This window comes from Gymnodraco acuticeps, unplaced genomic scaffold (genome assembly GCF_902827175.1).
Source record: "Gymnodraco acuticeps unplaced genomic scaffold, fGymAcu1.1, whole genome shotgun sequence".
NCBI lineage: Eukaryota > Metazoa > Chordata > Actinopteri > Perciformes > Bathydraconidae > Gymnodraco > Gymnodraco acuticeps.
The window spans coordinates 3,032,498-3,094,521 of NW_022989748.1; the positions used below are offsets into that span (position 1 = coordinate 3,032,498).

The 62,024-nt window shown below is 40.2% G+C and overlaps 1 protein-coding gene and 1 long non-coding RNA gene across 6 annotated transcripts; one reads left to right on the top strand and one right to left on the bottom strand.

Moving 5' to 3' along the window:
- The first annotated feature begins 22,009 nt into the window (after window positions 1–22,009).
- On the top strand, window positions 22,010–45,906 carry LOC117558368. Of its 5 annotated transcripts, none has more exons than XM_034234796.1 (5): window positions 22,017–22,063; window positions 44,296–44,406; window positions 44,889–45,130; window positions 45,354–45,510; window positions 45,612–45,906. In XM_034234796.1, the coding sequence occupies exons 3-5, from the start codon at window positions 45,066–45,068 to the stop codon at window positions 45,771–45,773; spliced, it is 384 nt and encodes a 127-aa protein (XP_034090687.1). In that variant the 5' UTR covers window positions 22,017–22,063; window positions 44,296–44,406; window positions 44,889–45,065; the 3' UTR covers window positions 45,774–45,906. The 5 variants fall into 5 exon arrangements, with proteins under 5 accessions (XP_034090464.1, XP_034090687.1, XP_034090540.1 ...); XM_034234649.1 differs by lacking the exon at window positions 22,017–22,063 and adding an exon at window positions 42,933–43,065; XM_034234730.1 differs by lacking the exon at window positions 22,017–22,063 and adding an exon at window positions 42,959–43,069.
- LOC117558757 lies at window positions 32,124–32,788 on the bottom strand. Its single transcript, XR_004570875.1, has 2 exons — window positions 32,482–32,788; window positions 32,124–32,371 (listed from the first exon to the last, which is right to left on the bottom strand). It is a non-coding gene; the product is annotated as an uncharacterized LOC117558757 (long non-coding RNA).
- Window positions 45,907–62,024: the final 16,118 nt, after the last annotated feature.

Below are 62,024 nucleotides of genomic sequence, written 5' to 3' on the forward strand. Positions count from 1 at the left end.
CACCGCGTCATGACACTCCAATAATGGACCTGTGTGTTTTACTCAACAAATGGCACAATGACTGCCACGATGGGAGGAATTGGCTTCATTTTCATTCACGCAGGGGTTGTCCACAGCACAGCGACAGGGCAATGAAAGTGCAAGTATGCCAGCATCTACAAAACATAGATCCATATTGCCAATGAATGAATGGTGAGGAATGGGACAGTATTGGAGTGTGTGTACCTGAAGGGTTGAACTGATATCTGCTCAATAGGACGCAGGGAGGACGAGTTATCGCTCAGTTTTAGAAGTTCTGTCATGGCCTAAGGGTGCCTCACATCTGAGTTTTGTAAATGGAAAACCAGAGTATGATAAAGCAGTTTTACAGATGATATTGCCACAGTGTAGTTAGTGTTTGGATAAAAAGCTGTGATGGCTAAATGCATACATGCAGCTTTCATCCTCACATTCGTCTCTACTGATGCACAGTTTTAGTATTACATCTACTTATGCCTCAACCAATTAAAGCTTCTCAAAGAGAAACAGCACTTTCTTCAGACTAGGAAATTAACAATTAACAATATTTGAAAGAAATCACTGTAAGACCTTGTGCAATATCTAAATATCAGCAGTTGCATTCTTTCTTAAATATGAAATATACTAAAATCACATCCTAAATATATATTGTTTCCCAGTCTTACAAATCGCATTCTACATTCTTAAACAAACATCTTTGTTTGATAGAGATTTTTTTTTTTAAATCACACCATGATTATTTCATTGTATTTTGAGGAAGAAAATGAGGATAATGACCCAAACATTTTAATTATCTCTAATTATATCATAATTGCAATATCAGTCAAAAGATAGTTTTTCCCTAACCATTATCCCTATTTCCCACAGACAAATCCAGCACATAGAATCACTAACTAGCTGATTATGTGTTCATTTATTTTGATGAGACCAAACCAATTGTGAGCTGTGGAAACGTCCATGCGTGTGCAAACCGGATGATCGTCCTGCAGATGGACTCATCATGTAGGCGGGCTGTGTGTTGTCCTCATGGTGAGCTTAATCAACGAAATGGACTGGAAACTTTGTCGACATCAGCAGATCTGAGTTCTGTAAACCCAACACACTTCAGACGCTTTCCTCGTCATGTCACTATTTCTCTCTCTCTCTCACTCACACACACACACACACACACACACACACACACACACACACACACACACACACACACACACACACACACACACACACACACACACACACACACACACACACACACGTACACACGCACAACGATGCTCCTAGCAACTGTGCAGTCTGTGTAGGCTCTGGGCTGCAGAAAAAGCAAAAGTTATTTAATTAAATAATCACAGTAATGATTAAGAGCCTATGAAATGATTATGAACAAGTGAGAGGTTGGATAGCAGAAAGGAAAAGGTGCCTTCACATGTCGCGCTGCTCTGACCACCTTAGATGATGTGAGCAGATTTAAAAATCGGAAAACCGAAGCAATGTGATGACATGCTTTACATAAAGTATACATAAAAACCTTATGTGATATGGGATACTGCTCAAGCAATCTAGGATGTGTTTCCACGTGTAAATGTTCGAAGAAGAGGAGTTCACTATGATGTCCATTTAGTAATTGAGTTTTCCCTTAGGGGCACATTTCACTGGCTCACGCCCAGTACATACGAAACATCCAAAACTGCAGTTTTACTTTCTCAGCTCTGCCTGTTGATGTAGCAACACGACCTAAATAGTAGTTACGTTTATTATTTTTGTATTTATTATTTTAGAACAAATGCAGTTTATTATAAAGGACATGATAAGTGGACTTACTGTATGCCATATGTCATTTTAACTACATATTGAACACAATTAGCTTTGTTTACTTCAAGTCAGTATTCGAGCACTCTTTTCCTTTTCGAGCATGTATTATATTAAATTCCAGACCCATAACAGAAAGTATTTACAATATATATTACTAGCATTGATTGGAGAGAGTTCATGTATATATGCAGAAACATTTACAACCTACAAAATACCTCAGAAACGAACCTAATCTGACCCTAACTAATACCTGATCCCAAAACATACATTTCATCAGTCTAAAGATTAGTTTAAAATATGTAATATATGGACAGATGTAAACACAGATGTAGCAACAGGAACATAGAGGTACATTTTAAATGGATTTCAGAGTGTGACTTGTTTAGTCACCTGATATTTGTTGTTTATTCAGGCTTTGACATATTAGGTTACCGCTGCCGTCAGCTCTTTTTAAAGACACAGATTGTATTCATTTGCATGAAAAAACAGGGTTATTTGCACAAAGTAGCGTCCATGTTTGCATTTAATATCTTGTTTGAATGAAACTGCTGCACTTATTCTGATGTGTTAAACAAAAAAAGTTGTATGTCACCATATTCACATCCTTTGCTTGTTTTAAAACATCCCCAGCACTTTCTATGTTTTGTGCTCAAACTGTCAAACTGGTTGTATTCTTCTCTTCTCCCGTGTCATGCAAACAAATTAAAGTCAGTGAAATTAGTTTTTTTCTGAACTGGAGAGAAGCTCCGACTCCCGCTGGCCAGTAATTTGTGTTTGACAACTCAAGCAAGCAGTCACAAGTGTACTCTGTGTACAGACATTGTGGTAGCAAACATATTGGCCTGCTGGATGTGAGGGCTCTGCAGCCAGATGCTTTCAGGCACCCAGAACATTGTGCTTATGTGCCCTCTGTGCAGAGGAGATAGTGAGCACGAAGAAAGGAGGGACAGGAGGACGGAGTGAGACAGAGGGAATTAAATGAGGTCGAGGAGCAACACATGAACTGCAGCTGAGGGATACAAGAGGGAGAACAAAGTCAAGTTAACAAGGTGGGAGTAGAGAAAAATTATAAAAACCAAAGCACAATAGCACACATTATCAGCGGCTTACAATCTGTACTCATTACGGCTGAAAGGAAAAACTCTGAAGGAAGTTACTATGTACATGTTGTACAGGCCTTATGGCTGAACAATTTATTACGTTTTATTCAAAATAATATAGACTGATGCAATATCCAAATTGCAGTATGCACACATTTGGTAAAGGCAAAATGTATACAAATATCTGAAGCGTTGTGGAGCTGGAGGGTTACTTTAAACATGTAATATGTTACAATTATTAGTTACCTGTAAAAAAATGTATTCAATAACCTCATTTGAGGATCACAATATAAAAGTAATCTGATTACTTTTCGTTACTTTTGGAATACCTACATTTCAATTGCAATGCAAATACATAAAAGACAACAGAATGCACGTTTGTACTGAAGTGTATTATGAAAGACAACGGAACAATGTGACCTATCACATACTACCGTTTAAGAAAGCAGCTAAAATTAGAGCTAACAGAAATTGTTTGTGTTTAATACATACAGTTAATCTCACACACAATACGTTATGAACAAATAGGTCCACCCACTGAATAAAACAAACAAACCATAAAGCAAATTCAGGCAGTAGGTGTATAGATTCACGCTTTAAGTATTAGCCTCCAGAACAGTACAGCTTACAAAGAAGAAATACAATTGAATCCTTGTGCAACAAACACAATATGCTCTCTTCAGTTTTTTAGTATCATTGTTATCCTGCTATTAATCCCCAATTTAAAAAGTAACAGTAATCTGATTACTTTTTTTTATGTAACTAAGGGAATCCCTTCACATGTAACTACTCCCCAAGCCTTGATAAACTGTATATGTGTAAGGGCTCTTTGAGACTTGTAGTTCTTATGATACTAATATTAAGTCAATAACCTTTAACATTGAAAAAGAACATACAGCAAGATTATGGTAAACACAGGATACGGTAGGCCCTGTATAATGCATTTCAAGAAGCTTTATTTTTATTTTTTAAACAGTTTACTGCAAGATATTATTATTAGTTTATCAGTGTTTAAATGAAAAAAAGTATTTGACATAAACCTGATCTATAAATAAATGACTGTGCGCAAGTAATTAGACTTGTTTCTCTTGCCCAAAGATACAAATATTAATTTCACATTTCAGAGGACATCGACAACACCTCCAAGCAAGTCGGTCCACTTTAACTCGCTTTGAGATGGGAATACATCTGATGTTCTTCAAAATATAAAATATAAACGATTTTCCTCATTTGACAGGCATTATTGATGCTTCATAAAATACGATATTGCCCATACATTAAAATCACACTGCTGATCACAATGTTTTCTACATTCAGAGCTCCTTGCTTGAAGTACACTTCTACTACACACAATAGAGCAGGCAGACACACATTGTCTTCAATATGTTACCAAATCATTTAGTTAAATTCAAACAACAACCTCCAAGATTTCCCTAAATGAATCAACAGCTCTCAATAATATCACCATTCTTTCATGTACGTATGCTCCCATTCAACGTAGTCCTTTCTGCAGGCAGTCAGCTCTCCTGTTCTCCCTCTCCTAACGATTCCTTGACTGATTATTCTTCATTAGCCTCTCGTACCTGGAGCCTGCCCCATCATCTACTTTTTTCTTTAATGGCACTTTATATGATTAATTGAATCTATTTTTGTTGTACATGGCGGTTGACATGGTATGGGCTCTTATCAGTTTCCCGTCATTAGCTGGGGGGGGCCTGACAATGGGTCCGCGGGCTCGGGTCGACATGACTTATCTGGATAATGTATGGCCTCCAGGTTTTAGGTTCAGAATGGTTCCCTGTTGGTAATATTTCTTCATTTCTGCAGCCCTCGTCGCTCCGTCACTCTTAACGCTTTCCCATGGCTGCTGAACACCTAATCAGTTAATTTTCAACCAAAAAATGACATATTCAAAGAAATCATTTAAAAGTTTAGCTGAGCTGAATATTTTTCATGTGCTAAGGATTTAAAACATAGGCCTGGTTTACTCCCGTAATGAAAATAGTACATTTTAAAGGAATTACAGCATTGCAAACATGTATTTTATATAACCCAATGTCATCTCCATGCACGTGTTTAAAAACCTTTAATCAATTACAGAGTGACAGTACGGAGTCCTTTGTGTTTTTAATGGTAATAGTACATTATCCATCCCAGTTACTCAGGTAAAAGGTGATGCCTTTCATATAAACCAAATGTTTTCACTTAAAATGATATTAAACTGCATTTTCTGACATTATTGCATGAATCATTACTTTAACGATTAAATGATTATCAAATTAGCTAGCTATTATTTTTCTATTAATCCACTAGTCTAATCTATTACTTGATTAATCATTGCATCGCTGACATTTTGCATGCACGTTTGTGTTTCTATTTAATACAAAAAACTGAATAAATTAATAAAGCTTACAAACCATTGATTGAATGATCTGCCAATCATTTTCTGACTTAATCAATAATTATCTACATTTGATATAGTATCAGAAAATAATGAACAAATGTCCATCCCAGTCTCCCTAAACTGCCTTTAACTCTTTTGTCAGTCCAAACTCCAAACATCTTCGCTTTAATATGATATAAAACAGAGAATAGCTACATTTTTTACTTTAAAGTGACTTATTTTGATGTAAGGAATACACCCGACAGCAGACTTTACAATCTCTTTGTATGTACTCCCTTTGAAAGCGGAGAAGTCGTCCTCACAGCAGTTATCAGACTTCATGACCATCCAAAACACCGAGTGATGGTGAGATTATCCAGACATGCCAGGCCCAGGGGAGGTGGGCGAGCTGCTGGTAATGCGAGTGGCAGCAGTCTGGGTCAGCGCAGTGCCAGGATGGAGGTTGGCATCTCCCGGTACCCTGGGGATGAGAGATGTGCGACCAACGTCAATCATTCAGGGTGGAAATGAGCATTTAGGAAGGGCTGTCTAATGAAATGCAACGTAACAAAGTGGCACTATACGGTCTCCTGTTGGCGTTGCTCAGTGCTTGGCATTAGTCGCAGGATGTAATTTGTTAAAAGCAATAGATAATTTCCTGCCATGCCACCTGTTTTTCATTTCATTTCACTTTGTGTTTGTGTGGAGAGTGTTTACCTGTAAACCTGGGTCTACAGCTCTTTGCATTCAAGACCAAACGAGTGCTAGCTATTTATTTTCAGCGGATTTCTCCAAAGAAAACCCTGCAAGTGTGACAGCTCTTGTCATGTAACAGGTGAAAAATGACAGTGTGTGCCAGCTCCCATAATGCACGGAGGTTTGTTGAGAGCTTTCACATGAACGTTGAATGCCACATAATGTGTTTACCAGACCGCACATAATTCAAATGGATGGTGCACTGCATGGTGAAGCTCAAGTGAGCAGGACTTCATTTTGTGAGCCATTTCACCACATCACTCACTATTATTCTCTACACTGGGTGCTGCTCTAGTCATGTGACAGCTACCTTTCACATGTCTGGCTGTAACATAAATACAGGTATTAGTGCTGAGATGATGTTTCATGATGATGATACAAAGAAAGCATATTTTTAGTTTCTGTTTGACAAGCCACACTCTCCCTCCAAATTGAAAATGATTGTATCCCTAAATTGGCAGCATCATTATTATACGCACTCACACACAGTTTATAGTTTAAAAAACATATATTTTCTCACTGCTTCAAACTGTTTAACATTATCTTCTTTGTGTTCAATGGTCAAATGATACATAATGTGCTGTGTTTCCAGCTACAGAACACGTCCTATGATACAAGATACAAGCTGTAGGGTCAGTATTTCTGGTAGCGGGGGCAGAAAACACATTCCTTGCATTATGCATTAAGATCTTCCAGGTTTCTTTGAGAACAACAGAGTAGAAATGCATCCACAGCTGCTGGTTTCTGCTTTTCTCTGAGTGCAGAGCGGGTAAGGTGAAGGTTAGTAATGAGACAGATGGACTCCACAGATTGCTGACATTAGCTGCTCTTGATCTAGATCATGATTCCTCATCAAGCTAATCATTTACCAGAAGACTCCATCTTGTTTTTTGGAGAGGGGAGAGGACAAGCTGTGCAGCCCTGGCTGCCTCAACACTTGACCGCATGGCGAAATGGCATCATGGAGAGTGTTGAAATGACAAAACATTAGGGGTCTGTTGCAAATGCTGCGTTGCCTGGCCACTTTTGAGCAAAAGAAGTGTGGCTGCTTAGGCCTATCCACATTTCTGTTCATACTTTCTATTAATAAGTGCACTGAGGCTCTTGGAAATGTTCTGCTTTTACTTTTGATAATTTCTATCCCAAAAGTAGTGAAAAGCACAGAAGCTGTATATTATATACCGTATGTATGGGTTTGTTAATGATACTAGCTATGTAAAGGCAAATAATAACACAGCTATAACACTTTGATTAATTCAGAAAGGAACATGTCTTTACTTTAATGCAGCTTCAAACCAGAGAAAGACGACACTTTTCAGATAACAGAAATCCTCTGTCCAAACATTTATTTTGTTACAGCAAATCACACTATTGCTGTTATGTCACTATATTGTCGAGCGCTACTTAAAGTTGAAGACTGCATAAAGCATGAGTACATTAACAGTTTGAGTAGTACAAATGTTAGACAAACTACATTACATTTTAAGAGGACAATGATGTCGGTATTCAACTTTTTGGCTCTGGATCCACACTTTGTATCTACACCCTGAAATCTTGACTGCCTTTACTTAGACCCTCCAGAAAAACGGGGGCAAAAATCCTTGATTATGCGGGCTAAAATCCTTGATTATGCGATCAAACATGCGGGGTTTTATGTGATGTTATGCGGTGAAATTGCGGGAAGTTGTGAAATATGCGGAAAGTTGCGAAATATGCTAAATATGCGGAAAAAATAAATATTGGGATGTCTTATTTATTTATTCTCTCTCACGAACAACCTGCCACTAACGTTAAACCCCTTTACTATACAATTAAACACATTCAATGTTTATTTATTGTAAAAGCAATTGGGCTATTTTAATCTCTCTCTCTCTCTCTCTCTCTCTCTCTCTCTCTCTCTCTCTCTCTCCTCTCTCTCTCTCTCTCTCTCTCTCTCTCTCTCTCTCTCTCACGCACACACACACACACACACACTTCTCCGCCTCATTCTGTTTTCATTTCATTTCATGTTCGTTATCTGACCAGCTTCAATCTTGTAGGCTTCTCACCTCGTTTCTTGTAGCCCTCGAAAGGGTTTTGGAGGTTGATGCCTCGGTGAACGTGAGTTGTTTGGCTTTCTTGTCCGCAGCAGCAGAAAGCATGTTCGAATGTTTGAATCAAAGTGGGTCGTCACCGTCGATGTTCTCTTATGCTCCAACACACAGTTGCACGGGGTGCAGAATAGTTTCCCCCCACTTTCGTGCAAGACATCGGGGTACTGCTTTGCCCGGTCTTTAGCAGAAATGTTCGTCGGTAAATGAGATGGATTAGATTTTTTCATCTTGGTGTTTTCTCTCGCGTGTGAGCTCCACACGTTCACTCTACGGTGTTGTTTACCTTCTGTGATGTGCGAGCTGATGACGTCCCGTCATCATCATCATCATCACTACTTCACGTCAAGACGAGTTAACTTTTTTTCTTCTCAACTTTGTGTGGAAAAATGCGGGGATTATGCGGCCTTTTGATAAATATGCGGCCTTTTAAAAATCTGCGCCATTTTGCTGATTATGCGGTAAATTCTGCGATCGCAGAATCGCGTTTTTCTGGAGGGTCTATTTACTGAGTGTTAAGTGAGTTTGCCACAGATGAACTGGAGAGCAGTCCACCATCAGGGCTGACATATCGGCCTGTTCTGCACCACCCATCTGTTCACAGCTGGGTGTGGTGGCAGCAGTCTGCCGGCCACAGTCAGTGCCACGGGGAGGGGTCTGGAGAAGGGGGAGTCTTTCCTCCGAGTTCTCATCTCTTCTCATGACCTCGTGGGAGATAAATGGCTTCATTTTCTTTTGCCCTCGGTTAAGTGGCATCTCGTCCACTCATTGCCCCCCCTCGCCAACCAATGTTGTGAGAGTCAGCAGAAACATGCTGCTCACATGCCAGCGATGGAAAAAGATAGCTTTTTATGTCAACAGAAAGAAATATGAGCAAAGCAGCCAACATAAAGGCTTGCAGGCAAATTGGATTTGAGTAATGACTCATCCTGTCACAGCAAACGGAGACGTGAAACGAGCGCTCTGAACTTTTCCCCACTGTGGAGTGCTAACGCAGAACAGAGAAGTCAAAACAAAGCTGTGTTATTTGGTTCGGTATTTCTCTAAATTTCTGGAGCCTCAGGCGTGTGGATATATTTATTTTTGGTGCTGTGTGTCGCATGCTAAAATTATTAATTAATCGCTCATATGTTGCAATATCCCTGACTCCATGAACATTTACAGAAAATGCAATGTGATGTAATGTGGGGAAAATATGAGCCAATGTACAATATCTCAAAATAAATGGGTTTTGTTTTCAGTAATATTCAAGTGATTGTGAGAAATATTGGAAATCAGAAACTTGGTAGAGAATATATATGAAAGGCCGTTTTGAGGGTACATCAATAACATATTTTTTTGTATTTAATAACCAACTCAATGGGGAAATACACTGACTTTTACTGACTCGTGCTGATAAATACAAAACCATTTAATATAAACCAGTACGTTTTTAATATTATAACTTATTTAGAATGTTGATAGGCAAATATTAAGTTTATTTTTTCTAAACTCAAGGTTTATTATTGTGTGTAAGAGTAAATTCACAGTGTATGATTCCCAACACTGTACCAATGGGAGTGCTCAGTTAATATGGTATTCTTTATAGGTCGAAGAAGTGCACTCATCTCTCCTGCATGATCTCATATTATACACTCAAATCAAGGACCCTAACCTCACCCCCACCTCAACCTCTCTCACTGGAGGAGGGCTGGCTGAGAGTGGATGAAGTGACGGCCATTTTTATGTAACAGAGAAAATAGGGAACCTCCTCATATGCTATCATGGCTCTCCAGAGCAAAGACGAAGATTCATTTTCACATTGAGTGCAACTCAAACGATACTCAAGTTATCTATCTCAGTTATATAAAGAATAGGAATCCAAGCCTGCACTGGAATATTGTTTTGGCATTTGAGAGATACAAAACAGAACACTTTCAGTATCTTCTATAGACACTGAGCTGCTTGCCTGGGTTCTTTTGAAATAATACCCTCTTTAGCAATAAACGTAATTTACTTGGGCTTACTAGAGTAGACTATATATTTGATAACTAAAGTGTGATAGGAAGTCACGTTGTGCTGAAACACTTTAGAGTTGATGTATTTTCATTGTCACCCCCCTGGAACTGATTAGTCATAATCACCTACAGCTACACAAAAGCGAATGAATGGCAAGAGCTCCTTCCTTCATCTCTCCTGTTCTGTGTGCAGTAACCAGCCTTCTGATCCAATTACAGTCTTTCTATGTTCAGGGAATCTCTGCTGAAATCAGACGTTGGTGTTTTGTCTTCATGGGAGCTTTGGTCGGAGTTAATGGAATACAGTTCGAGTATCATGCTGCTCAATCTGCCCCCCCCCCCCTCCATTCCCCATTACTTGTGGGGTTCTTTGGGAGCTTTTCCTTTTTTACTGTGAGGGTCTGTGAGGAAGGACATAGGATGTTGTATGCTGTACACACTGTAAAGCCCCCTGACACAGATGTGTGATATAGGGCTATATAAGCAAAAGTTAATTGATGATATTTTTTACAACATTTGTATCTTGATCTTTCTCTTAAAGGCAGCCTCCATTCCCTTTTCCTATGCAAGAGTCAATGCAGCCATAATGAGGGTCCAGAGCATGGAGGTGTACAAGAGCAAGATGTCTGAAGGTAAAGAGTTTGTGTTGATCTTTTACTTTAAATCCAAAGCATTGCGCATACTTCATAAACATTCTGTGTAAATAATAAGATAAGTAAAAAAGAGGACATGTTGCTCCCCAAGTGAAAACAGATGTTACGCTTTAAGACATGTCATTGTTCTTTCTTCAAGGGATGTGTAATTTTATGTTTTGGCCCTAAGTGAAACTACTGAAGGATGTCTTTGGCAAGCTGCCAAGAATAATTGTTAAGTGCATGACAAATACGGTTTTCCTAACCTTTCCATTTACATGAGCGTTTATCAGATACAACTTTCATCAGTAGTAAAGTAAATCTGGCAAGGACTATTGTGTTAATAAACCTGTGTGGGTCCCATATGCTGCTCTCTCTTTGCTGCTACATAGAGAAAGATGAGCCATTTATTTTTTGTGTTTTATCTTCACAGTCCCGCCTTACACTGAAGAAAACATCAGTGTGCACTATGGGAAAGAAGTTTGACGCAAGGGAAGAAAGTAAATCATCAGATTGTAAGTTCATATTTCACTTTGAGGTTTTAATTGAGGGGAAAACATATTTCAGACTGGTGGAATAAGATGTTGTCTTTATGACTAACGGCGGTCTAATGATGGAGACAATATGGACAAATAGAAAGCTGCCTGGATCAAATAAATGGCTGATTAGCTGCTGGCGCTCCTTCAGTCTTTGTTTTGTTTTTAGAGAAATGTGAATCCAGTATTAGTATTGGATAACATATAACAGGATATTAAAGCCATAACATATTGCAGCATGGACTTTGAAGGCTGTCACTTGAGAATTGAATATATTTGACTTTGTCTTCCAACATTTTATCTACATAATTGTACTGTAATTCACAGGAAAGTTTCCACTTTAACTCCTATTTAACTCTTGATATCTTATTGTTACACCCTATCCTCTATATTTGTCCAGTTTAAAAACATGTAGCAAAAAACAAACAATTTACCTAGTAATACTCCAGAAACTGCTTTCATTTGCAAGTCATTTTTGGCATTTTTAAATGCTTTCTACATGAGATGGTACTATTGAAATGTAAACATAATCTATAAGAAACATTTTAAAATATCTTCTAAAGGGTTAAACAGTCCCACACAGAACATCCCGGCTGAAGCTCCGTCCATCTTTAGACCACTGAGGATTGACTTCAGATGAGCAGCAAGGTGCAAGTGCAGATTTTCAGTGTTTGCTTATCTCAAAGTGATTGCCTGCACTCGCTGACAGGAAATAATGTCATTTTTTGACAAACGTAAACAGAAACAAACAGAAACATTTAATGTAGGAATACAACTGTGAGCCAAACTGCCACTCTTCTTCCTATCTATTTTTTCCCTTTTATACTATGAAATTTCCGTCTGCTCAGAGCTGAATGTTAGCTAATTATTTTTGTATCTTTCACTATGGCTAGAGGCCATATCAGACTTATATGCATGCAGAACAGATAAGGGCTTATTGGCAGAGAGAAGCAGACCATTTTTAATCATAAATACGGGCAGCTCTGCTCATCAAAGCACCACGGTCTGTCTAATCTGCTCTTTCACAATTCACCCCACTTCCTCTGTATCACCAACATGATTTTATTTCTGCCCTGCTCACACCACCAGCCTGTCACTTCTTTCTTCCCCCAGTGTGCAGATATGTAAATGTAAAGAAGTTAGATGCTAAAGATAGATGGTAGCTCCCATAAATAACTAGTTTAGAGATATTCACCCTATAGTAGTGTTGTTGCATATTTAGTCAAAGCATGCACATACAAACATGCCCCCATACATCACATACATTGAATACAACAAAGTTTTCCATTAGTTCTCAATCTAGCATGGAAGCACAAGCTACCTTTTTCATATTATGGTGGTGTTGTGATGCCGTATGTTTGGACATATGTCAAAGTATGGCCAGGAGATTGCAAAAGACAAAACGCTGCTAAACCTTCATTGACCTTTGGCCGTCATTCCAAAATTGTTGAACCGATTAGAAATAGAGGTGAGGCTTTTTACATATTCATTAAACCTTAAAGGTGATGCCCTTGTTTTATTGAATGCCACAATTCTGTTTATATGTCACATAGTTTTGTATCTCACTGCACTAAAAGATATGCCGATCGTCCTACCTGTCCTAATTTGACTGCTTCGTAAAGCCATCGCTGCTTCTGTGCATTGAGGCAAAAGCACTTTATATCTGCAGTTATGGGATGACCTGCCATTTCTGAAAAAGGCACAACACACCTTGACGAGTTTCTGGAATGGGTCATGACCCCTGTGTCGCGCTGTCCGTCCCATGTTGTTAAAGTAATAACCTTTTTTCATGATCATTATATAATGGTGGTTATGGGGTATCCCCGACCACGTAATAACTGGTGGAATCTGCGATCATTTTACTTGATGTCCCACTCTTCATTATTAGAATATCGACGTCTCAGCTCACGTTTACATTCTCTACCTCATATTGACTTTAGGTAGACGGTATTATTCTCAGTGAAGCCATTAAAGTGACTGAAGTATTTCATTTATCGTCTTTCCTTCTTTTCTTTAAAGCTGCTTTGTCTTGTCCCCATGGGCATAGGCATTCAACTGAATTATCATTTATATTGAGATATCTGCACACACGCATACACACATAGTTTCCAAGTTTAATATGAAGTGTGTTACTTGCATACACTAATTGGTATAGTGGTTTTGTTTGTGTGTTTTATCTCATTGCAACACTTGTATGTTTTAGTTTACTACTATAATCCAGAAAATGAATGAATGCATGCATTGTAATGTGCTGGGCACTGCGTTATGCTACTTTTGACTTTAGATTTAGCATTTCCTGTATAAACTTTGATCAAACATGGCAGGTAAGATGAATAGAATAGATTAAATGTACTTTATTGTCATTGCACATACAAGCACTGTGACAACCAAATGCAGTTAGCATCTAAGCTAACGTGCAAGAGAAGCAGAAAAGTGCAGTGCAGTGCAATGAATGTGTAGAAGATAAGTAGAAGAAAACGCCATTCATAAAGTATAGGTACTGCAGGCCTAAAGTATATTAGTTTATATTTGTATAAAGATAAACAGTGCTGTAAATGTGGTCACTCTTTATTGGCTTCTACTACATTTGTATATGAGCTGTCATCACTGCTTTTAATCATGTTGAGCTAGCTCCTGTTTCCATTATACTCAGGATCTGTCAAAATGTCTTTTTGGCAATTAGCTTCTTGAGAGCAGTATTACCCATCACATTACCCCCATCCCTGTTGAAACATGAGACACTCTGTCTGTCAATGGTTCTGTTCTGTGTCTTATTTGGTGTCCAAGGTTTGAAGCAAACATTTGTTTTCGTGCAGTGTGCTGGCTGACTCGACACGCCATTGTTCAGCTGATCATCAACCGTAAGTCAGATCAAATATACAATATAGAAATATTTCCCCTTTTTCAATTTGAGATTATTTGTTTCTTATAGTTTGTTTCACATGCAGTATCCATTTTGCAGAGAGGCTTGTAAGTCACTCCAAATGTAAATAGCCTTTGCAGTCACCTGCATGTTACATTTACCAAATATATAGATATGCATAAAATAATCTACTCTATCTTTTTATGATTTTCACAACACGCCTTTGTGTTTTCCTATCCTCGAATGTTGTGCTCTGATGAGTAACCTGTGTCTATGTATTTACAAAGGCATACATGTACAGGTGTTAACACAACACAATAGGAGCTTAAGAGAGATAATGGCTGCAGCTAAGCATTTGGAAGCATGATTTATTTTATCACAAATGATCAGTAAATTATGCTGTCCAGTAAGGTTGTATTACCTGTTTTATGATTGTATAACTTGGTGTTAAAAAGACTCCTTTATTTATGACTTGTCGTCTGCTTAGTGAAACATCCGTAGGCGGTCCAGTTAAATATTTGGCAGAGGAGGATTATGAAGGTACAGGGAGTATGAATACAGAAGATAAAGACATTAGAGAGAGAGAGAGAGACTGTCATAATAATAATAATACATTTTATTTTTAGGCGCCTTTCATGACAACCAAGGACACCATACACTTTGTTACAAAAAAAGAAAATGCTAATAGGCAACAGAACATGATAAAAACACAAACAAGAAATCATGGAGGAGACAATCAAGTGGACACAAATGAAACAGATAATGTCTTTGTATTGCTTGTATTTTTTAGGGCTTAAATGCAGTGTTTTTGTGAAGGTGAAATAAGGTATTAAATGAGAAACAAACAATGAAATGAATGAAGGTGAAGTGTAGCCATCTGTGTTTTAACTAATACTAATTGTATTGTAAGTATTTTGACCATTAGTAAGCGATTTTGAAGTCATAGTTCACACTTCCTTCTGTAGATCTGCAGCTCGATGCATGTGTATTGACAACTGTGATGATAGTGATAGTGCATGAACTCCTGCTCACCTTCCTGCTTGACACTAAAAACCTAGCGGGTGCAGATCTCACACACACACGCACACACATCTATGGCTCCTGTGGAATTGGTAATGACACGATCCATCTCTAACCCATTTCCAATTCAGTGGTGGGAAATGAGAGCGGATGTTAATGGAATCTCATTGATCTGAGTTTGCTCTCATGTTTATGGTCCATAAGTGTGGAAATCATTTCTAATGTTCTCTCCCACATTGGATATTTTTTTGGCAGGCATACCATATTTGTGCTAGGCTTCATTTAGCTCAAGAGTTTGCGGGTGACTGGATGTGAGCAATGTTTTATTTTGAAATAGATGCTTTAATTTCAGATGTGAGTTCAGGTGACTTTTTCATTATCTTACAGTACGTGCTGTCTTTGACATGTTTTATGAAAGCAGATGTTCATGTCAACTTGCACCGACGTCTGCAGGAGTGAGAATGTTGTCCTAATCTGATTACATCTGTGAGAATTGATTATTTGTTAGCGGAATAAATACTTTTTATGTTATCAAGCATTCGATAAAGTATCCTCATTTTATGGTGTAATAAAATGTTGTGGCGAGATATTTTGTGTTACAAAAAGTGATGATTAAAGGTGGGGTAGGTCATTCACTTCAGAAACACTTTTTGTTATATTCCATGGAATGCTCTTAACATCCCGATAACAATGAATATATTAAATGCTTTGACAATAAATACATAAAGAAATGTCATCTGTGGAAGCCGTGGCGCTGTAAAAAGCACGACCAATCATCTGAGCCGGCCCGGCTAAAATAACTGGGTGGCCTACCTGCCTGTCAGCCTTCCATCTGTGCACAAACTTATCTCGTGCCCTCATTGGTCATGTGCGCGTTCGTGTGTGTTGGAGAAGGTGCTCTGTAAGGAAGTCTGAAGGAAGAGGCAGATTTTTTTTCGGCTGTGTAATTTCAAATTTCAGCGCACTCGAGCTGGTTTCTCCATTTTTACCTACCCTACCTTAACATTGTAGGGCTTAACAAATGGTTGCAATTTAAAGTGAATCCTACTAATCGGCCATGTGAGAAGAGTACTGTAGTTGATTTTTATAAGATTGTGTCAAAAATGATGTGAAGCCGCATTTAGATGCAAAGCAAAGTGAACGTTTGCCTCGCTCTGATTTCTGATGTTTTCAGTCCATGTCTTTTGTCCAGTGGTGTAAAGTAACATAGTACATGTACGCAAGTATCGTACTTAAATACTATTGCGTCATACTTATATTTTAGTTAAGTATTTCCATTTTCTTCTTCTTTATACTCCTACCCAGAGATGGGGTCGTACTAAAAAAAAGTAATATATTACATATTACTTTAAAAAAAAAAAGTAATATATTACACTACTTCGTTACTCTCTACATAAAGTAACTCGTTACTTTACTCGTTACTTTACTCGCTACTTCACTCACAGGGCCGGCCCGCTCCTCCCTGCAGGCAGATCACGCAGACTGCTAAAGTTTCAAATGTTCTCTTTAGTTCAGTTTCCATTGTATAAGACTGATCCAGATCCTGAATGTTTTCCTATCTGACCATGGCTGTCCTCTGTCTCCTGCTATCTGTATATTTTGCGCAGTCTATCTCTGCTCACGCTGTTGCGTCAGCGTGTTCTCCTGCGTGTTGGCCATGTGTTGCACTCATAGACTGTATATATAAAGGTTGCACTGGAACCAGACACCACAAAGACTTCAGCCGAGCACGTACGAACTGCGCATGCGTGAGTGGCAATAACTCTCCTTACCAGCAGTAGTGTGTATTCGTCATTCATTGTAGCCCGCACCCGGCTCCCCGGCTGGGCCGCCTGGTCTTCATTGGCATGGAAATAAAACACAACATATCCTCGAAACTCCTCACCTACAACTGTCATGAATTTCCTGGACATTCTGTGGCCAAAAAAGGACATGATTTCATATCTCGCCCGCGTTACATCCACAGAAGCTCACGGCGAAAGTTTGTGTACTATGGGAGCACCGGCTGCATCCCGTCGCTTGTGACTGAGGGACGCACTGGCGCATCTCGGGTGCGTCATCGGAACGCTGCCGCTCATGGGACTTGTAGTGCAATGTCACCATCTGCTTCGCGCTGTGGACAATCGTCCATAAACGATCGTTTACTCCATCCTCTTCAAAAACATGTGGTAGCCTCTGCCTCTACAACCCCTGTACACATTGTACTTTTTAATACACAGTCTCTCTCTAAGAAATCTGCTCTGATGCATGATTTTATCGACGACAATGGCTCAGACTTGATATTTTTAACTGAAACCTGGCATAAAGAGGGAGTTTTCTTCCACATAAATGAAGCATCCCCTCCTGGATACAACTACATTGAAAAAGCCCGTGCTCATGGTAACGGTGGCGGCATTGCTGTTCTGCACAAAAAAACTATTATTCTCCAACCACTGACTATTCCCCATACTCAGTCCTTTGAGTGCCTTGCTTTTAAATGTTTTCCACCCAAATCCCTGACAGTTATACTAGTTGTACTAGTCTACCGTCCTCCAAAATCCAACTCAACCTTCATCCCAGAATTTTTTAACTTCATCACCTCAGTATGTCCCACTCTCTCCAACATTGTGATACTTGGCGATTTTAATATACACGTGGACTCCCCCAAATGCTCCATGGCTGCCGACTTCCTGTCCTACCTCGACTCACTAAATCTGACACAACATGTACATGGGTCCGCCCACAATCATGGTCACACACTTGACCTCATCATCACCGGAAACATACCTGCATCAGACCTAAACATCTCTGATCTTGGAGTGTCTGACCATAAGGCTATCTCCCTAACGCTGACAATCCCATCCTCCAACCAGCCACCCCCCACTGAGAGAGTCATGAAGTACCGAAACATCAATAATTTGGACACTCCACTTTTTCTCAAAACCATAACAGCAAACCTTTCAACTGACCTCCGTTCGCTTTGCCCCGACGACATGATTGAGCTCTACAACGACACCATGACCACCACGCTCAACATCCTGGCTCCGGAAAAAAAGAGGAAAGCCACTTTCCAACGGTCTTCTCCCTGGTTCACGGACGCCCTCCGCCGCATGAAAACCTGCGGTCGACAGCTGGAGAGACTATGGAGGAAGCAGGCTCTCGCCGTCCACCTACTGGCCTTCAGAGAACACCAAAGTGCCTATGCTACTGCTCTAAAAAACGCCCGCTCTGCATACTACTCGTCAATAATAGACAACGGCAAAAGCAATCCTAGAACCTTATTCTCCACTATCAACCGCCTTCTCAACTCCACCAACACAGGCTCCCCAGCTGCCTCTCCAGAACTCTGCAATGACTTCTCTGCTTTCTTTAAAAACAAGATCGCAGATATCAGAGCAACCATTACAGCCTCAACAGTAGCTCGGACCACACCCACCTGCTCTCCCTTCATCAACGGAATCACCCTCTGCAGCTTCAACGAGGTGACGTCATCTGCACTGCTAGCCATCATAGGCAAATCAAAGCCTACCAGCTGCTCCCTTGACCCCATACCCACCCCGCTGCTAAAAGCCTGTTCGCCAACCCTGGTTAATTTCCTGACAACACTCATCAACAAGTCACTACAGACTGGTGAGGTGCCTGTCCATTTCAAAACAGCAGTTGTCACCCCACTTTTAAAAATAAACAAATATCGACCGAGAACTCTTCTCCAACTACAGACCTATCTCCAACCTCCCGTTCCTTGCCAAAGTACTTGAGAAGGTCGTGGCTGCACAGCTCCAGTCTCATCTGTCTGACAATGACATGTATGAGACCTTCCAATCAGGTTTCCGCCCTGCACACAGTACAGAAACAGCCCTAATAAAAGTAGCCAACGACCTACTGATGGCAGCCGACTCTGGGTCACCCAGCATCCTGGTCCTTCTTGACCTGAGTGCGGCTTTCGACACAGTGGACCATACCATCCTCATCCACCGCCTCGAGACCTACACCAGGGTGACGGACACGGCTCTGAAGTGGTTCTCAAGCTACCTCACCAACCGGAAGTACCACGTGTCTCTGGGGGGTTCCAGGTCTGACGACACCGCAGTGACATGCGGGGTCCCACAGGGCTCAGTGCTGGGGCCGATCCTGTTTTTAATCTATCTATTACCTCTGGGTCATATCATCAGACAACATAACATCAACTTCCACTGCTATGCCGACGACACTCAGGTCTACATCAAAACACAACCCAATACCACCACTATCCAAACACTAAACACCTGCCTGGAAGACATCCGCTCCTGGATGACCACCAACTACCTTCAGCTCAACAGCAGCAAGACGGAGGCAATCCTGATAGGCACCACCGACCAGCTTGCCAAGGCCGCCAACATCAGCCCCTCCCTTGATGGTCAGCTTATTCCTCTCTCCTCCGTTGTCACCAACCTCGGTGTAAGGTTTGACCCCACTCTGTCTTTCCAAGTCCACATCAAACATATCACCAAGACCTCCTTCTTTCACCTTAAAAACATTTTCCGACTGAAGCCCTCACTCTCAACTGATGACATAAAAAAACTGGTTCATGCACTCGTCTTCTCAAGACTAGACTATTGCAATGCACTCCTCTCTCCCAGCCAAATCCATCAACCGCTTGCAACTTGTCCAGAACAGCCAGAGTTCTCACCGGTACAAAAAGGTCCGCACACATAACCCCCATACTTGCAAAACTACACTGGCTCCCGGTCCACTACAGGATCCAGTTTAAGGTTCTGCTCCTCACGTACAAAGCCCTGAATGGACAAAGCCCAAAATACCTCTGTGACCTCATCCATACCCAGACATCTACCCGCTCTCTCCGCTCCAGCCACGCTCCTCTTCTTTACATCCCCCGCAAACGTCTCCGAACAATGGGAGACCGAGCCTTCTGCTCACTCGCCCCGCGCCTCTGGAACTCCCTCCCAGATCAGCTGAGATCTGCCCCTTCCACCGAGGTCTTCAAAACCGGCCTTAAGACCCTCTTCTTTCGGCAGGCCTTCCAATAAACTTTGAGCATGGTACACCTGGAGTACTGCCATTTTTATCGCTATCACCGACTTTTATTTTTGTACTTTATTTTATATTTTATTTTTTGATTTCTTATTATTATTACAATTATTTGTTTAATCTATCAAAGTGTATTAGTATCCTTTGTTGTGAAGCACTTCGAGATTTGTCTTGGCAGATGAGAAGCGCTATATAAATTAAATGTATTATTATTATTCAAAACAGGCAACAACCGGAAAACAAAGAAGAACAGACTACGTGATATAAACAAACAACAAATAGCTGTGCGTTAGCTTCACCTTAGCATGTGTTCTTTGCAGGTGTTTGTTGAGGTTTGATTATGACTGATTTTAGTAAGTAACGAAGTAACGCATGTCGGGGTAATGTTAGTAACTGTAGTGTGATTACTGAATTATAAAAGTAGCGCGTTACACTACTCCGTTACCGACAAAAGTAATAGTATTACAGTAACGCGTTACTTTGTAATGCGTTACACCCAAATCTGCTCCTACCCTACTACAATTTGGAGGCTAATACTGTACTGTTTACTCCACTACATTTGTGTAATGCCTATTTTTGGGAAATGGGCCAATCTGCACAGTGATTACTTTTAGAACTTTGGTAATATGTAATGCTTAGACTCTTGTACTTTTACTTACGTAACATTTTGAATGCAGGCTTTTACTTGTATCAAAGTATTACTCCACTGTGTTATAGCTACTTTTACTGTAAGATTTGAGTATTTCTTCTACCTCTGCAGTTAGTGATCGGTTATGCCAGCTGGGAGAACAACTTACTAACTTTGACACAAACTTAAGTTTATTTAAGTTTCCTATATAATCCTTCCTTTCTTTCCCTGTCTCTTTATATTTGGAGTCATACAACTTGGAATTAGCAGACATTTTCCCCCATGTTGAACTGAAAGCAGGATACTTTGCCTGAGTTTGTTTACAAGGTAATATTCGGTAACACAGGTGTGGAGCTGAAAAAAGGCAGAATCACCAAGAGGGGAGCTGGCCTCTCAGTTTAAAAATCATGTGACTTTATGAAAAGGAAAGCCCTATTACTGTTTGGCTCTCCACATTATCCCAGCCACACAGCAAATTTGAAATCTAAAATGCAACACCCATGTAGTTAATTTTAACACTATGAAAGAGTTTATATTGAAACCACCAGCAAAGTGTTAAATTAACACTTTCCAAAGTGTTGACAATATAACACTATCATAGTGTTACTATACCAACACTAAGAGTGTAAGATGTGAACATATGAGGGGCCGTGTAGGCCAAAATTCAAACTCACCTCACACACACACACTACTGAAAACATCTGGCCTTGCACACACACTACTGAAATACTCTCACATTCACTACTGAACACCTCACACACACACACTACTGAAAACATCTGGCCTTGCACACACACTACTGAAATACTCTCACGTTCACTACTGAACACCTCACACACACACTACTGAAAATTAAGCCTCACACACACACTATTGAAATCGTCTCACATTCACTACTGAACACCTCGCACACACACTACTGAAAATTAACCTCACACACACACTCCTGAAAAACATTTTACTGAAAGGTTCTCAGTAGGGAATGTGCATGTGTTTCACATATGTGTGTGTGAGGGGATTCTTGCTGTAACGGAAGTCATTCTAATGTAACGGAAGACATCTGCTAGTGGTCTCTTTGCTAGCCCCGTTAGCTTCATTAGCTCCAAGCTGCTACTCGGACGTGTTTGTTGTGTTGATGCCTGGTGGATTATTCTTCATTGAAATATCGCACTTATCTTATGGCTCTGCGGTTCAAACAGACCGTCCATGAATGCAGTTTATTCGGTAAGTGAAATTCAAGCACTTTATTTCTTACTTGTCTTTTTATTCAGCTAACAAGCGAGACGAAGCTACATATGTGCTAACGATGCTATCCGTAGCATACAAGTTAAAACATAATAGAGAAGTGTAAAACATTAAGAAGGATTATACTGTAAAACATAAGGCTTCTCGTGAGGTTGGTAAAATAAGGTCATGCTTGTACATTAGTTAGTTTGCTAGTTAGGTAACTATATGCATTGTTATTGTTAACTGCTCGACGATGCAGACAGCTAACGTCACATTAGTGTTGAAGAGCAGAGTATGAGAGATTAACCCATAGATTAACCTCACTATAAGATCTGTGTGTCTTAAAAATATGAATCTCACATTTCCAGTTGGTTCCAGAAATAACGTTGACGTAGATATTGCAATATGGTTTGTTGAGCTGGAGTTGATTATTGAAGCTTACTGGTTAACGTTCATCATATTAAACGAACGAACCCAAACGTTGTTGTTTTTATTAATATTATTACCAATACTTACTTAGCATTTTATTATCATTACACTGGAGAAACCGACTTACGGTACGTCCACACAGCAGCTTTTCAAAAATCTTGGAGCTGGGCGTGTCTGAAAGCTTGGGGATTTCGCGACCAACAACCAATCACATGAATCTCCCGCCCCCGACATACAAAGCAAAAAACCCTGGTTCTTCTCCACTATTTCTTTTAACATTTTGAACATTTATGAGATTAATGTCTATGGTGCTATTTTATGATACATTCCATGCTGGCTAATGCAGGGTTCTTACACCTTTTCCAAAGTCAAATTCAAGCACTTTTCAAGCATTTTCAAGGTGCATTTTCCAGCTTTTCAAGCATCTTACAGCTGTTGTACATTACATATTTATATACACATACTCAAATGATTATTTCCCTACCTCACATTAAATCAGATGTTCTTTATGCTATAAACAACCAAATGTGTGTTTCGTGATAGCCTTCTACACGAGGATGAACAATTAAAGAAAATAAAACTAAGTTTAATATTTCAAAATGAGTGACCCATCTGTATGTCCCATATAACCTGTCTGAGCCAATATAAAACAATCAGCCAAATAACTTTTCAATACATTATTGATTACTATTTTTGAGGTACTTTTAGGTTGGCAGTAAACACAAGTCAGAGGTACATGGTGTACTTCTACTCCACTACAGTTCAGAGGTACATGGTGTACTTCTACTCCACTACAGTTCAGAGGTACATGGTGTACTTCTACTCCACTACAGTTCAGAGGTACATGGTGTACTTCTACTCCTCTACAGTTCAGAGGTTCATGGTGTACTTCTACTCCACTACATGTATTTAATACCTTTAGTTACTTTACAGATCAGGATGAATGATGTGAAATCTAATCAAGTGTTAAATCTTTAGTTCCACCTGGAGTAAATCCACAAGCTACCCTGCAGTATACAAAGTCATTCAAACTAGCTGCACCTTTACCAGCTTTGAGAACACTTTCATGATCAATCATTATAAAACATATCATATATTATTCTGAAATGGACCAATCTGCACAATGACTACTTTTACTGTCGCTACTTTAACTATATTTGGATGAGAATACTTTTCTACTTTCACTTGAGGAATATTTTGAATGCAGGACTTTTACTGTGACAGAGTATTCCTACACTCTGGTACTTCTACTTTTGCTAAGTACAAGATCTGAGTACTTATAATTTCACTACAAGATCTGAGTACTTATACTTTTACTCAAGTACAATACCTGAGTACTTATTCCACCTCTAGTAGCGTATTAGTCTGAATTGTAGCCACAAAATCACGCAGAGCTGCATAAAAATAGCCTCACAATGGTAACAAGTGGAAAATAATATTTACAAATGTGTACAATGATTTGTAGGTAATGCTACTCAAGACACCTGACTTATACATCTTCAAAGGAAGACTGTGTTCATTCTACAATTACATGGGATTAAAGCAACATGTAGTTTTACTTGTATAATACTTCAATTTTATATAAAGACAGTTTGTTTTCATCTGTTTTCAAATAAACAAAGTCTTGGCTTTCAGAATATTAAACTTGTTTCAGCAAATTCATATGATAAATACAACTTTGAAGCTTCGGCATAATTACAAGCGGAGAACGGAGTAACTTAACGTCACAGCAGGCATAACAACAGCTGGTGTTTCTTGTGAGTGTTTAGGAAACAAACGCAAAAATACACAAACACACTCGCGAGCTTCCCCCAGACCAGTAATACAAACGAAAATGTGTCTTCGGGTCAATGTGACTGATTTGGATAGAGCAAGTCACATTTGGTTTAGGCACGAAACATACTACCAGTAGAAATAAATTGCTTTCAAAATCGCTCTGTGTCGAATAGTGCCGTAGCGACGCGACATATTTCCGCGTCGACGCGTCGCTACACACACGTGGGTCACCCAAAGCAACAAGCAGTTCGCAATCGCACTTCAAACACAATGGAGACTGAAACGGCTACCACCTCCTCCTCACAGGATTGCGCACGAAGCCCCCAAACGAAAACATCTCGCCCTAGGTCTTCAAAAGCATGGGAATATTTTAAAGTTAGTCCAAAACGCAAAGATATTTATATATTTATATCTCACTGAGACTGCTGCATAGCCTAGCAGAAGCAGCAGCTAGCTGTGGTGGCTACCATTAGCAGCTAGCATTTGCTCTCCGATTTTTACATAAAATGGAATTATGGATTATAAATTCAATCATTTTTTTATACATAGACGTTAATAACCTATGGATTAACCGATTCAGCCGCGTTTTTTCTCATTTTAATGCCATTGAACACGTCTTTTGATCAGATTACGGTGGTGAGACGATCTCCCGAGAAGCTCTGTGAAGGTACGTGTTGTGATGACTGTATTTGCTTCCCCTGTCGCGAGTCCGGATCACTCAGTGATGATACTATATACCTACATAATCTGTGGAGTCTCAGCTTTAATCGGATATATTGTATGTGCAGCTACGATAAGTAATAAGGGTACTTTTATCTTGAGTTCTGTGCCAATGTCCGTTAGCATTTTTCGCTCAGGGGTCATTTAGATGCTTCTTATGAGACTTGTGTTTTGTTTTGGTAAACATGGTTTGTATCGTCAGTTAGCTGAGATTATTTCCGTTAATCTGGTATAACACATTAATAGGTTCTTAAATATTAAGATCCCCTGAGACACAGTATCGTGAACACATTTTTTTTTACATTACGTTTTTTTTACATTACGTTTTTTATGAATTGAACAACAGAAAAATAATCGTTAGATTAGTCGACTAATCGATCAAATAATCGCCCGATTAATCGTTTTCAAAATAATCGTTTCCCCCCAGCACTAGTGTCGAATCAATAGATTATATTTCGTGACTATAACACGAAATGCCGTGAGTGCTTCATCCTCTGAACACCACGATGGCGACTGTAACGCACATAACATAGGTACGCTCATCTGAAATGATTGTCCCCTGCAATTATTATTATCCGTCAATCGAGTTTGCTAATCAGCTTGCTAACGTTAGCTTAAACAAACGTAACATGCAACGTTAGCCTAATCTAAAATGCTCTACTACGGCGTACCTTTCATGTGGCTCGTCAGCGCAGACTCTCGCATCGTTATTTTTGCAAACTTTGCAGGAGGCTACTCGTGGGCTTGACCCTCGTCTTAGCCATGGCTTGTATTTGTCTTCTGCTAGCCAACGCTCGTTGAAACTGCAACCTCCTGGCACACAGTCATCTATCACTCTCATCAGAATGCCCAGGTCACACGTAAGACAAACACTTGCAGGTCGCGCGCGTAGCGCGGGAAGGCCGCAGCGGAGCTGTTTTATGTAGAAGCGAAGCAATTATTTTCTTTTAATCTAAAAAGCGAACTATTCAGTCAGACAGCAATTTATTTTAAAAGTAAAGCATTTACATTTTATCTCAATTTCAAGCACCATTCCCAAAATTCAAGCACTTTCCCAACCTTGAAAACACCACGTCAAATTTCAAGCATTTTCAAGGATTTCAAGCACCCGTACGAACCCTGCTAATGATACTGTCTATGCTTGCTAGCAACGAAGTAAACTAGCAACGAAGTAAACTGGATATAAAATCCCCAAACAAGCGAAAACCTACCAGTTTCACCCACTGTCTCTGCCACCTCCCTCCATGCCTGGTTCCTCCGGTTTGTATCCCGGTAAGTAAATAGGGACTGGTCATAAAGAACCGGGTGATTTGCTACCGCAATAACTAAGTTCTCCTCCATTTTTGTTGGGAATATAGAATGAACTGCGGTCTGGCTCTCCCAGCTTGCACGCGGTTTGATTGGCTAGCGCTTGAACTGTCAGATTTGCATAAACGGGATTTGATTGGCTGACGCTTCCAGCTCAGCTTCAAAAGTTGAACATTGCTCAACTTTGAAATCCTGGAAATCTTCGCTAGGTGTTCAGTAGTGTGTGTGCAAGGCCAGAGGTTTTCAGTAGTGTGTGCGTGAGGTTAATTTTCAGTTGCGTGTGTGTGAGGTTCATTTTCAGTAATATGTGTGAGGCTTAATTTTCATTAGTGTGTGTGTGAGGTGTTCAGTAGTGAATGTGAGAGTATTTCAGTAGTGTGTGTGCAAGGCCAGATGTTTTCAGTAGTGTGTGTGTGTGAGGTGTTCAGTAGTGAATGTGAGAGTATTTCAGTAGTGTGTGTGCAAGGCCAGATGTTTTCAGTAGTGTGTGTGCGAGTTGAGTTTGAATTTTGGCCTACACGGCCCTTCATATGAACACCAACACTGAACACCAACGCCGATAACAACACTAACAGTGTTGGCTGCAGCTTCAATTATACACTGTCCTGGTGTAGAGTAACACTACAGTAGTGATACATCTTCTCCCATTTAACACCTTTAAGAGTTAAACATGTACACTAATATGTTGCAATTGTACACTGTCCTGGTGTAGAGTAACACTACAGTAGTGATACATCTTCTCCCATCTAACACCTTTAAGAGTTAAACATGTACACTAATAGTGTTGCAATTGTACACTGTCCTGGTGTAGAGTAACACTACAGTAGTGATACTTTATCCCATCTAACACCTTTGAGAGTTAAACTGGTGTTGCATTTTGCATTAGCCTCAACCCTCTGGGAGTTCAAAGTGAACACTAATCTAGTGTATTGGTATTATGATGTACAACAAACTGGTGTTAAAAGTTACAATGACCAATAAATCATTCCAGATATCAGCATATGACAAGTGCTTTATTTGAATGGTGGCATGTCTCTTAAGACTGACAAATTCTCCCAATATTCAATTCAACCAACATTCAATATTGTTCAACAGCAAAAATGTATATAAATAACCCTCTGTGGCAGTTGAGGTCCAAAAATGTTGTTTGTTGCCTGCCATTTTTGGACCACACAGTTTCAGTACAACAACAAAAAAATGCCAGAGGGAGAAATAAAAATTACAGCACATAGCTGTCTAAGACAAGATAAAAAATGGTGTCATTGGCACTTGCAGACATTTGCAGATCAAAAGGCTTATGAAATTGCAGTGCATCAGGTTTGATGACTGAAAGACTATCCTGCTTAACATTAAAAGGCATGAAGATGCTCAACAAATAAACTTTCCATGTCTCTGAAGACTGACAAATTCTCCCAATACTCAATTCAACCAACATTCAATATTGTCCAACAGCAAAAATGTATATAAATAACCCTCTGTGGCAGTTGAGGTCCAAAAAGGTTGTTTGTTGCCTGCCGTGCCAGGCAACAAACAACCTTTTTGGACCACACACACACATGTAGAAAGGCCAGGGCCCTGATAATATGCTGTCTCACTGAAATGGCTGTGACACAATAGATCGGGCCAACATTTATTTGATCTATTACACCTGTGTCTACCCTGCTATGACGTCAACATAGCTGCTGAGAAAAGGGTTTATTGTCGTCACTCACCACCACTGTCATTCAGTTAATCTTTGATGACAAAGCATATTCCACTGGTAGTGAGTAGATATGGAAATACGTAGTCGTCCACCTCTGTGCCAGTCTCATCCTCCACTGATAAGATGTTGTCCACATGGATGGAAAACCTCTCTTTCACTAAAAGGATTGAAGACAAAATATAAGCTTAAACCATTCTCACACACACACACACACACACACACACACACACACACACACACACACACACACACACACACACACACACACACACACACACACACACACACGGGGGGGGGGGGGGAACTGCCTCAACAGTGCATTATGTCCATCTAATGTAACAGTAGGTTAATGAGGGTGCATCGCAAAATTCCCCTCTGTGGGACTAATAAAGGTATTCTGATTCATATGCAGTAAAGTGGTTTACTTGCCTTCAGTGATGAAGATGTCAAAACAAGCTTCTGGAATTTTGGTGTACTTCTTTTGGTTTCGGTATTGCACTTTGACTATCATCTTCAGCTGAAGAGAAGAGCAAGAGCCCTATATGGGTAAAATGGAGAGACACAACATTTGTTATAAGTTATTAGATTTTTCACATGATGCATCACAACTTCCCCTTCTTAAGCAAGCAAATACTCAAATTGTGTAAGGGTGGCATAATATAAATTGGAACTGTCTTTAGATAAATACATTCTACTTTATGCTCTGTATCTTTAAGCTGAGAGGCTTCTATCTGTGCATGAGATACTTTTCGGGACCAAATTAAGCACAGTGTTGGTGTGTTGCAACCCAGTCTCACGGCATTTTGTGTTATAGTCAAAAAAGTAATCTATTGATTCGTGTTCACCAACACGATTTCCCCATTTTTTTCGTGTCACACAGAACGACTTTGAAAGCAATGTAAATAATAACAAATTAGAAGGAAAAAGAGATTTTAAAAACAAATACAGATTTCAGTATTCTGACACAGACCGATTTTAGAAGCAATGCATTTGTATTGGTAATATGTTTCATGCCTGCACCAAATAATAACAAATTACAAGGACAAAAAGATGAAAACAAATACAGATTTCAGTATTCTGAGCCTCTGAGCCATTTATTTTCCTCCGACATTATACCATTTAAAATAAAAGGGTTAGGCTAAGGGTAAGATATTGAGTAAGAAAATGTTTTTATGAACCACACAGCTTCTAGTCTTCCAAGAAAAAAAAAATCGTTCTGTGTGACACAAAACAAATGCGAAAATCGTGTTTGTGAACACGAATCAATAGATTAAATGTACTGTATGCCGTGAGACTGGGTTGCAAATATTCTTAGCAAGCTAGTTAACATTATTAGCTACCACAAACAACTACAATTATTTTCAAGGGAAATTAACTAATGTTAGCTAACTGGGGAACAAATTCAATTAAATGTAACGTTATCTAGATAACGTATCATCACTCACTGCATGCAGTGCTGTTGTCGAGGCCACACAAGAGGGCTGCTTCCGCACGGAGCAGAAGAACACGTGCTAGAAAGGAAAAGGAGCCAATTAGCCAACAACTTTATTACTGTACATACACTTAAATAATTTCACTTGGGGATCAAATTCAATGAAACGTAGATAACTTACAGTCACGCGGTCTGTCGAGACCACACGGTCGAAACCTGCGGGGACTGATGGCTGCTTAGGTGACACTGAGATAGTGCTAGAAAGGAAATTGGAAGAAAAAAAGTTGTTAGCGAAGTCGGCTAACTATACCAATAAGGACCGACACCAGAACCTCTTAGCTAGCTGTCGAACTAACGTTAGACATGTGCAATACGTTGGTGTTTGTAATGACATAATAGTATGTAACATAGCTAATGTTATCCAATAGCTTGGTTTCACTTGACGTCACACCGCTGTGTTCCTTTGGCGCGAAATTCCATTGGAGGTCAGGAAGTAATTTTCTACAGAGGATCTAGCTGCTGTTACCATTGTGAAAATGCCGGTGTGTTGTGTAGTTTACGGTTGTTCCAATCGATCCGGCAGAGAGAAAAACAAGAGGTTTTACCGAGTGCCGAAGGTTGTCGTTCATAAAGCTGAGCAATTTAAGAAGCTAACCGAAGAACGCCGGAAAAAATGGCTTTCAAACCTACATCTGCGGTCGGGAGGAGCAGTCGTCTAATGCACGTGTCTGCAGCGACCACTTCATCAGAGGTATTAGCTAACTTGGTTTTTGTGGCTTTGTTTATGTATTATTGGGTTGTGGTTAAATGCTTATTTACTTAGTAATACTGATCATGTTTAAGTTACCTGTAGTCTAATATGGACTTTGTTGGGACTTTTTAGGGTGCCCTAGCGCTTTGGGTGACGTTGAGTCGGTAGACTGGGCTCCCACTGTTAGCCTCGGTTACCACACAACAAGTAAGCCCAGATCAGAGGCATCTCTTCGACGAGAGCAGAGGATGGAGCTCAAGGAAGACCAACAAAGACAATCAGAATGTGCAGAGGCTTTTTTGGATCTCCTGCAGACAACCGAGAGCCCAGAACCGACGCAGCCCCCGTCTGACAGCCCACAACCAGAGGACACCAGTGGGATATTAAATGACCAACAAGGTAAATTAACCACCAGCATTATTATTAAATATTACAAATGTGATTGTCAGAAAATCAATGCAAACTTTGAATTAGGTTTAGAAAATAGAGTACTAACTTGAGAATCTGCAATAATTGGAACAGAGAACTTGCATGTCTGTAAAAAGGTTGTCAAAAAGATAACTTCACAACAATTCACATTCATATTTGACTATTTGAAATAACTAATTATGCTTGCTACTGCTATATTGTATGCAGATGCAGGATGCCAGACTGATTTAACGATGGAGGACATCGAGAGGATGGAGGATGTTCTGAAACAGAACACAACAGAGCTGGGAGATCTTCGGACAAAGGCACTGGACACAAAGTTCAACCAGGAGTCCTTTGAGAACAACGAAGAGAAGACAACGTTTTACACCGGGCTCCCCAACTTCTTAGTTTTACTTCAGGTTTTTCAACTGTGCGAGCCCTACATCACCTGTGGCCCTATGTCTGTGCTCTCCAAATTTGAACAGTTCATTTTAGTTTTGCTGAGGCTGAGACTAAATCTCCCTCTGAAAGATTTGGCTTTCAGGTTCAACATCTCTCTCTCCACTGCTTCTAGAATTTGGCATAAGTTAATTGACATACTTCATGAGAGTACAGAATTTATAATTGAGTGGCCAGAGCGACATGTACTTCAAGCTACAATGCCAATGGGATTCAGACAGGCATTTGGATGTAGAGTTGCTGTGATTGTTGACTGTTTTGAAGTTTTTATTGAGAGGCCCTCTAATTTACTAGCTAGAGCACAAACATGGTCCAACTAGCATCACCATACTGTTACATTTCTGATTGGTGTTGCTCCCCAAGGCTATGTCACTTACATATCTTGTGCCTGGGGAGGAAGAGTTAGTGATAAACAGATCACAATACAGAGTGGGCTCCTAAAAAACCTGTTACCTGGAGATATTGTCCTAGCAGGCCGTGGGTTCAATATTGGCGATAGTGTGGGATTTTACTGTGCTTTACTAAAGATGCCTGCATTCACCAGGGGGAAAAGTCAGCTCTCAGCATAGGAGGTGGAAGAGACAAGAAAAATAGCTAATGTGCGTATTCATGTCGAAAGAGTCATAGGATTAGTCAGAAGAAAATATCAGATTCTGCAAAGCAGGGCTGTGCCCATAGAGCACATGCTAACAAAACCAGGTGAGGCACTAGCATTAATTGACAAGATTGGGGTTATTTGCTGTGCCTTGTCTAATCGGTCAGTGTCTGTCATCCCATTGGAGTAAAGTCATGGAGCTGTAGTCTTGTAAATAAGAAACCATGTATTATTCAGTATCATTTAATCTTTTCAGTAAACATATTTTTGTGTTCAAACATCTTGTGTTCAAGTCTTTTCAGTAAACATCTTTTTGTGTGTTGTAAATTGTGTAGCCCTACTCAATATACAACTTTCATCTACATTCAGGCTTAATTCATTCAACAATATTCTAGAGATGACAATTGGTCTGGTGACGCTCCCATGTATGGCCATTGAGGGTTATTGTAAATGTAAATAAGAAACCATATATTATTCAGTCTTCTTAGTATCATTTAATCTTTTCAGTAAACATCTTTTTTACAATAGCAATATATCACACAGCCCTACTTCCTCTAGTGAGTGTGGTCAGTGAATATGAAGGTGCTGTAATGCAGGTTAAAGAGCTGCCACTGTGCAAATAATAATGCAACAAGGAGAGAACCACAACTTCCGGGACCAGGACAGACCACAGGTGCTGGTAATCACGCCTTCTCTTCCTCCTGATCATCTTGCAACTGAAACTGAAAAATGGAACAGCAGACAGGGAGAGGAGGCTTTTAGTCACTTGATAGTTATGCACTATCATGTTCTTGTGAAAAAAATGAGCACACCAACTCTTTATGACTTTTACCTTTCCCCTTGTAAGTTGCTGTCCCAACACTTCAGGGAGAACACATAGTCTGAAGAAACTCAACTCTGGGAATGATGTTGTCCCACAGGTCCACATCACGCACAATTCTCTCTACAAAGAGGTCATTTTTAGTCCAGACAACAAAGTCGCAGTAGTCAACATCAACGACGTGGAGCTGAGCCTGTACTTGATGGTAGTAGGCATGTCTCCTGTCCAGCTTCACAGTGCCCCCATCGTTGACGAGACAGAAGCCCTGTTCTCCAGCACACAGGCGAAGATTGGCCTCCTCTTGTTTGCTGTGTGGGCACTAAAAGTTAAATGAAAAGAAAAGTAATATATTGTACTGTAAATAAGTGTCTGCAGCTCAAAATGTATTGGGAGAGGATCCCCTGACTCAGGATCACGTCACAATCCTATACTTCCCCGCTTTACTGTAGCACAATACTGAACAAATAACTTATCTTTATCTCACAGATACCAGTTCCATGGCAGGTGCACGTGACACATCCATCTGGCGACGCTCCCATGTATGTCCATTGAGGGTTCAGCCAAAGCCCGCTGTCTTTACAGCTGAAACCCTGGTGGTGCAGACTTTGTACTCCTTCATACTGCTTTCGGGCAGTTGCCTCGTATTTGCATCCATACCTGTAATGTATACAACAAGGAACAGAAATAGAACATTGTACATTATAAAACGGACAAGTCAAATCAAGCAATCTGATTGGTTCTTAGCCGTGATATAATCAGCGTATACCACGGGTAGAATTGTAAGTTACTTTTCACAACAAGTCGGTATCCCTCCGCGTCTGAGAAAAACTGTATACAGTTGCGTTGAAAAGCAAACTGCCTGCAGTTTGCTTTTCAAACTGGAACAAGGAAGCAGCGGAGAAGTAACGGGGCAGAAACCCTCCTTTTTACGCAGCGGTCCAGACGCTTTGCGTCGGGCCAAACCACGCCCCTTAGCTGTGATATAATGACCATATACCACGGCCTGTCGTGAGCTATTGCTTAATTATACCATGGTCTGGGTGAATACTCCATTCTGATTGGCTCCCTAATAAATACCTTGTTGCAGCTGTAGAGAACTTGTGTTACTCTGGGTAGCATATGGACTTGATCAAGGACTTTGATGGCTGTGCAAGACTATAGTCTGTAGAACCTGCTTCAGTCTTGAGGCTGTGATCTTTCCTGCTCTTTGGCTAAACCATATTGGTGATAAGCTCTGGTTTCTGGTCTCCTCCTCTACTGCCTGGACCTGTGGCTGTGTCAGCTCTTCCTGTCTGAAGTCCTGGCATGCATTCTGCAACTCTGTTGGGGATAGCTGTAGCATCTTTGGTGTCCTATACTGAGGTAGTGGTTTAGGTAGCTTGCTCACAGATTTAGGGACAAATTCTTTGTAATATGGTTCCCTGGACATCAGTGCAGCACTTCTTGGGGAATTTCTGCTCAAAGTCTTGAAAAACTGCATATACCTCTCTGATCCTCGCTCCAATTTTGAACCCTGGACTGTGGGACGCTGAAATGTGTGCTTCTCACCTGTCCTTCCAGCAATGGCATCATCCAGTTTTTGCTTGTTGGATTTTGCAGATGAAAAGTCTATCATCGCAACTGGAGCAGCAGGAATCTGCACATGTGAGAGACAGACCAACATGTATGTGAACATACATGTAGATGCAGTGTAACAATGAGACAGGCAAGGACGGCATGAACAGCTGACTGACCACTGGGGTCTGAATACCTTTTTGACATTTGATGGCATTAGCCACTTGCACTTCTCAGTGGTGCAGGATGCAGTCTCTCATCTTCACACCTGCTTCGATTGCAAACAGAACTGCTCCAACATGTGAGCAGGATTCTGACAAACTGTATAGACAGAGACATACTAGAATAACTAGATTGATCGTAAAAGCTAGTAATGGTATAACATGAATATTATAGCAGGCATTATTTTTAGGGCCGGGACTCGATTAAAAAAATGAATCTAATTAATTAGAGGCTTTGTAATTAATTAATCGAAATTAATCGCATTTTTAATCACATATAAATATTTGACCTAAGAACAGTGAGAAGCAATTTTTTTCACATGGATTTTAGTATACCATTAGGCGCATTCACACCGCAGTACTTTTCCCACAAAGGTTCATGAGAACTTAGTTCACGAGAACTCTTTGAACCTGGGGGTGGATTAGGCAAATGAAGCCGCTGACGTCACTTCTTCTTCTGCTTTGGGTTTACTGGCAGGCCGCAAACCACTTCACGGCGTATACTGCCGCCCAAAGTCCCCGGCCGGAAGTCCCCGGAGTTGGGGACTGGCTTCAGTAGAAGCTGCTGGGAGTCCCAGCAGCCTTCCGAGTAAATCGCCAGAACGCCGACACCTCCTCATCTCCACCGCTCCCATGTTTTATTTTGTGTTGCCATAAGTTAGTCTCTCTGCGTTTCTGCGCTGGGCTAATGCTAATAATGCTAATGCGAGGATAATAAAATGGCAGCTGTCACTACCTGATCTGCAGTGGCATCTGCGAGATGGTCCGCCATATTGGACAACTCCGGACGGCAACCCAAGTAGGACAACATTGACACAGTGGCTTTTGGCAAAGTATCAAAAATAAAACTCGAGAGAGATGAGTTATTGTTATTACAACGTGACTTCACTATTATTTAACAACTCTTTTATTGGGTTCTTTTATTTGGGGTTAAGTACATTGTCAGAATAAGTGAGAAATGGATTTAACTTCTGTTAAACAGCTATCATACTGAATACATATTTACTGTGAATGTGTGCAAACATGTATGGCATAATGTCTAACAGAAGTTAAATGTCTAACAGAAGTTAAATCCATTTCTCACTTATTCTGACAATGTACTTAACCCCAAATAAAAGAACCCAATAAAAAGAGTTGTTAAATAATAGTGAAGTCACGTTGTAATAACAATAACTCATCTCTCTCGAGTTTTATTTTGGAGCTTTGCCAAAAGCCACTGTGTCAATGTTGTCCTACTTGGGTTGCCGTCCGGAGTTGTCCAATATGGCGGACCATCTCGCACATGCGCACTGCAGATCGGGCAGAGCTGCAGATCGGGGCTGCTTCTCAGGTCGACTATTTTCATTTCCTCGCTCCTCGGTCCTCGGTCTCACCGGAAGTTGATTTGCCTGCGCCATCTTGAGTACCGTCCCATGGCTCTTATTTCTGCCGGAGGATCGAGGAGCGAGGAGCGATCATGGAGGAGCGATAACCGAGGAACCACCAGACCATCCTCCGATGAAATCCTCAGATACTCACCCCGCCCCCTTACTGTGTATCGCTCACTGATTGGACGAGGCACTACATGCACTGATCTGATGCTTCTTGACATGAGAGCAATACCCCAGCGGAGTGAAGAAAATACATCAACATCACGGGACTCACTCCTCAGTTTATACTGTGTTTTGTTTCAATTCATGTATAATTTAGTTACAAATATGTGATATATCTAAACAACAAAGTGGTCAAACATTTTTGTATTCATTCATTGGAAACATTTTCATGATCGCTTTTTTCGTTTATATATTTTAAGAATGGCGTTTATCTTTTTTGAGAATGACTTCTTATTTTATTTCATGTATTTGGATCTACAACAGATGATACTAATGTTTATGTCAGTAAATGTGCACTAACAGAGGCGGGGGTGTTTGTGGAAATAACGGGTACAGAGCTGGCTGCTGCCAGACGAACAGCTGTGCAGCGTCATCACAAACGGACGTCGCTTCACGTGACGCTCCGGAGGAAAGGACGTCCCATTGCTCTTAAAACTCATTTCCCTGCTTCTCGTGGTTTCCTTGCGTCCCTCCATGCTTCCCTGGTGGGAGGGACTAAACGCAGGGAAACGACGCAAGTGAGGGAAGCAAGGATTTCATTTAATCGACCTGAGAAGCAGCCCGGGTAGTGACAGCGGCTTCACAAAACTTTTTGGGAGTTTTACGGGGCGTGGTTTGCAATCCGCCCAGCCAATCAGAAATATAGCTCTTTTCTCACAAGAGAGCCGTACGAAAGTCCCTGCTCTCTAGCAGCTCTCTGCTCTCTAGCAGGGACTTTCGTGGGGGTAAAAAGGTTCTCATGAACTAATTTTAGTACTGGCTCTTTTTGGTGTGAACGTGATAAAAGAGGCTAACGTCCACGCTAGCTGCTATATGTTTTGCATTGAGGTGATACTTGAGGCTTGATGTGCTGCGGTGATATGCAAATTACTTTTTGCATAATCTGCACACAACCGTGCTCTTATCGACGCTTCCATCCGTCCGTTTTTTAAAACAACATTTCCCACTGTTGTTCACTGTGGTTTGTTGTTGTCTGAAGTCATGAACGTTAGTTGGTGCTCCAGTATAATCGGTACGCCTGAAACTCATCCAGTGAGAAACGTTCCGCAGTGCAAAAATAAGTGCGATTAAAATGCGTTAATTTTTTTAACGCGTTCATTTTTGTGTAATTAATTCATCTTAATTAACGCGTTAAAGTCCCGGCCCTAATTATTTTGTCTGAGCTTAAGTGTTGTGTCAAATATGCTTTGGGTTGGGATATTTATTTTATGACTTACCCAGCCATACAGTTACAGTGTGCTGTAACAACCTCTCCATCTTCTTTAGCTACAATCCACGTTTTTAATGGTGTTTCTCCAGACCTCTGGGAATGGTTGACCTACAAAATTGAAGCTCCAGTTAACAACTTGCTAGTTAGTAACATACATTTAACAACATCAAGCCATAGCTAGCTAGTCTAGTTCTGTTACGTCCCCAGCTCGTTTCGGGGTAAAAGGGAAGCAACACATAACCAGATGGTCTTGGAAAGAGGTTGTTTTTAATATTAACCTCAACATAGAGTGATATAAACAAAGTGCAGGCTGTTCAAAGGCTCTGAGCTGTCTATACACAACAGTACACAAAAACGAAGGCCACAGAATATCACAGTCACGAATCAGGACACTTAAGACCGAACTAGTGAGACGTTTCGCACAAGGACAACGCCGTCACCAAAACACAATATATCCTAAGCTAAACACATACACTCACATCAATATCCTAAGTACACACACACCATAAGCACTCGAGTTAACCTCTGTTAACAATATCGTAAGGAAACACACATCATAAGCACCCGAGTTAACCTCTGTTAACAATATCATAAGGACACACACATAAGCACCAATAACACACAAACATTCTGAGGTATGGTAGCATGGCATCCTAGCACAGAGCCAGCGCCCCGAATGTCAACAACGTCGCAGCTTAAGTAGCGTCATCAAGAGGCGTCGGGACCTCTTGGTACCATACATGTAATCATAACACACATACACATATATATATATAAACACACAGGCCAGTTAATGCTGAAGGCAAGGCGACAGCCGTAACACTGCCTTACATGAGTCCATGTAGCTAAAGTTAGCTAGCTAGATGTCTCCTAATAATGCTACTTAGAGGTAAGAAGGTATAGGTAGTTAACACTTACCCGGGCAAAAACAAGGCGACATTTGTTTAATGCCTCTTTGGTGCTGAGGTCATTCACCCATCCACACACGAAGTAGTTGAAAGCTTCCAGGCTTTTATACGCTTTCATTTGGCTAGCCGTGTAGTAGGAGGTATGAAGGACGAGGTAGCTGGTGATATCCATCGCCTCGAAAGCGGGCAAATCTGATAAATCACGAGAAAAGTCGCTCTTTTTCAGCTGATACGGATCGTATCCGATGTGTGCTGTGATTTGTTCACGATATCTGCGGCGTGCAGGTTCATTTAATTGTTTGACATAGTCGGTGTCCTCTGGGTCGGCGTCATGGGGGGTCATTCGCGGGCCATGCCCCCCCAAATGAGTCACTGTGCCCCCCCAACGCAGGGTGGGCAAGCCTTGCCACTTTGCCGTTTTTTTTCTTTTTTTAATCATATAAGTGAAAACGTTTCCACTAAAGGTTTTTTGTGTGAAATACATCAGAAATAAAGAATACAAATATAAAACACAGCCTGAGGAGTGCTCACTGCTGCTCTCTGATTGGTGTGTTGCTTGACCAATGACTAGGGTGGCCATACGTCCGGTTTTAGGTCGGACAGTCCTGTTTTCAATGTCTGTGTCCGTCTGCCGGCGCAGCCTTGAGCCGGACGCTCATTTGTCCTCCTTTTGAGGTCATCCCTATTTTATACTTTTAGGGTATTAAAAAAAATAGACAATTATACAAAGAAATACAAATAATAAGTTATGTGTAAGTATATACCCCCGTAAGACTTGTGGTCTTACAAATTATTGGCTGAATGCGATGTCAAATAAATATCTTGTATTTCATTGGTTCATAAACGTAAACAATTAGCATGTGCTTCTTGACGTCACGTTCACGGCAGGGCACTGTGGCAGAGAGTGACGTTAGCGCTAGCCGACTAGCTCATGAGCCAACTCCACCTAGTTAGCGGTAGGGTTAAACCGCAGAAATGCCGAAACGAAAGACTTCATTTAATCCTGAATGGTCGAAAGAGCATGGATTCCTCACAAAAAGCCGAAAGGACGACTTCCATGCTTTTTGCACGTTGTGTCGTTGCGATGTGGACGTAAGCAGCAAAGGAAAAGGTGCTGTCGACAGACATGCTAACACAGATAAGCACAAAAGCAACGATCAAAGCGCAGGTGCCTCTTCACTTTTATCGTTTTTCCGTGAAGCTTCATCGCCTCAAGATGACAAAATCTCCGCTGCAGAACTTTGTAAAGTTTATCATGCCGTCAAGCATCACCAGTCATACAGGAGTGTAGACTGTGGAATAAAAGTTGATCGCACAATCTACAACGACTCATCAATAGCAAAAGGTATGACCTGTGGAAAACAAAGGCCAAAGCTTTGTGCGAAAATGTCCTAGCACCCTACTCTGTCCAGACGCATGTGGATTATATAAAAGAAAATGAACTGCATTATTCAGTGGCAAGTGATGCATCAAACAAAGGTACGATCAAGTGTTTCCCCATTGTACTGAGATATTTTCACTTTGAGGAGGGCGTGAAACATGCACTGTTGGATTTTTACAGTGATAGCAACGAAAAGTCAGAAGCTATAACAAATCAGCTGCTATCTAAACTGGAGATGTCTGGACTAGATGTGAAAAAAATGTCAGCATATGCAGCAGACAACGCCAGCGTTAACTATGGAAAACACAACAGTGTTTATCAGAAACTGAAACTGGCTCAAAAAGACGTGCTCGCTGCAAACTGTTTAGCCCATATTCTGCACAATGCAACAAGATATGCAGCAAGCAACTTGGATATTGACATTGAAAATGTTGTGCTTAAGGTGTATAGCCATTTTAGCATCTCAGCTAGCAGAACGGCGCAGTTGAAGGAATTCTGCGCGTTTGTGGAAGTGGAGGAATGCAATCTGCTGCGGCACGTTGTCACGAGATGGTTGTCTCTGCTGCCATCTATTGACAGAATTCTGAAGTGTTGGAGACCCCTGACCAGCTACTTTCAGAGTCTAGGTGAGGAGGAATGCTCCAAGATGTTGTGGAAATGCTTTGGAGAGGATGGTAACGAAGTATCTGAGATGTATTTTCTCTTCCTCAGTCACATTCTGAAAGTGTTTTCAGACTGCATTGAAGCACTTGAGGCCAAATCATTCAGCATAACCTCTGTGTTTAAGGTAATGACTGAACTGAAAGGGAAACTTGAGAGAAGGTTAAAGGACACATTTGTTGGCTTTGCTGTGAACAACAAACTCAAGCAGCTAACCCCTGATCTCGCAAAGAAATGTGAGGCTGATGTTCTTGTTTTCTATGAAAGAGCCAAGAAATACGTGAGTGAAAGGTATGACTTCTCTGAGAACAGCTTTCATAGTAAAGTGTCAAAGCTTGGCCTCACAACTGCTGTGTCCTATGGAGAATACAGTGATGCAGTCCAAGCCTGCAGCCTGAAAGACATTGACATGGATGGACTCTATGAGGAATATGGCATGGTGGAAGCTATTCTCAGCTCTTCAGCAATGGAAGGATGCCACAGTGAGGAGCGGTATCTCAAACTGTTTTCCAAAGCAGAAGTCCCACTTGTGAATCTGAGGAAGGTCAGCGCCTATATTCTCCATCCCATGTAGCAATGCCCATACAGAACGTGTGTTCTCAATGATGACCTCAGCATGGAGAAATGAGAGAAATCGTCTGGATGTGGACAGTGTCAATGCAGAGCTGCAAATGTGTGTCAACTTCACATTTGAGTGCACAGACATGTACCAGAGACTCCTTACAAACAAAAAACTCTTGGAAGCAGCCAGGAAAGGGCAAAAGTATCGAAAATAGACATTCAACTTGTGGTTAGTACACTAGTCTCATTGTGTTTTGAGTGTGAAGGATTCTGTGAAGCCAGGATAAAAACTAAAAGATAATCCCAAAGTGTCCTCCTTTTTGGTGTTATGGAAATGGCCACCCTACCAATGACCCCCGACTTTTTTTTGTTATCATTACGTGGCTGTGTGTTTAGATGAAAGCCCAGTGGCGATCTGTTCATCTGTTACACTGATTATACAGTAAAGCCATCGAAAATAATATGATATACAGTACAGTACAAGTACATGGGTCTCTGTGTTTCATTCAAGCTCGGCTCTGTGTGTGTGTGGCACGAGCGCATTTTGTGAGTGCGCGAGCGGTAACGTGGAATGTTGTTAGCATCTGGTTAGCTAGCTATGCTAACGGATATAAAGGGCTGTTTCTACACCAAGGTGGAGGAGAGTCCTCTCCTGTCAGACTGAGGATCTTATAACCTCAGCTCAGTGAGGTAAGGACTCTCTCAGTGTTTAGATAGTTCACTTTAGTGTAAGTTATCTCAGTGGGTCTCAGATGGTTTGGTCACCATTTATGTAAGTATTTTCAAGGAATACCTTTATATGATCATTATAGTTATTAAAGAGAGAATAAATGAAAAACGGGTATGAAATACTATAGGACAGTAACACAAGAATACAGTTTAAAAGGGGAATGATTAGTAAAATATCCATAAAGAAAAAGTAAATCTGTGTACAGTTCTGTTCCATATGGATGCTGAGAGATGTATCCATAGATCTCTTCACTTTGCTCTCAAAGTGCACCAGATTGATGCATTTAACTTCAATATTTTAAAAATAATCTTCCCGGGGGAGCATGCCCCCAGACCCCCCTAGAGGAGGTGAGGTCCACCCCCACCTAAAACATGTTCACATGGATAGGATACTAAATACATTTGCACACTTTTTATATGGTGGCCTATGTCCATATCAAATCAAATCAAGTTTTATTTATATAGCACATTTTTCAACGATTTTTGGTCGAGCCAAAGTGCTGTATATACAGTATAATAAAAAATAACCTACAGTAAAGACACTTTACAGCAAATACAACAGCACAGTTTGTGCAGAATATCAGTATGAGAAAACGACATCCTCTGTCCTTATATGTTTCTGTTTTGGTGGTCGTGCCACAACCGTGCATGTATGTACAGGTCATAGGTGCGCTATACAATAGCACTACACCCTGCAATGTGTGTGAAAGACAACAGACTTTACAGCATGTTTTTTGAAATTGAAGTTGCGTTGGTGTTTGTGTGTTGGTTGTTGACGGCAGGGTGTGCCCCCCCTTGATAAATGATTGCCCCACCATTCGATTTGTTCTAGAGCCGACCCTGGGTGTCCTCCATGATTCCTGCGTTGATGAATGATTGCGTTTTCACTTCCTGACCTCCACTTGAATTTCGCGCGTCGTAGAAGTCACGTGACTGAAACCAAGCTATTTGACATCCATGTCTAATTCGACAGCTAGCCAGCTAGCTAACGTTTAGCAAGCAGGTGCACGGCCAGTACAGACAAATATTCTTAGCAAGCTAGTAAACATTATTAGCTACCACACACACAACTGTAACGTTATTTTCAAATTAAGTAATGTTAGATAATTGGGGAACAAATTAAATGTAACGTTATCTAAATAACTTACCGTCACTCACTGACTGCAGTCTGTCGAGGGAGAGGCCAAGCGATCACACTTGCTGCAAGACGGACTGATGGCTGCTTCCGTTGGACGGAGACTTGACGGAGAACATGCTAGAAAAGGAAAAGGCGGCAATTACCGAACAACGTTTTTACGGACACTAGAGCTTGTTAGCTTGCTGTCGAACCAGAGCTGCCAAGTCTCACCCTTTGAGAGTGAGAGTCACGCAATTTAACCTCTTCACACGCCACACTTGCCATTTCACACGCTTTTTTCCCCCTCTCACTACTTTATAATTATTTTTGTATTTAATGATATATTTCCATAACTTGTTGCTCGAGGCTTGCCGTAGTTCGAATCAGGGACAGGATGAGTCCGCCCTATTCTGCCCCCGATTGGCTGACCGAGATATGTGATAACCAATCATCAGCCCTCGAGGCTAAATCTAACCAACCCAACGAAAGGCACCACGTATACAAACCAATCAGAGGCAGCTTAGGGCGGGTCATTGCGTCTCTATCATATGAAGAACAACCTAACTCTATGGCGGAGAAATCGAAAAGTAAACGTGAAACGTCTGTGTCAGCGCCTCAATAATGCCGTGACTGACATTTTCATCTGAAGCGGGAGGTCAAACGGTAGGTAACCACATTATTTTTACAAATATTTTTATTTTGATGAAGTCAACGGTGGGTCTGACTACGTGAGACTTAACGTTACACAGGCTGCTGGTGAGCAGTGTGGCAGGTTGCTGCGGTGGGTTTAACAACAACCGTGACTAATAGCAGTGTTAGTTAAATCATCACGTATTTGCGTGTGTGAGCTAATGGATACTTACTTGAGCTAAGGGAATTTATAGTACTGTACCTGTGCTGTTTGCTTTTCTGTCTAATGTCTTCAGTAGACTCGACTACTGCAATGGTGTCTTCACAGGTCTCACTAAAAAATCTATTAGAAAGCTGCAGCTAATTCAGAACGCTGCTGCTCGAGTCCTCACTAACACTAAGAAAGTGGATCACATCACTCCAGTTCTGAAGTCTTTACACTGGCTTCCTGTGTGTCAAAGAATAGATTTCAAAATACTGCTGCTGGTTTACAAAGCACTGAATGGTTTAGGCCCAAAATACATTTCTGACCTCCTGCTAAATTATGAACCATCCAGGTCTCTCAGGTCTTCAGGGACTGGTCAGCTTTCTGTCCCCAGAGTCAGAACTAAACATGGAGAAGCAGCGTTCAGTTATTATGCTCCAAATATCTGGAACAAACTCCCAGAAACCTGCAGGTCCGCTGCAACTCTGACTACTTTTAAATCCAGGCTGAAGACTTTTCTTTTTGTCGCTGCTTTTAATTGAACTATTCATATCTTAGACTGCACTGTAACTTTTATCCATGTATTTTTTCTTTTAATGTTTATTTTATTAGCTTTTCTTTTTAATGACTGATTTTAAATGCCATTTTCTTAATCTCTTTCATTTTTTGTAAAGCACTTTGAATTGCCTTGTGTTGAAAAGTGCTATATAAATAAACTTGCCTTGCCTTGCCTTGCCTTGCCTTGCCTTGCCTTGCCTTGCCTTGCCTTGCCTTGCCTTGCCTTGCCTTGCCTTGCCTTGCCTTGCCTTGCCTTGCCTTGCCTTGCCTTGCCTTGCCTTGCCTTGCCTTGCCTAATAAAATATTCAATCAATCAAACAGTTACATGTAGCTATATTTTGATCCAGAGGATCTGACTGTGGATGTGGGATACTGGTTTAAAGGAAGCACCAATACAGTATGCTAGTAATAATGTACTATGTTTGTTCCCTTTTTCATTAGCACTCTACTTCTAGGTTAAATGTAATTTTGAAAATCTTTTCTGAAATACAAATTTGTAGATACGGAGTTTCATCCGCAAGTTGCTCTCGAAGTTTCTGAAGCCAGCAGCACTGCAGCACCGGGAATTGCATGAAATCCTCTATAAGGACCCATCAAACCAACTGCCATAGGTAATCCTCCAAGTTTCACATCAGCAGATGCACATACACTATCCACTCACTGATCTCACTCACATAATACTGTTTGTGTTTGTTAGAGGGCTGCTTGTGCAGACAAGTTATGAGTTTGATAATCTCATCTCATCACACATATAGGACCACAATGGAAACAAGTCCACAGGACTTTTTTATGTTATCCTTTTAGCCCAAATGTGTGACTGTACCTTGTGCTGTTTGCATTTCTGTCTAATAAAGTATTCAATCAATCAATCAATCAATCACTGATGTGATGAAGATACTTAAAGGGGTGCTTTCAAGTTAGCTATTGTGGTTGTTGATGATTGCTAAAGGGACTCAACACCGGTCTTATTCCCAGTCTCATACTGACATGTTGGTGTTGGGAATGAGAACATATTGCTTCAATCTTTCTCCAGAATCGCATACAGCACCTTAATGACCTCTGTGACGTTGTTGATTTATTGTGTCTCTCGTAGGAGAAAAGCTGGTGATCGGCTTCACTACTCGAGCTACACTCAACAGGCTCCTTGATGCAGGAGACATTACACCGCAGCAAGTGCAGAGGTTCCAGCAGGCAGCAGTGGTGTTTCTGGTGAGGGCTGTGGAGTATGCCATGAAGAAACTCCACATGAGAGCCCCTGATAAAACATGCCATGTTTCTGGATGTCCAGCAGAGGGTAGAGTGTGGAGTGGAAGACGCCTTGTACTTTGTCGACAGGTTAGTTGGGGTATCAAGTCAAGTACATTTATCTATAGTGCCAAATCACAACACAAGTTATCTCAATATACTTAATAAGTAGAGCAGGTTAAAGACTCTTGGCTCTTGTCACATTTTCTTAACATTTTCTTAATAGATTGTAAAGTTTAATGACCACATCTAAAAAACAACCCGTTTCAGCTACATTACTTGACCAGATCAGTGCACATTGTGTTCTTTTTAGGTTTCCTGAACTTCTCCCATACAACGGACCTGACGAGCGTGACAAACTGAGTGAGGAGTTTTTGGACTACCAGTCCATGGACATTGCCATGCCCGAAGACCCAGCCACGTTTGACATTGAGAGCTTTTGGGGGAACTTGGCATCAATGAAGAATAAGGTAAGAATCATTCTGCACCCTTTGAAATACCCATTGACGTAATCAACTTAATTCTATACAAAAATACTTGAGAGTAATTAGGCTTCCTACATTTTTCAAAGGTGACCGGTATGAGCAGATTTGGGAGGCTCTCCCGTATTGCCAAGTTGGTGTTGGTACTTCCACATTCAAATGCTGATACTGAACGAGTGTTCTCTGTGGTGGGACTGAACAAAACCCGAAAAACTGTTTGGCTCTTGATGGAACTCTATCATCCATCATGACTGTGAAGATGGCAAACCTTGAGCCACAGTGTTTCAAATGGGAGCCCCCTCCCTCTGTCATCAAGGCATCATCATCTGCCACAAACACCTACAACATGAGACATGTCATGTAAACCAAAACACACAAACAAAGACATGCACTTTATTTATTTATAATATATATATATTATATATATATATATTTATATATATATATATATATATATATTATTCTGGTTCTAATTTTGTTACTCTTAAAAAAAAAATGCACTAAAGGAAAAGGCTGGTTCTTAAAAGGCTGCTTTATTGACATTTTATAAATAAATGTATTTTATTTGTCAAAACTTTTATTTGTTACAATTGTTTTCATTTCTACTTGTGCTGGTCAATTATTAACACTAAGCATGAGGAGGCCGACAGTGCAGGGAGAGCAGCTGGCATGGGGGTGAAGACATCACAACAGTCTTAATGTTCATTTAAATTGAGATATTCCTCTAAATCGACGTTAAAAAAGGCAACAAAAAAAATCAAAACGCATCTTCCCCCGAAAGTCTCACTCCTACTTTTTACTGAAACTTGGCAGCCCTGTGTCGAACTAACGATAGACATGTGCAATACATTGGTCTTCGTAAAGATTACATTTTATGTTACATATCTAACGTTAATTCGACATCCATATCTAATTCAACAGTTAGTTTAGCAAGCAAGCATTGGATGTATGTTCTGTGCACCTGCACCTGACAGTCAAATAGTAATAAATAGCAAGCTAGTAATGAAAACAATACATTTACAATTACGCTACCTACTACACACAACTGTATTTTCAAGCAAAATCAATGTAAGCTATCTGGGGAACAAATTATGAAACGTAGCGATAACTTACCGTCACGGACTGCGGTCTTTCGAGACTGAAGGTTGCATCAAAAAGATGGCGGAGATCTAAATAATTTCACGCACATCACGTAAAAGTACCCGGATTGAGAGAACACACTATCCGTCGTTAACCCTCTATGGCAGTGGTCCGCAAACTAAGGCCCGCGGGCCGGATACGGCCCGCCTCCACATTTGGCCCGGCCCCCTGAACAATACCAGAGACGCATTATGATTTTTTTTCAGTCCGGCCACGCGAATCCTAGACTAGCCCCTGTCAAATAGAACGGAATAATGGCGAAAAGGTTAGGTAAGAGAAATATTGATTCAGAATGCAGGGTATTTAACCTGCAGTGGTCAAACGATTATTTTTTTGTTCAATGCAAAGAAAAGGCTGTTTGTCTCATCTGTCAAGAGGCGGTGGCGGTATTCAAAGAATACAATCTGCGCCGACACTATGAATCCCGTCACAAAGACAAGTATGATAACTTGCAAGGCCAAATGCGAGCAGACAAACTCTCAAAGCTAAAAAGTGGACTGTTAGATCAGCAGAATACATTTGTATGCCAAGCTCAGCTGAACCAGTCATCCGTTCGGGCCAGCTTTCGGGTTGCTCAACTGATAGCAAGCAGCGGTAAACCTTTCACTGATGGAGAGTTTGTCAAGAAATGTTTGAATGCTGTCGCGGAAGAGGTGTGTCCCGAGAAGAAATATGTCTTTAATACCGTGAGTCTGTCGGCGAGTACAATCACCAGACGCATTGAAGAAATCGGGGGTAATGTATATGCCCAGCTGCAGCAGAAGACGAAAGAATTTGACTTTTTTTCATTAGCACTGGATGAGAGCACGGACATGCAAGACACAGCGCAGCTGCTCATTTTTATTCGTGGAGTTAGCGCAAACTTTGAGATGTGCGAGGAGCTGGCAGCCCTCCAAAGTCTCAAAGGGACTACAACGGGGGAGGATATTTTCGGCAAAGTATGCCAAACCATGGAAGAGTTGGACCTAGAATGGTCAAAGCTTGCCAGCATCACGACTGACGGGGCTCCTAGTATGGTGGGCGCGTCTCGGGGTCTAATATGACGCATGAACCGGGAGATGGAAGAACGGGGTCTCACCGCCCCGCTACAAGTCCACTGCCTAATTCACCAGCAAGCACTGTGCTGCAAAGTGTTGAAGTGGGATTCTGTCATGAAGGTTGTGGTGTCATGCATACACTTCATCAGAGCAAAGGGACTTAAACACAGACAGTTCCAACAATTCCTGTCTGAACTGGAGTCTGCGCACGGCGATGTGCTACACAGAGGTCCGATGGTTGAGCCGGGGCAGAGTTTTGAGGCGTTTTTACGAGCTGCTACCCGAAATTAACGTATTTCTTCATTCAAAAGACAAAACTGTCCCAGAGCTGATCGACCCAGAATGGAAATGGCACCTCACATTTTTAACAGACGTGACAGAAATGCTGAACAGCCTTAACTTGCAGCTACAAGGCCAGGGGAAACTCATTTGCAACATGTATTCTCACATAAAAGCATTTGAGGTGAAACTTGCGCTGCTTTTGGAACAAGTGAAAAAGCACAACTTCATCCATCTCCCTGCTACCCAAAACCTCTCTGCAGAGAACCCAGCGGTCCCGTTCCCAGCTGAAAAGTGTGTGAAAGCACTGGAAATGCTGAAGGCGGAGTTCGGTGTGCGATTCCGGATACTACATGTTAATGCAAAATAAATCCGTCTTTTCCAGAACCCCTTTCTTGCCGACATCGATGAAGCCCAGCCTTCTTATCAGTTTGAGTTGGCCGAGTTACAGAACTGTGATGTTCTGAAAGACGCATTCAAGCCCAACAGTCTCATTGACTTCTATGCCGCCCTCCCAAACGACACGTACCCTAACATAAAAAAACACGCAATGAAGATGTTTACACTTTTTGGCAGCACGTATATCTGCGAGCAAACCTTTTCACACATGAAACACCTGAAAAGTGTTATTTATTTCCTGACTTTTTCTGTGAAGATCCCAGAGAGGGTTATTTGGTTATTATTTATTTCATAAATAGTGTTATTATATATTTTCTGACTTTTTTTTCTGTGAAGATCCCGGAAAGGGTTACTAATATTTGGTTATGTGTGGCTTTCTAGAAAACAATAAATGTTTACGTTTAGGCACCCCTGCGATCGTCACACTTTTTCTGTTACATACTGACCCCGGCCCCCATCAGAGAAGGGAAAAGTTATGTGGCCCTCACAGGAAAAAGTTTGGGGACCCCTGCTCTATGGTCTGATGTTGCCACCAGGCAACATACCCATTTTTTGCCTTTTACATTCACACAAATCTGAAATTATGATACAATACTTTAAAATAGAGGCAGGACCATAAGGAACCAATAGCATTGTTTGAATTTGTCCCATGACTCTCTGGCGGCCATTTGGAAGACCCTTTTTGCCGCCTTTCCCACAAGGATCAGCTCAGCCATTTCTCTCCTCGAAAGTTGTCTAAAAACGTCATTTCCTGCGCATATTTTGTCTGGAAAAAAATGTATTCACAATAATAGGTGAGTAAAGCTTAATTTATAATAGTTTAATGTACTTTATTTGCTAATTAGGTTACAGAAACTTGTTAAAATGCAAATGTTGCCTGGAGGCAACATCGTACCATTATGGTAAATTGCAAATGTTGCCTTGAGGCAACACTGTGCCATTATGGATTCACCATGATATTGTGGTATTGTGTATTTAGGTATAAACTGTTCAAAAGCATACCAGTCATCATAGATCTCTACAATTTAACCAAGATACATTTGATGTTAAAGTTGTGGTAAAGTAAAGTTCAGGTTATTACTGTATACGTGCAGGTTATAGTTTACTATTACAGTGAACTTTGTGAATCTTGTTTGCAGAGCACATGCTCATATTTTTCACAAATGTTTTCCTCCATTTACAGAATGAACGTTACATCTTACTATGCCTCTTCAAGGAAGAAGAGGGTAGAGCTGCCACTACCAGTTGATGTAAGTGAGGATGAGTTAGAGATTAGTAGTGATGAAGACGAGCTGCAGGCACATTTGCAAGGGGAATATGAGAGGGATGAGAACTATGAGCCTGAGAACGAGGATGGGGATGAGAATGAGGATCAGGAGGAGGATCAGGAGGAGGATGAGGATCAGGATGAGGATATGGATCAGGATGAGGACAGCGAGGGTGAGAGTGCAGTAACAGGTATTACCAGTATAAGATAGGGTATAAGGTGCATTGATAATTATTTCATTATCTTGTTATTTTCATAGCATGCTTAGGACATTTGTTTGTATTTCAGTTCCTCTTCAACCAACACCAAAAAGGGCCAATAGACTGGAGTGGACAAATTGCAGGAACATCCTTCCAGTCCCAAAATGGAAAGGCAGTCTTCCAAAAGCCACAGAAAGGAAGTCCCCCATTGAATACTTCAGGGACGACCTGCTAACAAAGATTGTGTTCCACATGATGGATTTCACTCTAGTGAATGCGTGGCTCTTGTACCGCAGGGACTGCAAGGACTGTGGCATCCCCAAGAAAGAAGTGTACAGCCTGCTTAAATTCAAAGCTGAAGTTGCAAGTTGCCTTTGCAACGAGAGGAAAGTGTTGAAGAAGAGGGGAGACCATCTCATAATGTTGACAGAGAACTGACTGAGAAGAAGCGCAGAGGTTCTGCCTCATCAGTGCCATCAACACCTGTGCGTCAAGACCACACTGACCATTGGCCTGTGTGGGTGGAGAAAAAGGGCCGGTGCAAATACCTTGGCTGTAAGGGTATAGTGAAATTGCAGTGTTCAAAGTGTGTACCTGTGCTTCACTGCTGACAAGAACTGCTTCATGAACTTCCACAAGCAGTGAGCTTATTGTGTTAAATGGCAAAATAAAGTTTGATGAAAGATGCCCAGACTCTTCGCGTATTTATTCCTAAAGGTTGTTTCACAATGGTACAATGTTGCCTGCAGGAAATATTCAGATTTGTAATCTTGTTGAATTATTAAAAATAACAATTTTCATATTTTAATTGGCATGCAATTTCACCTGTTGAGGTTATTTAGTATTTCCCATGTGTTTTTAAATAAATGTTGTTAAAATTTGAAACAATAACTCTCTTTTACCATTACGGTACAGTGTTGCCTCAAGGCAACGCACCCCAAAAAGTACCCCCAAATAATGATTTCTTGAAAAATTCTTTAGATTATGTTTATTTGGTCTATTCTATGACAAAAAAACACACCAAACATTTTTTTCCCAAATGGCATCATAGTGCGTACCATAGAGGGTTAAATATGTTTAACACCATGATCCAACCCTGTTATCATGTTAAATGTAACACCAAAACCACAACACTTTACCCCGAAAAGCTCTAACACCAGGATTTTCACACTGGCGAATTTGCTGTGCACAGTCTTCTCACACACACACACACACACACACACACACGCACACGCGCACGCGCACAGTACCCTTACCTTATCTACCCTGACCTCTACTCGCCACAGAATGATAACACAATGAAATCATGCACCACGGTCAGTAATTCCAGCAACTCTTTTACATACCACTTCATATTCTGGGTGAATATGATTAGACTGACCCCCACAATATGGCTTCCCAATACATCTCCAAGTGTCAAGTGAAGTGTGAAATTAACTGATGCGACGACATGTCAACATTGATTCTTCAACATAAGGACTGAAGATGATGGTGTAGGCGATGGTTTGAATCCATTTAAACAAATACAGAAAACGAAATGTGGCAATGGAACAACCATGAAACAATGTGTGTGTAGTTACAGGAAACATGAGGTTACTGCCTGGCTGGCTCAATATCATTTGTTTTATTCATTTAAAAAAAAAAAAAGCCAGGTGGAAGTGTGTTCCATCTTCTATTGTGGCAGCGAGTGTGTGTTTGTACACAGATTTCATTGTTTACTCCACTGTGGCCACCTTTTGGTCCTTTTAGTTTGGTGATGTTTGGCTGACTGTATTATGTATCTATACACACCCAATACTGCAATAACAGCACAACACTGCAGAGCTAGGTAGAAACAGCATTCCTCTGGAGAGCTGCATTAAACATAACAACATGTTGACAATTGTTCTGTTGTGATAAATCAGTTTTGCATTCAGCAGTGCAATTTAAAATAAGCTAAATCTGCTGGCAATGTGTGCCTGCCACTCAAACAAACACACACACACACACACACACACACACACACACACACACACACACACACACACACACACACACACACACACACACACACACACACACACACACACACACACACACACACACACACACACACACACACACACACACACACAGGCTCAGATAAGTACAATCTGTCCTGGTTCAAAGCAATTTATATACAAAGAGATAAATGTGTTCAAAATGCTGGGACATGTCTCTCAGATTCAAGGGCAGATGGATACTCTCACACTACCTCAAAACATTGTGTTGGTTCATCTATCAACAGAGGGAGAATGTACAGTTGATGCTGAATACTGTTTCCTTAATCATCACTTAACGTTTAGTTCTGATGTCAGGGTGCCTTGCTCTCTGTTAAGGTGTCCTGAACCTCTTGATTGTTTTTGACCAAAAAGTCAGGACATAGTGTTTTGGTTCCGACTGTCTGCAGACTTATGCGTCATCCCTTCTGTATTTCTCTACCTGTGTCTTCATCTCTGACAATGGTAACTGTTGCAGTGTTTCATTATCTTCTTCTCAATACAATCACTTGGTCTCAGTTCACATGCATAGGGGTGTTTTTTTAAATGAATAGAATGGATTTTCCTGATGTTTTGACATTTTGTCCATATTCAAATGTTCAGAAACTCAAGAAGTACTACCAAGATATTTTACTCAATTAAAAAGTAGCAATATACAATTACTGATCATGGTTTTTACTGCATAATGTTTTTTCACAGCTGGTAAAGTTGGAGCACATTTTTTTTATTTGACATACTCCTGCTGTATATCTTAACCTATCATTTAAATATCAATGTTAATTTATTAGTTGATTTATATTTTGTTGTAGGTAATAATCTGAATTTGAGAACAACTGACTAAAGTGGTCAAATACTTGTCGGGCAGTGCAAAGTATAATATTGGCATACCAAATGTAGTGGAGTCAAAGTATAAAGTAACATAACATGAAACTATTAAGATAGGACTTCAACATTGTACTGAAGTGCAGTTTTTAAGTAAATATACTTTAATAAATTCAACAATTTAGGACATTAAAACCTCTTTAAGGGTTAATATTTTCAAAATGTCTGTTATGTGTTTATTTGAAAACTGGGATTTAAGCTTAAAGAAACATATGTACATATCTATATTGACATGTATAACCTGTGCTGTGCAGTGTACTGGTAGTGACGTGTGCGTAGTGTTTCAGTGACGCCAATCATTGAATAATCAATGAGCTGACACTTGGAAATCATGATGCCTGTTTGACCTAATCATTTATTTAGAGCTACTTTAATGAAACGGTAGGACGTCCAGATTGTTGTTGCAGTGAGTTAACTGTGTGAGCGTATTGATCTGCTGTGTTGGAGAGCTAAAGGTTAATGTGTTGTCTATTGATCAGAATAAAGCCTTTTACTTAACTCCGCACACTGTGACTTCAGCAGAGCCCGCAGGGCTGTTTGCCGCTTTCACCGCGTTTTAGCTTTAACCGTCTCTTCAGATCCTGCTCACAGCCCGGAGGGGCTGACTTCACACATTACATCATGCTGCTGGGTAGTCTAGGAAATGTAGTACTGATGCTACTACTATATTGTGTAGTGCTTGTATCTATTGATTACCACCAGCTTGTATCTATTGATTACCACCAGCTTCATAGAACAATTCAGCGACTAATTTGATAAACCATTAATTAATTATTTATTTGATGCTGCTTTTTGCTCTTTTACAAAATAGTAAAATAATGATCTTAAAGTTTTTGATTGTTAAAACAATGCATTAAAGTCATCACCTTGGGCTTTGAGTAACTGGAATTTTTTCACTTTTTTCTGACATTTTAATCACTTAAACATTAATCTAGAACAATTTCATTCTGATTCCAAATTGAAACAATTTGGTGTCTTCCTTCCCGCCCTCCTGTGTTAATTCAAGTGACAAAAACCTTGACATTTAAAATAAAAGGGGATTTTATTTGAGTGAGCTTTTTTGGATACTTACATTTTAGCAGTTTTTTTCCACTGAAGCATTCAGAAATTTATTTGAATTCATTTTCATTTTCATTCCTTGCCCAAGGCAAACCTCTGCTACATTGCTTTAGGTCATGGCAGGAGCCCAAGGCTTCTCCTTATTAAAAATTTTTTATACTGTAAACATCACACATCACTGCACTGACCTTTGGTAATACATGTTATATGTCACTCATCAAAGCTGCATACTACAGTTTTTATATTTCTCTCAGCACTGAGTTGCGGGATAAAGAGTGTCTGTAATATTTGGGAGGCTGTGGCTCAGTGGCATAGTGCGCTGAACTTTGAATCAGGGGGTAGCAAGTCCCACTGCAGTCAGCATGTCGTTGTGTCCCTTGGCAAGACACTTCACCCCAAATTGCTCATGTGGGGATTGTCCACAGTACTGAATGTATGTGAGACGCTTTGGATAAAAGTGTCTAACAAGTGACATGTAATATAATGTAATTTGCGGTTGATGTTGAGAAACCTGGAATTGACAAAATAAAGCTGGAGGGATGATGGTGCAGAATGTTAAAATTATTATCAAAGAAAGTGTGGAGATTTCAGGATTCAGATTGTGCTCTCCGTGGGCCCCTCTCTCCCTATTACAGAAATGAATGGTTTCAATATCTGTGCAATGGTGTGTTGAGAACCAACGGAATATCATTAACAGGAAAAGAGGCTATTAAAACATTTTATTTCTCTGAAGGCTTGGAAGTGAATCCTGCCACCAAGCTGAACTACTTTTGTTTACACACGTCATGGCATATTCACACCCCGACAATGGATCCTAATTGAGATTATCATATTAAATATTTGCAGATATGATTTCATTAAGGAGTGTCTTGGTTGAAAGGACACTGTTGAATAAGGAAGTTCAAATTCAGCAAACAAAAAGGGAACGGTGCCGGAGGCCAAATGTAAAGTTTTTGGAAGAAAACCACGTCAATACAAAACTAAACTTCACTTCACAAGAGTCACAGTGTCAAAATGCATTTTATTATAACAGTTACAAAATGTTGACTACTCTGAGTATTGACAATATGCTAAAAAATGAATTGTCAGCTGTCATTGTCATCTATTCTGTTCTATATTAACATCTTATCTAGGCTTAGCATTGTTTGTTTTAACCTATGTGTTTTGGTAAGAAAAAAGAGCAGCAGATTGAAATACAAACCTTGGTTCCATTCACCCTCGGCATCAATTGAATCTTCTTTTTCCATCGTGCTATCAGAAACTGTGCTCTGATACCGTGCTGCTCAGCTCCTTATCTTCCATGTTTCTCTGTAGTATTTAAAACTGATCTGTTGAAAGAAAATATCTTGTTTGGTAACAATCACAGTTAGCACTAACTGCGGTGACAAATTCATGGCGTTTCCTGTGGCTTCTTCACAACGGAGGCCCTGCACACTTTAATGTGACGCAGCAGTACGAGGAGTTTCTGTTTGCATTAGGAGCGACTTCTTACAGCTCTGACTGTGTGAAGAGAGTCGGTTGTTATCAACAGATTATATGCAAACCTACTTAACTGATGATATCTCAGGCAAGTGAAGGCAGGGGAATCATTTTTCACATTATCATTGAAAAATGATAGTTATATGGACAATCTGTACCAAACAAGGATGTTTTCTATAGAATGCCGTTTGTAGACTTTTCTGTAGCACAGCAATATTCAATTCAGATAATTCACATATTTTGCCTATGGTGCTTACCGCCATTTGAATATTGCCCAAGCCCATATTCCGATTTTGATAAAATGCGATAAAACAAATACATTTGATTAATTCTGCATCCCTGATTACATTTTCAGTGTTTACCAGACTGTTACTGAATTTTTTTTGCATTCACAAACCTTGTTGGTATATCCACATGAATGCTTATCGAAAAATATTATTGTGCAAAAAACTAAAATCCAACCTTACATATTTTTTATAATTTCTACATCGAGGTATTTGGTCAAACATATGGCGCTATTTGATTTACTCGTTAGCCAGACTCAACCCTCTTGATTTAATATAACAATATAGTCTCTCATTGTAAACCTGCATGAAGCATAATGGGTTAAATGTTTTTTCTTGTGTGTGGGAGGGGAACGGTAAAGCAGAATACATTATCACCCCGAGTCTCTTGTCATTAGGAGACGGAGAGAAACACCTGTTGCTGAAATCAGCCAGGCTTGCAATTTAATTTGATCAGCCCACAAACAATCACTCATTAGTGATGATGGAAGCCAGTCAGCTGTGAAGAGATGCATTCTGGGGCTCAACACATAACAAGAGAGCCCTTTTTTTCATTTGGGGGGGGTGGGGACCTGCTCTGCTGAATCCTCTTTGGCGAGGGGCTCTTGTGGCAGCAGCCTAATGTCATGGTCTTTTAATCGTTTTAATACCTACGGAAAAAATTGAGCAAATATATGTCCAACGTCAGAGTTTGTAAATGAATTAAGTCAGCACTCAGCATTTAATCAAACCAACAAGCTTTTAAATTAACTCAGCAGGCCAACTGTTTTGCAGACATTATATTGTTTAAATGTCTGTATTATAATGCAGCTCCCTCCCCCAGATGGGATTTGCTGTTGGCTGACTCGCAGATGTTTACCAACTGGAGCCCCGAGTTCAGATCTAATATAGGAGAACCCAGTGACACAATGCATGTCTGTTTACATCCAACAACACAATGCATATGTGCTAACTCTGATATTTCAATTGCGATAAGATTATTTAAGACGATTTATCCCAAACAAGTAGTTATTTAAGTCTGTACAACACGATTTGTAGGCTGGAATAGCTCTGTGCCTCCAAATATCCTTCACAACACATATTTAGCCTTTAACCCATACTGTGCTTCCTGCAATTTGGACATTGTGATTTCAATAACATTATGATTAATTGTGCAGCACTAATGTTTAGCAGATATAACTTGATTGCAAGCAAAAACTCAAACACACTTTAAAATGTCTCTCAATACAAGACTGGATGATTAATGACCAGAATAGAAGAAGGTATTTTATCACCGTCAAAATCAAAGTCATCAATATTACGAATCGGTGCATGTAATGTTGAAAACATTACAGCTGACGTATGGCCTGTCTTAGTTTAGTATCTTCCTGCACTAGTCTCAAACTAAGAGGTCTGCATGTTGTTAAAATCCTAGGTGAAACACAAAATAAGCATTAAAGTCATTTTCCTCCTCAGTTATGTGGGGCAGCAAAGTAAAACATGAGCTCTGTGTAATATATGCAAGCTGATTTCTCCTCTTATACACCAACACATATAGGATAATGTAATTACAACAAGGAAGTTGAACAGTATATGTACTATGACAACATGTCACCAAACATATTGGCCAAACAATATTTTGGATTTCATTATACGAAAATGTAAACCATAACATTTGCACAATCAAAACAAGACTAAACTAAATCTAATCACATATTTTACATTAGTCATTAAGATGAGCTTCCAAAAATAAGGATTCAATGCAAGGTTAGAGGTGAGAAGTTTAAAACGAAAAAGGTTATGCTAACATTCGCTTACCATGTTACAATATGCATGTCCTTGCCTACAAATGATCAGCAAATCATCTTACCATATGGACACATATGTATTTACTGTTCATCCAAGTTCCCTCCATAAAGCAATATAACATAGATATTTGTATTGGAGCAAAGAGATCTAAGTTGTTTTTATTGCTCATTTCCCCCCATGAGACTCTGCAGTGAGGAAGCTCCTTCACAGTGAGTCTGTGGTGCCAATCACAGCCTGTCCTCAGAGTCCACCGTGTTTTAAATTGTCCCCGCTGATCATTACAAAAGAGGCGAGTACAGTAAATTGAAAGCGTAATTTCTGACAATATGGGGGCCCAGCGGTAGAGATGCGATTGCCTTGTCTAGATTTCTGAGCAAATGTGAAATAAGAATGGATGTTCCATTCTTATTAAATACGATGGTAATAATAGTCGGGAAAATAATATTTGCCGGAGGTTAGGAAGGCCTCATTGGGCACTCCATTTAGAAAAGGACACTTGAACCGTTTGCTTTGTATTGCTTCTCAATGCTTTTGACAGCTTGTGCTATCTCATCCAAAAATTAATTGGAAAATAATGTTTCAGTGATGCAAGCTTTCCTGTTAGTGCAGGGTCATATTACACGACAGCTTAATTATATGTTTAATGGAAATGTGGAATTCACTTGGAACCAAAAAGTTTTGTTTCTATATTACACATTATTCACTTTTTCATTGACACACACACACACACACACACACACACACACACACACACACACACACACACACACACACACACACACACACACACACACACACACACACACACACACACACACACACACACACACACACACACACACACACACACACACACACACACACACACACACACACACACTTCAAAATTCATTTTATTACAAATGTAAGAATCATTTGTATTATTTGCTTTTTTCAAGTCTTCCATATGGTTAATACACTTCACAAAAGTAGTATTTATGCTACAATTATCATCCATAGTCTTAGTCATAATAATAATAATAATAATACAAAAATAAACACTCAAGTGCTCTCTGCATCTGCAGCCTTTTAGCTTCACACAAGCTACAGTTGTTCAGGACTGTATTTCACAGTATGGAAGACTAAGTGAAAGCAAATGAAAGGGGTCATCTCATTTGAAAGAAAGTTATTGGTGGGACACAGATTTGGACATGGAGGCCAAAGCAATTAGCTCCACTGGTCAGCAGGAGGCAGAGGAGGGGGTTATTAATATGAGTTATCTCTGTAGGGCAGAGAGAAGTGCTACAACATAATAGAGAAGATTATGAACCAAAAACTGCTCATATCGTTAGATTGAATCCATTCTGTTTGAAAATATGTAATATTTGTTAGTTTAAACTTTAAATGTTTAAAACAAATGTAAAAATCAATGATACTGCAGTGTGTCAGTGTTCCAGAAAGTCGGCATTTACAATATATATATATTTAATATAAAAGGCAGTTACAGATTGAGCGTTGCACAGGAATTGTTGGAAGCCAATTGCATCTTATAAATACAATTAAATATCAATAGTCATAGTGAAAAAATACATGGGTAACGAAAGGATTGCATAATTAATCACAGTTTCAAGACGAAGCATTGATGCAGTATTGATATAATTGTGAACTATATTCAGATACATTACAAAATCTGTAGTCTTATCAATCAGTGCTGATTTTCAAATGTATTTTATAGTATATAATACATATGTAGGTGTGCTAGTTTCTTATGGTTAATAAAGGGATTTGTTTAGTGCAACTTGAAAGTGACTGATATTTTTGTACAGCATGTAGAGTATATAACACAGTAGTACAGATCAGTCAGCTCAAATAACCCAACAATAGTCTGTTTTCTGTGATGTGATCTTTCACTGCGGTCAGAACAAACACTTTATCAGTCCGCTGTGTTTTCTCTTCTCTCTGGTTTCAGACATTATGAAAGATAAACTATATATTAATGAAATCCCCAGCCAGCCAAAGGGCAGTTACGTTGCATTACTGTAGGAATGTGGACTGCTTTCCTCATTATAATGTCTTTATTTAATGACAAACCTCCAAACCAAAATATATCAGCTTGTGCTTTATTAAAGGCAGCCACAGGCGGGACTTTTCATGGGGAGTCTGGGAAACAGGAAGTGAGCTTCGATGATGGCCTGAGGTCAAACGCTCTGGTTTAGACTGGACTATTAAGAATCAGGGGGTAATTCAATGGGCTATTATGACTATTACTATTATTAAAATAAAAGGCTTTCAACCTTTTCACCTGAATAATGGTTAATTAATTAAAGGAGACAGAGGATGAGAAACTCCCTTTTTTCAATGCTTTCTTCTATTGTTTCTAAGTACCTACCCACCCACAAATAACTTTACCCTTAAGACAGAGTGTATGAGAAAAATATGTATTTTCTACATTAAAAGCATGCAAACATGTTTAAAAAAGAATCCAATTACATTTATGAAGTTGAAAATTAGCATAATATGTTATATTAAAAAAAAAGTCAAAGTATAATATGTGGTATTGTTTGTCTGTAGGTTGGATGTGCACTTATCTTTTACAGTTTACATTTTAATTATTCATTATATGAGTCAAACTTTACATAACTAGAATAACTAATATTGTTATGAAACTTGAAATCGTGTGTCCTATTTTAAAAGCATGCAGAATATTAAAATATAAGATGGCTCTTAAACTCAAAGGTAGTTCTCAAGCTAGATTGCTCAAAAATAATAATATGAGAATAAAAAGACACAGTGGAGCAATAAACATAATGTTTATAGAAAGTAACACTAATTGCAGTGCAAATAGAAAAGCATTTAAAGAAGAACACATACTTTATTAATCCCCAACGGGGAAATGACTTTGTTTGTAAGATAAATAACTTAAAAAGTGAATTAACATAACACAATAATATGCAGAGAGCAGATATGACATATTTACACAGTGTATTATTTTGTCATATTTCTTCTAAGCGAGCATTTGGGTAAACATTATATTAGATAGATTCTGTGGGGAGCTTGCTTTCAAACACCAAAACACTGCGGTCAGTAGATTGAAAAAACATTTTGAAGATCAATAAAGTTCAGTTATTTCCCGGCGCAGTGACCCTTTTCAGAAGAACATCTCAGCGTGTCACTCTCAATTAACATTTGTCCCCCCGACGTTAGTGACAAGTTGTCACCCAGGGGAGAAAAAGTTGGTAAAGGAACAAAATGCTTTTTGTAGTTTTTTTTATCCTAAGGGCAAGTGGGGGCAGTTTTTTTCTTTCTTTTGCAAACATGCGATGCTCCCTCTCTCTGTCCTCTGCAGAGAGCCTGAGGCTGCCAGGAGGGAGAGAGACATCGATTATTTTGCTCACAAGATGGACTTTGTGATGTTTAGAGTGAACATAAAGCGCAGGAAGATATGTGACTAGAGAGATGTTCAGTTGTTGGTGTGATCCATTAAATATGGTGCTTTGAAGGAGTCCTTAGTCAGTCAATCAGTCAATACATTTAGCATCTTTACTTATACATAGTAGAACTGGCTTAGGGGCACATTTGTTTTCCTATATTTGTCTACAGCACTGTGGACCCTTGTATGTCTGATGAGTAGAAACCCTGTTATTTCTCAGAAGAAAGAATGTTTTTCTGAGCCTTTTCTGCTCTCAGCTATTACACAAGACTAATTGATCCCTGCAGATGGCAGACAAGGCAATAGGTCATAAAGCGCAGCCACTTTGCTTTCTCACAACTCGCTATCACTTTCCTCACAAAGTGCCATCAGAAACAGCCGGGGAAAAACTCGGGACATAATTTGAGGCGATACATCTCGGCAGACGGCTGCTTTTGTCATCTTAAGTGGACTTCCAAGAAGAAAACTGTTGTGAGCGTGGGACTGAGAGCAGCCCCTTCACTGCCAGCAGGAGCATTTTCTCTGAAAAAGGTCTACAACATACTTCACATTTCACATGTATTACAAACATGATAACGGCCTTTATAAGAGATTGTGACTGCTATAACAAAATCATCATAAAAACACCTTGGATAGTTGTATCTAATTCCTGCTTACATCATTTGTTAAGCATTACTATTTCATCCTTTTAGTGATGAATGCAAGACAGACTGAATGTATTTGTATGTTAAGGATGATCAGAGGGAAAAGAGGACAACGTTAGATTTAGTTTAATTAGCACTTCCCTCAGCCTGGCAGATAACATCGGCAGCTTCCGACGTGTTATCAACATTTCTTGTGATATTTTCATTTCATACTATTTCAGGGACCTGCTGATAAGAGTTTGAGTTTCAAAGATGACTTTATGCAAAGACACGCTTGGGGGGAGAGCAGGGAAGTATATACCGGTACATAGTTATATTTGATCAATAATCAATCCCATAGACACACTTCACACATGTATGCACAGGTAACGCTGTTACTGCATGAGTTCAGGTCTCCTCCCTGTAATACAGATGATGACACAGTAGGAATGTCAAGTTCATATAATGTTAGCTTTCCCGTCAGCAAAGTCATTCTGCATGTCAGAGTAAAACATTGAAAATATCAGAAATGTTCAGAAATAGAAACAATGCCTGAGCTTTTCTGTGTCTTTTACACACGGATGTGGCTAGGGTTGTAAATTGTGAATCAAAGGGATGCATCTACAGTATACCTTTTT

Coding starts and splice junctions, on each gene's coding strand:
- LOC117558368 (XM_034234573.1), top strand. CDS start 22,018: ATGGCTCTGCGGTTCAAACAGACCGTCCATGAATGCAGTTTATTCG. Junction 22,064..30,316: donor CCATGAATGCAGTTTATTCG/GTAAGTGAAATT, acceptor GGGACTTTTTAG/GGTGCCCTAGCGCTTTGGGT. Junction 30,584..30,820: donor GATATTAAATGACCAACAAG/GTAAATTAACCA, acceptor TATTGTATGCAG/ATGCAGGATGCCAGACTGAT.